Source organism: Saccopteryx bilineata, chromosome 9, assembly GCF_036850765.1.
Source record: "Saccopteryx bilineata isolate mSacBil1 chromosome 9, mSacBil1_pri_phased_curated, whole genome shotgun sequence".
Lineage (NCBI taxonomy): Eukaryota > Metazoa > Chordata > Mammalia > Chiroptera > Emballonuridae > Saccopteryx > Saccopteryx bilineata.
In genome coordinates, this window is record NC_089498.1 from 46,875,322 (window position 1) to 46,947,410 (window position 72,089).

General features: G+C 40.5%; 2 pseudogenes; both read left to right on the plus strand.

Annotated features, from left to right (window-relative positions):
- Nucleotides 1-5,322: 5,322 nt before the first annotated feature.
- LOC136313621 (cytochrome P450 2B11-like) lies at nt 5,323-17,018 on the plus strand (annotated as a pseudogene).
- On the plus strand, nt 5,791-6,570 carry LOC136312893 (ADP-ribosylation factor-like protein 6 pseudogene; annotated as a pseudogene).
- Nucleotides 17,019-72,089: the final 55,071 nt, after the last annotated feature.

The following is a 72,089-nucleotide window of genomic DNA, read 5'->3' on the forward strand; positions in this document are numbered from 1 at the left end:
GGCATCAATCATTAGTTTTTTGTTGCGACACCTTAGTTGTTCATTGATTGCTTTCTTGTATGTGCCCTGACCATGGTGCTACAGCAAACTGAGTAACCCCTTGCTCAAGCCAGCGACCTTGGGTCCAAGCTGGTGAGCTTTGCTCAATCCAGATGAGCCTGTGCTCAAGCTAGAGACCACAGGGTCTTGAACCTGGGTCCTCCACATCCCAGTCGGATGCTTTATTCACTGCACCACCACCTGGTCAGGCCGATAGTTGTTTTTATTTCCTTATTGGTTATGGGTCTATTTCGGTTTTCTACTTCTTTGTGACTCAGTCTGGGATATTTGTATGGTTTTAGGAACCTATCTATTTCTTCTAGATCATTAAATATGGTGGCATATAATCTTTCAGAGTATTGTTGTATAGTTCTTTGTATATCTATGATGCCTAAGATATTCTCTTTTGTTTTAAGTTTTATTTCTATAAGGTATTTTTCTGTGACTTTAAGCAGGAGTTTGTCATTTTATTGATATTTTCAAAGAACTACCTGTTTGTTGTATTAATTTTTTCTATAGTTTATTTGCTCTTCATTTCATTTAATTCTGCTCTAATGTTTACTATTTCCTTTCTTCTGCTGACTTTGGGTTGCCTTTGTTCTTCTTTTTCTAGTTCTTTAAGATGTGATGTTATGTTGTTTAATTGGGATCTCTCTTATTTTTTTTTCTGACAGAAACAGAGAAAGAGAGAGAGAAGGACATACAGGGACAGATAGACAGGAAGTGAGAAAGATGAGAAACATCAATTTTTTGTTGCAGTGCTTTTCTTGTTCATTGATTGCTTTCTCTCCTATTTCTTTTTTTTTTTTGTAGTTTTCTGAAGCTGAAAACAGGGAGAGACAGTCAGACAGACTCCCGCATGCGCCTGACCGGGATCCACCCGGCACGCACACCAGGGGTGACGCTTTGCTCACCAGGGGGTGATGCTCTGCCCCTCCGGGGCATTGCTCTGCCGCAACCAGAGCCACTCTAGCACCTGGGGCAGAGGCCAAGGAGCCATCCCCAGCGCCCGGGCCATCTTTGCTCCAATGGAGTCTTGGCTGTGGGAGGGGAAGAGAGAGACAGAGAGGAAGGAGGGGGTGGGGGTGGAGAAGCAAATGGGCGCTTCTCCTGTGTGCCCTGGCCCGGAATTGAACCCGAGTCTCCCACACGCCATGCCGACGCTCTACCGCTGAGCCAACCAGCCTGGGCCTCTGTCCTGTTTCTTGATATAAGCCTGCAATGATATAAACTTCCCTCTTATTACAGCTTTTGTTGCATCCCAGAAATTTTGATATGTCATGTTGTCATTCTTTTTTTTTTTAAAGGTTTTATTTACTGATTTTAAAGAGAAAAGAGAGAGAGAGGAAAAGGTTGGGGAAGAGCAGGAAGCAGTATTAGCTGCTTCTGATATGTGCCTTGACCAAGAAGCTCAGGGTTTCAAACCTGAGACCTCAGTGTGAGGGGTTGATGCTTTATCCGCTGTGCCACCACAGGTCAGGTTGTCATGTTGTCATTCTTATTTGTCTGTATATACCTTTTGATTTCTGATTTTATATCTTTAACCCAGTGACTTTTTAAAAGTATGTTTTTTAATCTCCATATTTTTGTGGGTTTCTTTTCTTACCTTTTGCTGTTGAGTTTTAATTTTAAAGCCTTATGGTCAGAAAATATACTCAGTATAATTTCAATCTTCCTGAATTTGTTAATGTTAGTTTTGTGGCCCAACATATGGTCTATCCTTGAGAATGTTCCATGAACTGTGGAAAACAATGTATAATCTAATGTTCCAGGATGAAATGTTCTGTAAATGTCTATTACATCCATTTGGTTTAGTGTGTCATTCAAAGCTGATATTTGTTTATTGATTTTCTGTTAGGACGATCTATCTAGAGCTCTCAGTGGTATGTTAAAATCTCCAAGTATGATTGTGTTTTTGTCTGTTTTTATTTATTATTTATTTATTTTTTAGATTTTATTTATTCATTATAGAGAGAAGAGAAAAAGAGAGAGAAGGGGGAGGAGCAGGAAGCATCAACTCCCATATGTGCCTTGACCAGGCAAGTTCAGGGTTTTAAACCGGCAACCTCAACATTTCCAGGTTGACACTTTATCCATTGTGCCACCACAGGTCAGGCCTTTGTTTTTTTATTTTTAGATGAGTTAGTAGGTGTCTTATATATTGGTGCTCTCTGATTTGGTGCATATAAAGAAGTGTTATATCTTCTTGATGCAATGCCCTTTTTATTATTATAAAATGTCTATCTTTGACTCTTGTTATTTTTGTTGTTTTAAGTCAGCATTGTCAGATATGAGTATGGCTATATGTTCTTTTCTTTGGGTATTATTTTTTTGGGGAATCATTTTCCAACCTTTCACTTTGAGCTTACTTTTATCCAGAGGCTCATTGAACGATGGGCACACTGGGCATGTGCCCAGGGTTCTGACTTCTATAGGGTTCTGCAAGACCCTAAGTTTACATTATTTTTCTAATGTAAGGGGCCCAATATTTTCTTCTGCACCTGGGGCCTCAACTGACCTTAATCTGCCTCTGTTTTTGTTCTTGAAGCTTAGCTGTATCTCCTGAAGGCAGCATATGTTTGGGTTTTGCTGTTTGACACAATCTGCTACTCTGTGCCTCTTTATTGGTGAATTTAGTACATTCAAATTTATGGTAATTATTGAAATATGAGGATTTTCTATAGCCACTTTATGTTTTGTTTTCTGATAGCTCTGTGTTTCTTTGGTTCTTTTCCTCTGTGTTTCTGTCAGTGGATTTTTGTTGTTGTGTGCAATGTTTCTTTTTTCTATTTTATCTTTTTTAAAGTTATGTATTTCAATTTTGTATTTTTCATAGGCAGTTACAATTAAGTTATTGAGTAAAAAAGTTTTATATGTATGAGTCCTATGTCTTATGGGTGGTTCCGCACTTCATCATCCCTTGTTACTTTAGACCTCTATCTTCTCCCCTTTTATGTTATTGTTATCACAGATTATACTTGTTTATATTGTAAACTTGCTGAATCACTTTCAGTTTTGTTCTTTGCATTTGGTAGAATAGCCCTCTGGAGTATTTCCTATAGTGAAAGTTTTCTGGTGATAATTTCTTCAGCTTCTGTATGTCTGCAAAAGTTTTTATTTCTCCTTCATATTTGATGGACTACTTTGATTGATATAGTATTCTTGGCTGGTAATTCCTCCCTTCCAGTACTTTAAAAGATTGGGTTGAGAGACTGGAAGATGGCAGCAGAGTAGGCAGATGCACAGACTCCCAGGTAACACCACAGAACTGGATTATAAATTAATTTATGAAGAATCAGCATGAAAAACCAAATCTGGACTACAAGAATAGCTCTCAAAAACCAAGGAGCAAAGAAGCCCCAACAAACCTGGTAGGGAGCACCTGAATCACCCCTGCATACAGGAACAGGGTGGGGAGTGAGGCTGATAGCCCAGAAGGGATCTCACTCCAAGGAAAAGAGCAATAAATACTGCTCACAGCCACTTGCCTGGCAACCAGGGAACGAGGTGTGTTGAAAAGGCCAGCTTGTTTTCCAAAAAGAAAGGGGAGAGAGATTGACAGATGGTGATGGGCAGAGGAATGCAAGGGACCTGAAAAGCTGACTCATTCAGTGCTAAAGGCAGCCATAGCTGGGGGAGGGGCTGATCCTTCCACAAAGTGAAATACAAAGTGCTTCTAGGTCACAGATCTCCAGACATCTCTCCAGCTCCAATCAGCACAACAAGACACAGCTGAAAACAAGAAGTGTGGAGGAGGGGCAGTAACTCAGTTCTCCATGGAGATCTGAGATACACCTCCCCCTACTAAAGCTGAGAAATCAACCTGCCCCCAGAAAGATTAACTGGCAGAAGAGGACTTCAGAGCCTCAGGTTACACCCACTGCATCCCTGGATACAGTTTCAAATAAGCCCCCTGCTGAGCTCAACAAACAAGACAATCACATGTTAAGAAAACAAACAAATCAAGACTTCAAAGCATCCCAAATCCGAAAGGGGATTACAAATAATAGCTGAGGCCAACCCAAGAAGACCTAGAAATAAAACAATTTAAAACTGGAGGCAAACAACACCAAGCCTAGACTAAACCAGCTATACAAACAAAACACCCAAATATACAGATATAATGAGAAGACAGAGAAGTGCAATCCAAATGAAACCACAGGAGAAACATCCAGGTAATGAACTGAGTGATATGGAAATAACCAAACTTCCAGATGTGGAGTTTAAAGTAATGATTGTAAGGATGCTTAGGGATCTTAGAACAACAATGGACGGTCATTATGATCACCTAAATAAAGAAATAGCAAGTATAAAAAAGGATATTGAAATATTAAAAAAGAATCAGTCGGAGAAAACAACTACAATATCAGAAATGAAGACCACAATGGAAGGAATTAAAAACAGGATGAATGAAGCTGAGGATTAAATCAGCGAGTTGGAGGACAACTGGAATTAAGGCATGAAAGCAGAGAAGAAAAAAGAAAAGAGACTCAAAAGTGTGAGGAAACTCTTAGAGAGCTCTGTGACAACATAAAGAGAAATAACATCCACATTATAGGGGTTCCTGAAGAAGAAGAGAATGAACAAGGGAGAGAGACTTTGTTTAATCATATTATAGCTGAAAACTTCCCTAAATTAATGCAGGAGAAACTCTCACAAGTTCAAGAAGCACAGAGAACTCCATTAAAGAGAAACTCAAAGAAACCTACACCAAGACACATCATAATTAAAATACCAAAGCTAAGTGCTAAAGAGAAAATATTAAAAGCTGCTAGAGAAAAAAAGGCCATCACCTCCAAAAAAACCCCCATAAGGATGACATCAGACTTCTCAACAGAAACACTTGAGGCCAGAAGGGAATGGCAAGAAATATTTAAAGTTATGCAGAACAAGAACCTACAACCAAGACTACTTTATCCAGCAAGGCTATCAATTAAAATTGAAGAAGAAAAAGAAAGCTTCCCAGACAGAAAAAAAAACTCAAGGAATTCATTACAACCAAACCAATGTTGCAGGAAATGTTAAGGGTCCTGTTGTAAACAGATCAAAGTGGGAAAAGAATATAGGAAAAGAGGAATACAGCTTTAAAGAATAAAATGGCAATAAACAACTACATATCAATAATAACCTTAAATGTAAATGAATTAAATGATCCAATGAAAAGACATAGGGTAGCTGCATGGATAAGAAAACAGGACCTGTACATATGCTGTCTACAGGAGACTCACCTTAAAACAAAAGATGCACATAGGTTGAAGGTAAAAGGATGAAAAAATCCATTTCATGCTAATGGAAATGAAAAAAAGCTGGGGTGACAATACTGATATCAGACAAAATGGACTTTAAAACAAAGAATATAGTAAGAGATAAAGAAGGCCACTACATAATGATAAAGGGAGCAATCCAACAGGAAGATATAACTATTATAAATATCTACGCACCTAATATAGGAGCCCTTTAATATATAAAGCAGACTTTGATGGATATAAAGGGTGAGATCAACAACAATACTATAATAGTAGGGGATTTTAATACTCCACTAACATCACTAGATAGATCCTCAAGAAAGAAAATTAACATAGAAACAGCAGACTTGCCAACTTGTGGAGGCGGCTCGGCTGGGGCCTTTATCCCTCCTGCGGAGGGATGGCGAGGACTGGTCTGGGAAACACCGTGCCTGGATTGCATGCCATAGTAGGCTGAGAGCGGTGCCCCTTGCCAGCACATAGGCCCACAGAGCTCACTGCGGAGACCAGCTGGTTTGCAAATATTTGAATCACATTATGGGATTGTTAGACAGACTTTCAGGACTTCTGGGCCTGAAGAAGAGGCAAGTTCATGTTTTGTGCCTTGGGCTGGATAATAGTGGCAAAACAACAATCATTAACAAACTTAAACCAGCAAATGCTCAATCTCAAGATATAGTTCCAACAATAGAATTCAGCATAGAGGAGTTCAAATCATCCAGTTTGTCTTTTACAGTGTTTGACATGTCACGTCAAGGAAGATACAGAAATCTCTGGGAACACTATTATAAAGATGGACAAGCCATTATTTTTGTCATTGATAGCAGTGACAGATTAAGAATGGTTGTGGGCAAAGAAGAACTTGATACTCTTCTGAATCATCCAGATATTAAGCACCGACGCATACCAATCTTATTCTTCACAAACAAAATGGATCTTAGAGATGCAGTGACATCTGTGAAAGTGTCCCAGTTGCTGTGTTTAAAGAACATCAAAGATAAGCCATGGCATATTTGTGCTAGTGATGCCATAAAAGGAGAAGGATTGCAAGAAGGTGTAGACTGGCTTCAAGATCAGATCCAGGCAGTGATGACATGAAAAGATAGTACTTGGAAACAACAGTTACCAATTCAAGCAACATATCTTAAGGCAAACTGAATATGTTAAACTTTTTTAAAGTCATTTGGGCATCTAAGAACACTTTCTAATCGGTTTCTTTTCATGGACTCTGAATAAACTTTATAAGACTATAGGACTTCAGATACATGAATGTGACCATTAATTTTGTGAAGGTAAATCCTCAGAAAGATTTCCCAGAATTATCAACTTCTTAGTAAAAGTCAAACTGATTGTAATGAGTATGTTTAAAGTCTGAGTGAAGTCCATCTCATTGTGAATTATGTTTTCATTTTATTTCTTAAATTGTCTTCTAAAAATTTAGTTTATAGTATGACTGCAGTGTAGTTACACTTGTGAAAAAGAACTTTAAATATTTATAAAGTACCATGATGATTATTGTATATTAGATTTTTACTGTATGTCACCATCAATAAAGCAAAATGTCATGTAAAAAAAAAAAAGAAACAGCAGACTTAAAAGACACACTAGATCAACTCGATTTAATAGATATCTTCAGAACCTTTCACTCTAAAGCAGCAGAATATACATTCTTTTTAAGTGCTCATGGTACATTCTCTAGGATAGACCACATGTTAGGGCACAAAAGTGGTCTCAACAAGTTTAAGAAGATTGAAATCATATCAAGCACTTTCTCTGATCACATTGGCATGAAAGTAGATATCAACCACAACAGAAAAGCTCAAAAATTCTCAAACACATGGAAACAGAATAGCAGGTTGTTAAATAACGAATGGATTAAGAATGAGATCAAAGAAGAAATTTAAAAATTTCTAGAAACAAATGATAATGAGCATACAACAACCCAAAATTTATGAGACACAGTGAAAGCAGTACTGAGAGGGAAGTATAGGCACACTTTAAGAAGCTAGAAAAAGCTCAAATAAACAACTTAACCCTGCATCTAAAAGAACTAGAAACAGAACAGCAAGTAAAGCCCAAATGTAGTAGAAGGAAGGAAATAATAAAGATCAGAGCAGAAATAAATGACATAGAGGCTAAAGAAACAAAACAGAGAATCAATGAAACCAGGAGCTGATTCTTTGAAAAGGTGTACAGGATCGATGAACCTTTAATGAGACTCACCAAGAAAAAGAGAGAGAGGGCTCAAATAAATAATATTAGAAATGAGAGTGGAGAAAAAACAACCGACACAACAGAAATATAAAATATTGTAAGAAAATACTATGAAGAACTGTATGCCAAAAAACTAGACAACCTAGATGAAATGGACAAATTCCTTGAAACATACAATCTTCCAAAAATCAATCTGGAAGAATCAGAAAACCTAAACAGACCGATTACACCAAATGAGATCAAAACAGTTATCAAAAAACTCCCAACAAAGAAAAGTCCTGGGCCAGATGGCTTCACAAGTGAATTCTACCAAATATTCCTATCCTTCTCAAGCTATTTCAAAAAACTCAAGAGGAAGGAAGACTTCCATGCTTCCTTTATGAGGTGAGCATAATTCTGATTTTAAAACCAGACAAAGACAACACAAAGATAGAAAATTATAGGTCAATATCTCTGATGAATATAGATGTTAAAATCCTCAACAAAAGATTAGCAAACTGGATCCAACAATATATGAAAAAAATCATGCACCATGATCAAGTGGGATCTATTCTGGGGAGGCAACGCTGGTATAATATTTGCAAATCAATCAATGTGATTCAGCACATAAACAAAAGGAATGAGAAAAACCACATGATAATTTCAATAGATGCAGAAAAAGCATTTGATAAAATTCAGCACCCATTCATGATCAAAACTCTCAGCAAAGTGGGAATACAGGGAACATACCTCAACATGATAAAATCCATCTATGAGAAACCCACAGCCAACATCATACTCAATGGGCAAAAATTAAAAGCAATACCCTTAAGATCAGGAACAAGGCAGGGTGCCCCCTTTCACCACTCTTATTTAACATGGTCCTGGAAGTCCTAACCACAGCAATCAGAAAAGAAGAAGAAATAAAAGGCATTCAAGTTGGAAAAGAAGAAGTAAAACTATCATTATTTGCAGATGATATGATATTGTATATAGAAAACCCTAAAGTCTCAATCGAAAAGCTACTAGACCTGATAAATGAATTCAGCAAAGTGGCAGGATATAAAATCAATACTCAGAAATCAGAGGCATTTTTATACACCAACAATGAACAGTCAGAAAGAGAAATTAAGGAAACAATCCCCTTCACAATTACAACCAAAAAAATAAAGAACCTAGGAATAAACTTAACCAAGGAGACTAAAGATTTGTGCTTGGAAAATTACAAAGCATTGATAAAAGAAATCAAGGAAGACAAACAAGTGGAAGCATATACCATGCTCATGGTTAGGAAGAAGAAACATAATTAAAATGTCTATATTACCCAAAGCAATTTATAAATTCAATGCAATACCAATTAAAATACAAATGACATACTTTAAAGATATAGATCACATATTCCAAGACTTTATATGGAACCAAAAGAGAACACAAATAGCCTCAGCAATCTTAAAAAAGAAGAATAAAGGGGGAGGTATCACACTTCCTGATATCAAGCTATACTACAAGGCCATTGTACTCAAAACAGCCTGGTACTGGCATAAGAATAGGCACATTGATTAATGGAACAGAACAGAGAACCCAGAAATAAACCCACAGCTCTATGGACAACTGATATTTGACAAAGGAGGTAAGGGCATACAATGGAGTAAAGACAGCCTCTTTAACAAATGGTGTTGGGAGAATTGGACAGCAATCTGCAAAAAAATGAAACTAGACCACCACCTTACACCACTCACAAAAATAAACTCAAAATGGATAAAAGACTTAAATGTAAGCCGTGAAACCATAAGCATCTTAAAAGAAAACATAGGCAGTAAGCTCTCCGACATCTCTCGCAGCGATATATTTGCTGATATATCTCCACGAGCAAGTGAAATAAAAGACAGGATAAATAAATGGGACTATATCAAACTAAAAAGCTTTTGCACAGCGAAAGACAATAAGAACAGAATAAAAGGACAAACTACACAATGGGAGAACATATTTGACAGTACGTCTGATGAGGGGTTAATAACCAAAATTTATAAAGAACTTGTAAATCTCAACATCAGAAAGACAAAAAATCCAATCAAAAAATGGGCAAAAGAAATGAATAGACACTTCTCCGAAGAGGACATACAGATGGCCAATAGGCAAATGAAAAAATGCTCAACATCACTAATCATTAGAGAAATGGAAATTAAAACCACAATGAGATATCACCTCACACCGGTCAGAATGGCGCTTATCAAAAAAACAACACAGAATAAGTGCTGGCAAGGCTGTGGAGAAAAGGGAATCCTTCTACACTGCTAGTGGGAATGCAGGCTGGTGCAGCCTCTGTGGAAAACAGTATGGAGATTTTTCAAAAAATTGAAAATCAAACTGCCTTTTGACCCAGCTATCCCACTTTTAGGAATATACCCCAAGAATACCATAGAATGGTTCCAGAAGGAGAAATGCACCCCATGTTTGTTGCAGTATTGTTCACAATAGCGAAGATTTGGAAACAGCTCAAGTGTCCGTCAGAGGACAAGTGGATTAAAAAGCACTGGTACATATATACTGTACTATGGAATACTACTCAGCCATAAGAAATGATGACATCGGATCATTTACAATAACATGGATGGACCTTGATGACATTATACGGAGTGAAATAAGTAAATCAGAGAAAACTAAAACTATATGAACCCATACATAGATGGGACATAAAAATGAGACTCAGAGACATGGACAAGAGTGTGATGGTAACGGTTGGGTGGGTGGGGGGTGGGGAGGAGGCCAGGAAGGAAAGAGAGGGGTTGGGGGGAGGGGCGGGGCACAAAAAAAACCAGATAGAAGGTGACGGAAGACAATTTGACTTTGGGTGAGGGATATGCAGCATAATCAAATGTCAAAATAATTTGGAGATGTTTTCTCAGAACATATGTACACTGATTTATCAATGTCACTGCATTAAAATGAATAAAAATAAGATTAGAAAAAGATTGGGTTTTCTTCTTCTGGCTTGTAGAGTTTTGCTGAGAAATCTGATGATAACATGATAGGCTTTTCTTATGTTTAGTTTTTCATTTCCCTAGCTGCCTTGAGGATTTTTCTTTGTAATTAGTTTTTGACATTTCTATTACAATATGTTTTGGAAAAGGCCTGATTGGGTTGATGTAAGTCAGTGTTCTGTTTGCTTCTTGTGTTTCAGGACATAAAGTCTTTCCATTGGTTTGGGAAGTTCTCATCAGTTATTTGTTTAAAGAGTTTCTCCATTTCCCTCTTCCGCTCCTCTTCTTCTGATATACTCATTATTCTTATATTGCTGTTTTTGATGGAATCAGACAATTTTTTTAGAGCTGTATCATTCTTTTTTAAATTAGTGAGTTTCTTCTTCTCTCTGTAGTATCTCTAGTTGCCTGTCTTTGCTGTCACTAATTTTCTCCTGTATTTTTCCTGTTATATTAGCTAAAATTGCCAACTCATTATTCATTTTATGTGTTGAGTTTTTTGTCTCTGTTTCTAATGGTTTAATTTTCTTGGTGAAGTCCTCATTTTGTTCCTTAATTTCTTTCTGGAGCTCATTCAATTGTCTACTTCAATGTTTTCTTGCATCTATCTCATTAAGTGATTTCAGAACTTCAATTTTGAATTTTCTATCATTTTTCTCCAAGGTTTCCATGTGACTGAGATTGCTTTCTGAATATTTTTCATTTTTTTTGAACTATATCTCTTTCTTTGTAGGCATGGTATTTGTTTTCTTTTCTTTTTTCTTGATTCATTCAAGAATGGTATTGTTAAAAAATTTAACAAAAAACAACTAAAAAAAAAAGAAAAAATACAATGAATAATAAAATTTTTTTTTAACAATAATGAAAACTAAAAAGAAAAAGCCAAGAAAGAACAAAGAACAAAAACAAATATTAAATAATAAAAAACAAAACATCCTCCCAAAGTAAGAATAACAATATAAAACTTAAAGAAAATTAAATTCAAAAGGAAAAAAACCCCAGAGTTTAGTAGTGAGAGGTTTCTCTGTTTTCTTCTAGTAGGTGGCATTGTATTACAAGTTTTGGCCCTGTGAAATTTCTGTGCTGCCCTCCACTGAGATGTTCCTGTCACAATGATGAAGGCAGGGCTTTCATTGTGATTACAGGTGGGGTGTGTTGTGAGGACTTTACTGTTTTAGTAATCGCAATCTCAGGTCTCAAGGCACTCCCCCATGTTTAAACAGACCAGAGGACCAGAGAAATAGCACCTCTGTTCTTCAGAGAAGAGAGTGATTCTGGAGAGCTAGCTGTGGGTAAGTCTCTGCCATTTTCTGTACTCATGAGGTGAGGGAAACACAATCTGGGAGTCTTGGGAGCCGCCGCACTTTGTTTTTCTCTGTCTTTGCAGTGAGTGCAGGCTGCAGGCAGACTGCAGGCACTCTGGCTGTGACTGCTTATTCTTCCACTGCTTTGGTGTAGTATCTCCCCCACTGCCCTTCAATCTCACTACTCCTCCCAGCAGATGATCCAGTCAGTCCAGGTTTCTCCCATCTCTAGAGTCCTGACAAAAAATCCCAGACAGTCCAAGCTTCTGTCCTCTTTGGAGCGCCTGTGGACAAAAACTCAAGACAGTTTGAGCTTTCTTCCTCTGCGGAACCTTGGCAGACAAAAACCCTGTGAGTCTAGGCCTCTCTCCTCTCCCTAGCTGACCCCAAGTGCATTTTATCTGCACCCCTCAACCCTTTCCACCTTTAGTTGACTCCACACCTGACTCTGCAGATCTTTTCAGGCATTCCAGCGGGCCCAGCTGGGGTTCTTTTGCTTTGTTGTAGCTGTCAATTTGTTTAAGTTTCAAGGAGAGAGATCAAAGGTATCTTTCATGCCACCATTACTCTGACATCATCTGTGATTCTTCTCTGCACCAAATTTTGTCATGCTTTGTCCATCCCTTTGCATGGTACAATGCAGTACAACAGGCGGATCTCTCCCATTTCCTAGCCCCTGTATTGTTTTTACCACATAGATTTTCTTCAGATTTGATGCACACTCAGCTGTGGTAGCACCAGGGAGAAGTCTGAGGCCAGAGGCCACAACTCTAGGAAATTAAAGAGGAGTAGAATGTGGGTAGCTTGAGATCCAGGTTAATGTGTTTTGAGTCAGAATGTACCATTTGACTAATCAATTTCAAGCAAATAATTTATCCTAGAAATGTACTCAACTTTGTGCAAAATAACTTTGCAAATTATTTGTTTCAGCTTTCTTTAACAGTGAAGATTGAAAATAACCAAGTGTTCACCATTAGATGACTGACTAATAAATTTTGGTACATCCATACAGTGAAATGCTGTCAGTCAGGATCCCAGCAGGAAAGGTAAGTTGCACATAAATAGGATAATTGAGAGTTTAATAAAAGGACCATTTACAAAGTTGATGGATATCCATTGAGGGATGGAAAACACCTGTAAACTGGGCACAGTGAGGCTCTATGGCAGTGGTTCTCAACCTTTCTAATGCCGTGACCCCGCAATACAGTTCCTCATGTTACGGTGACCCCAAACCAAAAAATAATTTTGGTGGCTACTTCATAACTGTAATTTTGCCACAGTTATGATTCGGAATATAAATACCTGATTTGCATTATTTATTTTCCGATGGCTTTAGGCGACCCTGCTGGGTTGCGACCCACAGGTTGAGAACCACTGCTCTATGGGATCCCCATTCCTGCAGGTGCAATGGGAGAGAGCAGTTAACAACTGCAAAACAATCCTGAAGACCATAGAACCCTAGGGGTGAGCAAAGATGTAAGAAGATGAGGAGAAAAGGGGCAGGGAGATCAGAATTTTAAATCTGTACATGCAATTGGTTGAACACCTGTGCTGCATTTGCCCTATCCCTTAGCTGTACCTGCTCCCCCAGTCAGAGCTGGGGCCTCAGAGGGGACCTGAGTTTCTATAGCTGGACTACTTGGTTCTGAATTTTGGCCATAGTGATGAATTGCTGGGTAACGCCTTTCAAATTGCTTAACCTCTCTGAAATGAGGATAATAACAGAACTACACCTTCCTCACAGGGTTGATGTGGGAATTTAATAAAATAATATGTAAAGCGCTTAAACTAAGGCCTGTCACATCATACAAGCTAGTGATGTGTAGCTGTTACCACGCTTGCTTTCTTATCATTAGTGAGCGATGGAGGACAGATACACAGAGATGGGACAGCAGTCAAACACTCCCCATGCATTTGAGTCTTTGTAACCTGCCTCCTCTTCCTTCTTCCAGGAGCCCTCCAGGACTCTACTCTTATCTTTCACTCTGTTACTGCCAACATCATCTGCTCCATTATCTTTGGAAAGTGCTTTGTCTACAGAGACCCTGAGTTCCTGAAGCATCTGGACATGTTCTATTAGTCCTTCACACTCATCAGCTCATTCTCCAGCCAGGTCACAGAGACAGTGGACATCCAGTGAAGGGAAAGGAGCGATCTGTTTGGGGCTGCAGAAATGCAGCTTAGGGTTGGAAGAGGGCCAGGGACAACAGGGAGAGACAGGGGTACAGGCACCTGGAGGAAGAGAGAAATGGTGAGATAGGGACTGAGTGACTAAAAGAAAAAAAGAGGAGTGACAGAAAGAGCAGAAACAGAGTCAGAGCACTAGAGGGAGAGAGGAGAGGAAATAAAGAAGAAAGAAAAAACAAGAAAGAAAAGTGTAGAAATAAGGAGAGCTTGATAGACAGAATTGAAAAGAATGTGTGTGTGTGTGTGTGTGTGTGTGCGCATGAGAGGGGGGGGGGAGAGAGAGAGAAAGAGAAAGAGAGAGAGAGAGAAGCAGATGAAGATTTCCCTCTATCAAGGTATTAGGGCCCTGGAGGACTGTCCCTTCCTGTGTCCCTCTGGCTGAGTCCCAGGAGGACCTCACAGACCCTTGTCTCCCACAGATGTTTCAGCCCTTTTCTGACATCTTAAAGTACTTTCCTGGCACACACAGAGAAGTCTACAGAAACCTGCAGGAAGTCAAAGACTTCATTGGCCGCAATGTGGAGAATCACAGGGAGAGATTCTGGACTGTAGCCCTGCCCCCCCTCACCCTGGGACCTCATTGATACCTACCTGCTCAACATGGACAAAGTGGGGTTTGGAGGAAGGGAATGAAATGAGAGGGAAGAGAGGAAAAAATGAGAAGGCAGTGAGAAGAAGAGAGAGGGTGTATGAGAATTGAAGAATAAATGCTGAAGGGAGATTAGGAAAAAGAGAGGAGATGTGGAAGGGACAGTAGGGGAGATTAAGGAAGGAGAATCTAGGGAGCATACAGTGAGGGAGAGAAGGAGAGAGAGAGAGAGAGAGAGAGAGAGAGAGAGAGAGAGAGAGAGAGAGAGGAGAAATACAGGACAAGAAACAAAACTACAGTGACAGGTGAAAAGACCCACAGAGGCAGAAAGAGGTTGGGAGAGAAAGTGAGACAACCATGCCAAAGAGATGATGAGATGGTTTGAGATAGAGCCAGAGTAAAGAGAGACAGAATGACAGAGATGGAGATATATGGGTGAATATACAGAGAACAGAGGAAAGCTATATGGACCAGATGATATGAGAGACCCAGAAACAGGTAGGTGGACCCTCCATACATGCATGCAGCAAGGTTCCAGCCTTTCCTGACATGAACCCTGCCCCTCTGGACTCACGAGAGGTCCGACCCAGAAAGCAAGTTTCACCTTAAGAACCTTATCAACACTGTGCTCTCTCTGTCTTCTTGCTCCAGCACCATTCTCTGCTATGGATTCCTGCTCATGCTCAAATCACCCCACATCACAGGTGGGCGGACTAGGGGCAGCCAGTCGAGGATTGGCCTCTGATCCACTTTTTGCTGCAGAAGTAAATTAGGGATTTTACTTAAATGAGAAAGGCAGCATTTCCATCTTAATTCAGAAACACTACAGGTTTAAATGAGCTGCCAACTAAGCCAGCTCTGTTGGTGGTGGGTGGATGAATGAAGGATCTGTTAATGTGCCTTCTTGTTTTCACTGATCAGTTAAAGATTTATTCATCCCATCTATCCACTCACCCACCCATTCATTCATGTGTCTGTACTTTTATCCATTAATTGATATACTTAGCTTCTTTTATCTATGATTCACTCAAGAACATACACTTCCATTTTTAAAATTTAGATTAATAGATTCATCTGTTGATCCTTTGAAACACTGGTTAATTGAATGAACTTTTGTCATGGGTTCATTGGCTCATCTACTTATTTATTTAAGCATCCAGTTATCCCTTCTATAAACTAGATTTCATTACTTAACCTTTCCATCATTTGGTCTTTCAATCATATTTAACCCTTCTACCACTTTATTTATTAATGTTATAATGCACTCACTGACTCATCTTTAATTATTCATCTGTCATCAAATTATCATTCATTTATTATTTTAGCTATCTATATCTCCACTAATTTATTTGTTTTCTACATCCTTCCTTAGATCCAACCATCCACTTATTCATGTGATTAATTGGTTAATTAGGTTCATTCATTTGTCCATGAATCATTTATTAATTAATGATTTATTAACTCATCTATTGATTGATAAGTAAATATACACATCCATTAATTAATGTTCTTCTATTCATTAGTCTCTTTATTTATGAATTGATTGAGTGATATATTCATTTATTCAATTGTTCACGGATTACTCTATTGATCTATTTCACTGTTATATTCTTGAGGACCTAGCACAGTGCCTCATTTGTAATGAACACACAATAAATATTTCTTTATTTTCCATTCATCTTGCAGAAGGAATTTTGACAGGTTCATAGCCTCAAGTTCTCAATTTGAAATTTTTTTTGCAAAATCTGTGATGTATGTGCACATGTACTCACATGCTTATGTGTGTGTTTCCTTGTGCATGTGGGGAAAGAATCTCTAACATTTATTAAATTTCAAAGAATGAGAATTCTTGTTTCTTCCTGCTGCTCTGCCCACCCCAAGCTGGTTGTTCTGAGGAGTATCAACAATGTAACACTTTAGTACAGGTTTTTCCTGGTTCATTGGCCTATAGAAAATAGTGTCCCTGCTGAAATGCCCCTTCAGTGAGGTTCACTGGTCCTATGCTTCTGTACAGAGAAAGTCCACAAGGAGATTGATCAGGTGATTGGTTCACATCGTCTTCTAGCCCTTGATGACAGAGCTAAAATGTCATACACTCAAGCTGACATCCACTAGATTCAGAGATTTGGAGACCTCCTCCCCATTGGTGTGCCCCGCGTGGTCATCCTGTGTGGGATCCTGGGTCCTCTTAATCTCCAAACTTGTTCTCTTGTTTTTATTTATTTTATTATTATTATTATTATATTTTAATCACCAGGGCTTCTAGTTTCATCTTGTGTTTTAAGGGTGGGGTGGGGAAGAAAATGGCAGTATTTTTGATCTTGTGATCATCTCTCAGGGCACTGAAATATTTTCCATCTTGCACTCTGCTCTCTTTGGCCCATGCTGCTTTGACATATCAGACATCTTTAATCCTGACAACTTTCTGGATGCTAATGGGGCACTAAAGAAGAATGATGCTTTTATCCCTTTACCATAGCAAGGCTGAATCTACACTCAGAGTACATGTTGTTGTAAAGTAACATTCCACTGGGTTTATGTAGAGACACTAAGTTTAAATGAATTTTTAAGGAGCTTTATTTAAAGGAGGAGATTTATTAATATGCCAGTTGCATATGACTAATGCGGGGCAAAGCTGACCCAAATCGTGTCATTCAGACTGCATATAGCCCTGAGGCAGGTTATATACCTTTGATCACACACAGGTTGGCAGGAAAAGGAGGGGAAGATGACACAATTCATTAGCAAGCTTATAACATTCATCTATAGCAGGGGTAGTCAACCTTTTTATACCTACCGCCGACTTTTGTATCTCTGTTAGTAGTAAAATTTTCTAACTGCCCACCAGTTCCACAGTAATGGTGATTTATAAAGTAGTGAAGTAACTTTATAAAATTTATAAAGTAGAGCTACAGCAAGTTAAAACATAATAATAATGACTTACCAAGTACTTTCTGTTGGATTTTCACTAAGTTTGGCAGAATAAATCTTTATAAAACAACTTACTATAGTTAAATTTATTTTTTTTATTTATGCTTTGGTTGCTCTGCTACTGCCCACCATGAAAGCTGGAATGCCCACACTGGGTAGGGACCAGGTTGACTATCACTGGTCTATAGGATTTATTAAAAACATTTCTACATGTTAAAACATATAAGGTAACACAATAGCAAAAAATGTTGCTTTTCATATTAAAAGACATTTCCAAATCTTTCAGTGTTTATCTGCTATTCCTTTGTCTAGAGGTACAGACATTAACTATACACCTTCAGAATGGGACCGGGAGCCTACATGGCGCTAGGGAATAAGCATCCGTGGATGGCCCATTTAAAGAAAGAAAGAAAGGGAAAGAAAAGGCTTTGCTTAATCTCTCTTCTCCCCCCCCCACACCTGACTAGGTGTTTATTTTATTCCTTACAGGTGCAGGGGGAGGGAGGGAATTCAAGTTTTCTTTCTACTTCTATTTAAAACCTAGCACAAAATCTTTTTATTTATAATAGAATGCTGTCATCTATCCTGAGTTGGTGCAAATCACACACAAGTATAAAAATCATATTTACAAAATCTCTCTGTATGCTAGCCCAAATTATAAAATGCCCTTTAATCTTCCTAGTAAAAGGGGGTTTCCCTACACAGTATGTCTTGCAAGCCAGGAAAGTTTTACATTTCTCTTCCATCACTCTCTGCAGAAAGGAGAGGACAAGGAACCTGACTTCTTCTCCTAAAATATTAATATTAATTTTTCAAGTTTTTGGTACCTTACCACATTCCCCACTGGTTTTATATTTTGAGTCAAATCTTTGACTTAATTTAATGAGGTGCATGAGGCTGTTTAATAGGAGTATTAGCCTATAACATGTAACAGTTATTTAACAGACAGATTTAATGCTTTCATTAATAGTAAGTCAGTTCATTGAAGAAACAAATGTTATTGATTAATCTCTTATAAACTGTACAAATTTTCTGTAACTTATATAAAATTAACTGGTTTTTATAACAATTTATTTTTAGTCAGAATTCTTAATTTTAAAAAGTTTAACCTTTAGTGACAACTAAGCTGGCTGCTGGAGAACAGCAAGCTGCTACAGGCATGCCGGGAGTGGGGGTGGCACTGCCAGAAGTCTTAGGTATGCCTATGCACCCACTGGTGCTTCTGCCATGGCGTGTGAGTGGCTGGACGCCAAAGTACTGGACCAGTAGCTGCTATATCCGGAAAGGAATGAAGCATGCCCAGAAGAGTAGCACAATGTCCGGGATGAGATGCAGCACTCTGGGGTTGGGTCTCTGCTGTGTCTGTGAGAAGGATGCCTGCTGTGACAGTCAGCAAGCCCAGGCTAGGTGCATGCAGAGCAGTTTGATGACCATGCCAGGTTCTACAATGCTGGTCCTAAAGAGCAGTGTCAGGCAGGCATGGTAGGTGTTTTGGATTCCGGCTGGCAAGCAGAGGCTTTTGTGTTCCCTGTGGACCAGCCAGATAGCCAGTATCATGGGCAGTATCAGTGGCAGTGCCAGCAGCTACATGTGAAATACCAGGTTGACAACATAGACATACATGGAAGCTGACATTTGCAGGAAGCGGCAAGCTTGGGCTAGTTCGTAGCCACAGGTGCAGAGGAGGGACCTTCACTCCTCAGTGCAAATGCTGAGGGAGGCCTGCTGACTCACGCTGGACTTGAGGCGGGGGTGTGCTTTTGACAGGGGCATCTGTGGTTGACAAGCTTGTCCTTGGTCACCACGCAGGAGATCGAGCTCCCGCAACTGCACTTCTGCAAAAGCTTCACCTTGCCGTGTTGAGTAAACAAAAGAGAGCTGAGCTCTGTACAGTCAGGTCTTGGTCATTGCCACCTCTGCGTCTAGCTGTCAGTCAGGAATATGCCGAGGCCCTGCTTCCATGCCGATTGAAGGGAAGACAGTGCTGTCAGCGGTGGAGGGGCGAGAGGGGGTGCACCTCATTCTAAGGAGGGCTGCTTCTCACCAGTTTCAAAAACAAATTTGGTTAAAGTTTCCTTTACAATTTGTTCTACCTGCCCTGAACTTTTGGGGCCTGTAGGCATAATGTAACTTCAAATTAATTTTCAATTTATATTGAGTTTCTTTCCTACTAGCTGTGAGACTTTGGATACAAATGCAGGCCCATCATTAGAATGGGCAAGCTAAATTTGGAAAGAATTTCATATAGCAATTTTTTTTTTTTTTTTTCATTTTTCTGAAGCTGGAAACAGGGAGAGACAGTCAGACAGACTCCCGCATGCGCCCGACCGGGATCCACCCGGCACGCCCACCAGGGGCGACGCTCTGCCCACCAGGGGGCGATGCTCTGCCCATCCTGGGCGTCGCCATGTTGCGACCAGAGCCACTCTAGCGCCTGGGGCAGAGGCCACAGAGCCATCCCCAGCGCCCGGGCCATCTTTGCTCCAATGGAGCCTTGGCTGCGGGAGGGGAAGAGAGAGACAGAGAGGAAAGCGCGGCGGAGGGGTGGAGAAGCAAATGGGCGCTTCTCCTGTGTGCCCTGGCCGGGAATCGAACCCGGGTCCTCCGCACGCTAGGCCGACGCTCTACCGCTGAGCCAACCAGCCAGGGCCATATAGCAATTTCTTAATAACTGTTATTGTGGTCTCATTCTAGTAGGAAAAACTTCTACCTATTTGTTAATTATGTTAGTAAAATGTATTTCTAAATATTTACCTGGGAAAGTTCGTTTTTGCCTGTTTTTTTTTTTTTTACAATACAATTTCCTTACTTTGCTTAGTATTACTTGAGCACAGACTAAACACTTGGACATTATGTCTTCTGTAATGGATTCTAAGTCTAGCTTTTCTAATTATCCTTTTCCTGTTAGCAAAATCTTTTTCTAATTGGTTGCAAATAAACCTTTAGCAACAGGGGTTTTAGTAAAGTCATTAAAATTTCCAAAAACCCCACTGGTTTTAGGTAGCATTTTCAGCTGTTTGGTTTTTCTTGAGTTTTTAGGGAGTCTCCCTTCTTTTGGTGTCCTGGTTAGTGGATAAAACTCACTATTTTAGGGGAGCAGTCTCCTACATTATTGTGGTGAAGGTTTGAGCATCACCTTCGTTACTTCTAAGCCTTCTCCTTCTGGCCCGTCTTTGTGCCTGTCTTAGGTCGTCCCCGCTTTTAGGGATCTTACCCGTCCCTGACTAACCAGTCATCTTTAGGGGCCAGACAGGGTTATGTGATTGAGGGAGGAGCAATGTCCCTTCCGAAATGCTTAGTTTTATTTATTTATTTTTAGCAGCTGATGATGCTACCTTTTAAAAATTTATAACATATTTTTTAATTTCTAGAGCTGATTGCTATGTAAAGGCTAAGCTGACTGCCTCAGTATTTTTTCTGATCTTGGCTAACAGAAACTGGTGGAAAGTGTCCAAACTTTCCTCACTTGCTTGGTTGTTAGAAGTCTACTTAAGATAAGCAACTAGAAATACTTTCTTGAGGTGGTCTTGATTGTCTAACAGTCCTGTTAGGGTTTGAGGTTTTCCTGATAAAGGGAATTTTGAGCTTTCTAATTCTATAAGTCACTTGGGAAAAAAAGGATTTAAGCTATTTCCTATTACATTTGTGTCTTACATTTTCACAATTTAGTTACAATCACTAATTGAAATGACTAATAAATTTTATATTTTATTTAAGTATAATTTTTTTTTACATTTTAAGAAAACACTCCTTATTTATGCTGTAATTTTATGCACCCTAACAAATAATGTCTAAAAAGCTCAAGAGAAACAGATTTCTGTTCATATCTTTAGCCCTTTTAATTTGGGCTCAAAATTTAAAATGTTTTTCACTACTACAATTAGTTATTTATTTTCTGTTGTTAAGCCAATTAATAGTAATATTTGTCATTCTGGATTTAATGACCTAATATTGAACAATACTGCTTCAAAAATGATAATAAACTAAACATTATATAAAAAGACATTATTAACAATTATTACATATTCCCTAATATTTAAACCAAGATTTCAACATTATAGGGATATGTTAGAATAGAAATTATATCTTTTAATAGAAAATAAAAAGAATTAACAAAAGACCTTTAAAATAACATACATTTTTAACATAGAAAATATTTTTTTCACAATTTTTTACATACCAGTAGAGGATAATAAGCTATTATTCCAAACCCGGTGGTTGGCAAACTCATTAGTTAATAGAGCCAAATATTAACAGTATAAAAATTGAAATTTCTTTTGAGAGCCAAATTCTCAAATTTAAACTAGATTGGTAGGCACTGTAAGGTATTTTTCCCCGCCGAGGAAGAAGGAAGGGACTGGAGCCATGAAGTGTGGAATAATAAAAGGCTTTATTGAGTACAGAGCGCATCCCACCTGACTAAATTTTCCAGTCCCAGGGACATGGAAGCCAGGGAAGTTGCATAGGGTGACCCACGTGGTGGATATTTAAAGGGCCTCTAGGTTGGTCGAGCTAATATGATGTGGTGAAATCTCACTGGCTGGCAGACGATTGCTTTTTTCCAAAGGACTCCTGGGAAGTTTCTTTTGGCACACCCGAGTGTGGGTGGTCCTAGCCAAAGTTTCCAGGTCTGGGTTCCCCATGTGACCATCCCCCATTACTGACCACCCCACATTCTGATCTTTTTGTGTCAATTAGGGACGCTGCTTATTCACCTGGCTACATCCTGCTGATTAGGGGCATCATGGGGAGGGGGAGATCGAAAGGTGGTAGTTTTGAGGTGTGTCAGTAGGACCATCTGTTTGGCCATGACAGGAGTCACTTCACGAATGTGGTCCTGTAAGGATTTAAAAACAAAGAGGAGTAATAGAGGAATCTGCAGGGTCCAGCCTTTTGGTGAGCTGGAGATGGGTTGGGGCCAGCAAACTTGAGGCAAAACTGTATGCCAGGAGTGGCATATGAAAGGGAAAAACTGCATGTCAGAGGTGGTGTGTTAAGGGGAAAAGAAGGGGCCCCATACATTTCCATAACTGAGACCTGTGAGAAAACTAGAGGTCCAGAGTGTGATGGCAAAACAGAGAAGGCAGCTTCCATGTCCACAAGAAATAAGATGAACTTATCCATTTTTGTGACATTACCCTGGGGTTTGGTGAGGATGATGAGGGTCACCAAGTCCAGGGCATGTTAGCTGTCCATGATGTCTGGGAGTTTGAGCAGTAGGCCCGTCTGGCTGGACCAGCCTCCCTCATGGGTGGCTCGTCCTCCATGTAGAGATGCTGAGGAAAAGCTTGTTGCCAAAAGGGGCAATAGCTCTGCCAGTGACTGGGCTGCTTCCAGTCAGGGCAGGGCTCAGTGGGCAGCTGTGGGCAGAGGCCCTGCTGGGACCAATGACCCTGCTTGCCACACTTAAAGCAAGCTTCTGTTGGGGATTCCTCTTTGCTGCTTGAACTTGGGTCGGGCACTTCCTGTGCCTTGCCCCAGTTGCTCTGCCAGCCTCAGGGTTTAGAGGGTCACCTTCTGCTGCATGTAGGCCTGGCAAATAGCCTTGGCCTTTTTCTACTAGTTGGGACCATTAAAATCTTTAAATATCATGTTCACAGGTCTCAGATAGGGGCTTGGGAGTTGAGAATAAGAGGATGGGGGCTCGTGGGGAGCCCAGCACCCAGATTCTGCCAGAAATGCCAGAGCCGGAGGCAGGACAGGACCAAAACTTCCTGCAAGAAAATTGGGGTTGGGCATCGTGCAAACCAGTGTAAGAGCCAATAGCATGCTGAGAATGGCCTGATGGAGGAGGGGTTTAAGAACACAGTGGAGAAGGGAGAGGCCGCTGACCAGCAGGGGAGGAGAAATAGAGAATGATATTTGCAGGTGAATGAGAAACAGGATTCAGCAAAGGGAGGGGAGGGGGCTCTTGGAGAGAAGAGACCCAAGTGAGAGAGGTCCACAGAGGGATCAGAGAGGGGTCCCAAGAGAGGGCACCTCCAGGGGTCAGGTAGGAAGGGGGGAGAGAGTTGGGGATTGGGCGAAGGAGGAAAGATTTGGAGCGGAGGTTTTAGGTGAGGTTTCTCTGGCCAGAAAAGGGCTTGCATGGTAGAACAGGTGGCACAGAGTTTAAGGATGGGAGTGCAAATAACTAGAAGCCCTGAATGTAAGGGATGTCCAACCAGTTTCCAGTTCTTTTGGTGATAGTTAAATTAGTGAGGGTGTTAAAACCAAAAGTCCCTTCAGGAGGCTACATGGTTTGATTATTCAGTGGGTTCTGTGGCCTGGCTGCAGTGGAGAAGAACAGTTTCTTCTTCTTTAGGGAGAGAGAGATTTCAGATAAGGCAATTCTAGGAGTGTTTTTGGATTTTCCTGTGTTTCCACGGCTGTCCTCAATCCTCAGAGTGGCCAGAGATGAGCATTGGCATCCCAAAACTCAAGCTCTGGCTACGGATGGATAAAGTAAAGTGGATGTGCTTGAGATGTCTCCACGGGCACACATGCACTCAGAACAAAATGGAAAGAGGTCCCTGACGCAGCTGTGGTTTTGGACAGGGAGTCTCAGTGGAAAGAACTGAGGGGAGTTTGGAGGCAGGGGACTTACCACACTGTGTGCCAAAGTGGGTGGAAGGCTGGAGGTCTCGGAGGGGAAAGGAAGAGGAGTGGTCCTTGCAGACTTCAATTCCTCCCGGAATTTGGCATCAAAATGTAAGGTATTTTTCCCCGCAGAGGAAGAAGGAAGGGGCCGGAGTCAAGAAGTATGGAATAATAAAAGGCTTTATTGAGTACAGAGCGCATCCCGCCCAATGAGGTTCCCTGGTTCTAAAGACACGAAGGCCAGGGAAGTCACATAGGGTGACCTGCATGGTGGATATTTAAAGGGTCTCTAGGGTGTTTGAGCTAATATGACATGGTGAAATCTCACTGGCTGGCAGATGGTCGCTTTTTTCCAAAGGGTTCCTGGGAAGTTTCTTTTGTCGTGCCCGAGTGTGAGTGGTACTAGCCAAAGTTCTCGGGTCTGGGTTCCGCATGTGACTGTCCCTTATTGCTGACCACCCCACAGGCACATGTCCCATTGAAGCAGCGCCTGCGCTTGGCACTCTGTGGGAGAGCCATACTCAAGGGGCCAAAAAGCTGCACGTGGTCTGCGAGCCAAAGCTCGTTGACCAGGGTTTTAATGAAGGGCCTGTGTTTGACTTTCAAGTCTTAGGGGAGAGGGAAGGGGGAAGAGGCAGCCAGAGGGCCTGTCCCTGATGATTTTATTATTTATTCTCTTTTGTGGAGCTGTAATTTATTTCAAGAAACTAATAATTAACAAGGTTTACACCTGTGGTTTGCTATTTTCTAAACATTTCTACCTGACCTTTCTTGCACAACCCGAGGTGTGCTGAACCCTAGCCTGCCCACTGAGCCCTGCCCTGACTGCAAACAGCCTGGTCACTGGCTGAGCACCGGGGAGGGGGCAGCAGCGGTGGTGGCAGGGCTTGGATCTTGGGGCTTGGCCGGCTGCCCTTTGTCTGCTTCCTGCTCAGGTGTGCCTGTGGCGGCTTAGGCAGGAGCGTGGTGAGAGGGGGAGGAGCAGGCCTGCACTCGCCTCTCCATGGTCATGCCCCCACCTTGTTGTTCCACAAAATGTGCATCCCGGCTTGGCTTTTTACTTTTCTCTCCTATATTGCTTACTTGCTGCTCTTTCCCCCCAGAGGCTGGAGAAACACTTCCAGGGGCATATTCTCTAGCCTTTTTCTTATTGCAATATGCACATAGATTCTTTTCTAGCAGTCTTAATTCTTTTTCTCGAATTCCCTTTTTGTCCTAAATGCAAATCTGGCTGGACTAGGAAGACATAATGCCGTTTCTGTATTGAGCACTCATTTAGCCACTGTGGTGGATTCATTGTTAAATTTAGCCATTGATCAATGCATGGGAACTGGTCAGGGTGGCCTGGATCCTCAGTTATGATATTCCAGACTTTTTTCACTAACCGGAGATTAAAAGTCTTGGCCAATAGCCATCCAATCCCAAAGGTGGGCCATTCTGATTCATAGAGTGCAAAGTTTTCTTTTTGACCATATAATTTCGTACCCACAGTTGTTTCCATAAACTTCTTGAAAGTGCTTTAGGATACAGCCTAAGGGTTTTTTTTTTTTGTGTGTGTGTGTACTGGGCCCTCCTTCCATATTTAATAGCTTGGGCTATCGATTTACAAAATTGAAACTGTCTAGAAGAATGCAGGAATTAGCACACTAATAAAAGCAAGAAAGATAAAACAGATAAGAATTAGTACTCAGAATAAAGGATGTTTGACTATAAAGGTGTTAATTATTACACAAAACAAGAGGTAGGAGCCAACAGAAGAGAATAATTTCTTCAGGGGAGAAGTCAGAGTGCTCTGAAGCCAGAGGTCTTGGATTCAAAAAAAGATATGTAGGTGGGGAGGGGCACAAAGAAAACAAGATAGAAGGTGACAGAGGACAATCTGACTTTGGGTGGTGGGTATGCAACATAATTGAACGACAAGATAACCTGGACTTGTTATCTTTGAATATATGTATCCTGATTTATTGATGTCACCCCATTAAAAAAATAAAATTATAAAAAAAAAATACAATAAAAAAAAAAAAAAAGATATGTAATGGGTCTGGAGAGAGAGGTCCAAACCATGGAATGTCATGAGAGATTTCTCAAACAAAGAGAATCTACAGTACAGACAATTCAACATTTAAGAATTTTTAATACTTCTATAAATTTTGCTAGTTTTAAAGTTTTTTTATTATTTATTTATTTTTTTAATTTTATTTTTTTAATGGGATGACATCAATAAATCAGGATACATATATTCAAAGATAACAAGTCCAGGTTATCTTGTCTTTCAATTATGTTGCATACCATCACCCAATGTCAGATTGTCCTCTGTCACCTTCTATCTAGTTTTCTTTGTGCCCCTCCCCCTCCCCCTTTCCCTCTCCCTTTCCTCCCTCCCCCCGTAACCACCACACTCTTATCAATGTCTCTTAGTTTCACTTTTATGTCCCACCTATGTATGGAATAATGCAGTTCCTGTTTTTTTCTGATTTACTTATTTCACTTTGTATAATGTTATCAAGATCCCACCATTTTGCTGTAAATGATCTGATGTCATCATTTCTTATGACTGAGTAGTATTCCATAGTGTATATGTGCCACATCTTCTTTATCCAGTCATCTATTGACGGGCTTTTTGGTTGTTTCCATGTCCTGGCCACTGTGAACAATGCTGCAATGAACATGGGGCTGCATGTGTCTTTACGTATTAATGTTTCTGAGTTTTTGGGGTATATACCCAGTAGAGGGATTGCTGGGTCATAAGGTAGTTCTATTTGCAGTTTTTTGAGGAACCACCATACTTTCTTCCATGATGGTTGTACTACTTCACATTCCCACCAACAGTGTATGAGGGTTCCTTTTTCTCCACAGCCTCTCCAACATTTGCTATTACCTGTCTTGTTGATAATAGCTAATCTAACAGGAGTGAGGTGGTATCTCATTGTAGTTTTGATTTGCATTTCTCTAATAACTAATGAAGCTGAGCATCTTTTCATATATCTGTTGGCCATTTGTATTTCTTCCTGGGAGAAGTGTCTGTTCATGTCCTCTTCCCATTTTTTTATTGGATTGTTTGTTTGTTTGTTGTTGAGTTTTATGAGTTCTTTGTATATTTTGGATATTAGGCCCTTATCTGAGCTGTTGTTTGAAAATATCATTTCCCATTTAGTTGGCTTTCTGTTTATTTTGTTATCAGTTTCTCTTGCTGAGCAAAAACTTCTTAGTCTGATGTAGTCCCATTCATTAATTTTTGCCTTCACTTCTCTTGCCATTGGAGTCAAATTCATAAAATGCTCTTTAAAACCTAGGTCCATGAGTTTAGTACCTATGTCTTCTTCTATGTACTTTATTGTTTCAGGTCTTATGTTTAGATCTTTGATCCATTTTGAGTTAATTTTAGTACAGGGGGACAAACTGTATTCCAGTTTCATTCTTTTGCATGTGGCTTTCCAGTTTTCCCAGCACCATTTATTGAAGAGACTTTCTTTTCTCCATTGTGTGTTGTTGGCCCCTTTATCAAAAATTATTTGACTATATATATGTGGTTTTATTTCTGGACTTTCTATTCTGTTCCATTGGTCTGAGTGTCTACTTTTCTGCCAATACCATGCTGTTTTGATTGTCGTGGCCCTATAATATAGTTTGAAGTCAGGTATTGTAATGCCCCCAGCTTCATTCTTTTTCTTTAGGATTGCTTTGGCTATTCGGGTTTTTTTTTATAGTTTCATATAAATCTGATGAATTTTTGCTCTATTTCTTTAAAAAATGTCATTGGAATTTTGATGGGAATTGCATTAAATTTGTATATTGCTTTGGGTAATATGGCCATCTTGATTATATTTATTCTTCCTAACCAAGAACAAGGAATATTCTTCCATCTCATTATATCTTTTTCGATTTCTCTTAACAATGGTTTATAGTTTTCATTATATAAGTCCTTTACATTCTTTGTTATGTTTATTCCTAAGTATTTTATTTTTTTTGTTGCAATTCTGAAGGGGATTATTCTTTTGAGTTCATTCTCAGTTGTTTCATTGTTGGCATATAGAAAGGCTATTGACTTTTGTATGTTAATTTTGTATTCTGCGACCTTACTGTACTGGCTTATTGTTTCTAGTAGTCTTTTTGTGGATTCTTTGGGGTTTTCGATGTATAGGATCATATCATCTGCAAAAAGTGATAGCTTTACTTCTTCTTTTCCGATATGCATGCCTTTTATTTCTTTGTCTTGTCTGATTGCTCTGGCTAGAACCCCTAGTACCACATTAAATAAGAGTGGAGAGAGTGGACAACCCTGTCTTGTTCCTGATTTAAGGGGGAAAGCCTTTAGTTTAGTGCCATTTAATATGATGTTAGCTGATGGTTTATCATATATGGCCTTTATCATGTTGAGATATTTTCCTTCTATACCCATTTTGTTGAGAGTCTTAAACATAAAATTGTGTTGTATTTTATCAAAAGCCTTTTCTGTGTCTATTGATAAGATCTTGTGGTTTTTGTTCTTTGTTTTGTTGATATGGTGTATTATGTTAACCGTTTTATGTATGTTGAACCATCCTTGAGATTCTGGGATGAATCCCACTTGATCATGATGTATTATTTTTTTAATATGTTGTTATATTCGATTTGCTAGTATTTTTTTTAGTATTTTAGCATCTGTATTCATTAGAGATATTGGTCTGTAGTTTTCTTTTTTTGTGCCATCCTTGCCTGGTTTTGGTATGAGGGTTATGTTGGCCTCATAAAATGTGTTTGGAAGTATTGCTTCTTCTTCAATTTTCTGGAAGACTTTCAGTAGAATAGGAACCAAGTCTTCTTTGAATGTTTGATAAAATTCGCTGGTATAGCCGTCAGGGCCTGGACTTTTATTTTTGGGGAGGTTTTTAATGGTTTTTTCTATTTCTTCTCTACTAATAGGTCTGTTTAGGCTTTCTACTTCTTCTTCACTCAGTCTAGGAAGGTTGTATTGTTCTAGGAATTTATCCATTTCTTCTAGATTGTTGAATTTAGTAGCATAAAGTTTTTCATAGTATTCTACAATAATTCTTTGTATATCTACGGTGTCCGTGGTGATTTCTCCTCTTACATTTTGGATTTTGTTTATATGAGTTCTTTCTCTTTTTTCCTTGGTAAGTCTTGCCAAGGGTTTGTCAATTTTGTTGATCTTTTCAAAGAACCAGCTCTTTGTTCTATTAATTTTTTCTATAGTTTTACTGTTCTCTATTTCATTTATTTCTGCTCTGATTTTTATTATCTCCTTTCTTTGGCTGGTTTTGGGTTGTCTTTGTTCTTCTTTTTCTAGTTCCTTAAGGTGTGAAGTTAAGTGGTTCACTTGGGCTCTCTCTTGTTTGTTCATATATGCCTGAAGTGATATGAACTTCCCTCTTATCACACTGCTTTTGCTGCATCCCATAGATTCTGATATGTCATATTGTCATTTTCATTAGTCTGTATATATCTTTTGATCTCTGCACTTATTTCTTCTTTGACCCATTCATTTTTTAAAAGTATGTTGTTTAGTTTCCACATTTTTGTGGGATTTTTTTCCTCTTTTTTGCAGTTGAATTCTAGTTTCAAGGCTTTATGATCAGAAAATATGCTTGGTACTTCAATTTTTCTGAACTTGCTGATGTTGTTTTTGTGGCCCAACATATGGTCAATTCTTGAGAATGATCCATGTACACTGGAGATAAATGTATACTCAGTCTCTTTGGGATGAAATGTCCTGTAGATGTCTATCATATCCAGGTGCTCTAGTGTTTTGTTTAAGGCCAATATATCTTTGTTGATTCTCTGTTTGGATGACCGATCTAGAGCCGTCAGCGGTGTATTGAGGTCTCCAAGTATGATTGTATTTTTGTCAGTTTTTGTTTTAAGGTCAGTAAGTAGCTGTCTTATATATTTTGGTGCTCCTTGGTTTGGTGCATATATATTAAGAATTGTTATGTCTTCTTGATTCAGTGTCCCCTTAGCCATTATGAAATGGCCATTTTTGTCTTTGAGTACTTTTGTTGTCTTGTAGTCAGCATTATCAGATATGAGTATTGCTACGCCTGCTTTTTTTTGGATGTTATTTGCTTGGAGTATTGTTTTCCAGCCTTTCACTTTGAATTTATTTTTATCCTTGTTACTTAGATGAGTTTCCTGTAGGCAGCATACAGTTGGATTTTCTTTTTTAATCCATTCTGCTACTCTGTGTCTTTTTATTGGTGAATTTAATCCATTTACATTTAGTGTAATTATTGACACTTGTGAGTTCCCTATTGCCATTTTATAGATTGCTTTCTGTTAGTTTTGTGTCTTGTTTGATCCTTCTCTTTCGTTTTGCTATCTTTTGTTTTTATTTGGTTGTATTCCATACATCTTTCCTCTGTTGCTATCTTTTTTATCTCATGTGCTTCTGTGGTGGTTTTTTCCATGGTGGTTACCTTTAAGTAATGAAAAGGGTTCCTACCCTGTTCATTGTAGCACACTATTTTGTGAGTACTTTTGCCCTCCATCGTCCTTTGCTACTGTTAATCTCCATCCTCTCCCCCCTTTCTTTTTGTTGTTGTCACAGTTTAAATTTTGTTTTATTGTGTTCTTCTTGGAGCTTTTACTTGTGGCTTTGTTTTTTTTTTTTTTTTTTTTTTTTTTTTGTTCTTTGTATCTGATTGGAGAACCCCCTTTAGTAATTCCTGGAGTGGGGGTTTTCTGATGATAAATTCCCTCATCTTTTCTGTATCTGTGAATGTTTTTATTTGTCCTTCATATTTGAAGGATAGCTTTGATGGGTATAGTATTTGTGGCTGAAAGTTCCTCTCTTTCAGGACTTTAAATATTGGGATCCATTCTCTTCTAGCTTGTAGAGTTTTTGCTGAGAAATCTGATGATAATCTAATGGGCCTTCCTTTATATGTTGTATTCTTCTTTTCCCTGGCTGCCTTGAGAATTATTTCTTTGCCATTGGTTTGTGCCAATTTTATTATGATGTGCCTTGGAGTAGCTTTGTTGGGGTTAAGAAAACTCAGAGTTCTGTTTGCTTCATGAATTTGAGGTTTTAGTTCTTTCCACAGGCTTGGGAAGTTCTCATCTATTATTTGTTTGAGTATGTTCTCCATTCCATTTTCTCTCTCTTCTCCCTCTGATATACCTATTATTCTTATGTTATTCTTTCTGATGGAGTCAGATAATTCTTGTAGGGCTATCTCATTTTTTTTAATTTTTGAGTCTCTTTCTTCTTCTCTCTGTTTTGCCTCAAATTGCTTGTCTTCTATTTCACTAATCCTCTCTTCTATCTGGCCTGTTCTATTAACTAAGCTTGTTACCTTGTTTTTCAGCTCGTGAATTGAGTTTTTCATCTCTGTTTGATTTGTTTTTAAAGTTTCAATTTCCTTGGACATATATTCTTTGTGTTCATTGAGTTGTTTTCTGAGCTCCCTAAATTGCCTTTTTGTGTTTTCTTGTATATCTCTCAGTATTTTTAGTATTTCTATCTTGAATTCTCTGTCATATAGCTCCAAGGTTTCCAATATATTAAATTTTTTCTCCATAGATTTTTTCCTCATCTGTCTGTGTTACCTCTCTTTCTTTTGTATCCATGATATTCGATTTTCTCTTTCTTAATGGCATCTGAGGGTGGTTTTGTTGATAGTATTAATTAGATTTAATAAAGAATAAAAAGTTAAAAAAATAAATCGAAAAACGTTGTTTTTTTTAAATTAATAATGAAATAAAAAATAAAATAATATAAAAATTTAAAAAAATTTTTTAAAAAAGGAAATCATTCCCCCCTCCTTTTTTCCTCTCCTCTCCTCTCCCCTCTTTCTTGAGAAAATCTTGTGATGAACTGTGAATGATATTTTATTTAATAGAACAAACAATACCTGTAATGGAGGGCCTGAATTGGGGAAAAGTAATAAAGGGGCAAAAAATAAATAAATACAAAAAATAAAAAAGGGGGGTATGGACCCACAAAAAGCAAATAATGAAAAAATTTGGATCAAGAATAAAATGATTTGTGTTTGGTGTTGGTTGACTAAGAGTTATGATGAGAGGAATAAGAGGGAAACAGGAAAATGGGGGGACAAATTAAAAAGTTACTATTGTATTTAGTGAAACAAGAGCTTGATAAAATGGAGAGCCAGGGATGGGAGCACTGCTAGTGAGTTAAAAAGGTGAAGTAACCCCCCCCCCAAATGCCACAAACATAAGTTTGAGTCCCAGATAAGATAATTTGTTCATTATTGAGGTTTGAATGAGAGGAGATGTAAAGGAGAAAGGAAGAAACTAATATAGAGGGAGAAAAGAAAGAGAGAGAGAGAAAAAAAGAGGGAACCACTAAAAGAAGAAAAAAGAAAAAGGAGGAGAGAGAGAGAGAGAGAGTTAAGGGTTTTGGAGTGCAACCCTCATGGAGAGAAAGGAAGAGGAAAGAAAAGATAATGGGAGATGTAACACTTATTGGTAGAGGAGAGAGTAAGACTGGTAGAAAGTTAAACGACCAAATTGGAGGAGGAAAAAAAAAATCAAGGATGAAGATAAGAGAAACAAATGAACAAATATAATAAAATGGGATAGGTTATAAAATCTGCGGATTATTCTTGATTTTGAGAGGTTATCTTCTTGATTTTTTTTTCTCTCCCTCTTCCTGGTCAGTGACTCTGTACCCCAGGTTCTGCCTCTTTGGCATGCTCAGGTAGAGGTTTGCAGTTGATAAGTCTCTATGGTGATGTCATGTATTGTGCTTTAATCACGTTGGTAGTTGAGGCTCATTAGCATTTATAGGCTCTGACAGTGAGAGCGTCCGTGTTCCTGGAGCCTCTCCCCTAGTCTTTCCTTCCTCAATTAGTAGTCTGATAATCCAGCTATGGGATTGCTGCTGCCTCTGCCTGGATAGTAAAAGGCTCAAAGAGCTGGCCACTCCCCACTCTATTCCCACTCAGCACAGGGCTCTGGGTAAGGCTCAGTCAATCAGAGCTGCTAGCATAATCAGCTGGGGCTTCCGCCCACTCAAAGACCTCTGGCTCTGCCACTCTGTCTGGTAAAATGGGCGGGCACCCACTCCTGGGGCGCTTGGAGGAAACTCTCTTTCATTATCTGCGTGCGCAGACCAGGATGTCAGACCAGAAGTCTCGCCCTCTGAGTGAAACCCCCCACCCGCACTGAAAAGTTCCAGCGTTGGAATTGGCTCTCGCTCTGTCTCCGTGTGCGGCTTTTTCAAGGTGCTGGGGCAGCCTGAGATTCCGCTTTAGGCCCACACAAAGGCCCCTGACTCTGCCCCTCTGTTGAATAACACGAGCAGGCACTGCCGAGGCACTCGGAGGAATCTCTCGCTCACTATCTGCACGCGCAGGCCAGGATATCAGACAAGTGGCCTCACCCTCTGTGTGAAACCCCCTCCCGCACGGAAAAGTTCCAGTGTTGGAATTAGTTCTCGCTCCGTCCCCATGCGCGGCTCCCCCAGGGTGCTGGGGCGGCCTGGAGATTCCACTTTCAGCCCACACAAAGGCCTCTGACTCTGCCTCTCTGTGGTACAACACGGGTGCACACTCCCGGGGCTTTGGAAGGAATCTCTCGCCCACTATCTGCATGCACCGACCAGGAGATCGGGTAAAATGGCTGCCCCACTTGTCTTTCTTTGTCTGGGTTTGGCGCGACTGTTAGCTGTATTGCCCGGGTTGTCACAGGAACAGTTTTTCCTCGGCTTGGATCTCCGTGCCACAGCCTGGTTTGGCCATTTGTGCCGCGGCCTGGACCTATTCACCCCCTTTGCCCACATTAGTTTCTATATTCTCAGTTTCCAGTGAAAGCTGCCCTGTTTAGGTTAGTGAGGAAGGTGGAGCATTTCTTACTCCCTATTTCCTTCGGGGTTTGGTTATATATTTAGCCAATTTTTTGCTCAATCATACCTTTGGGTGTATTGTGAAACATCTGGAGGCTCCAAGGATAGGTTTTTCTGTTTCTGGTTGAAGATCTTGTTGAGTTTTGGGGGAGATTTATTGGTATCGCTTCCTACCCCGCCATTACTCTGACATCATCCCTAGTTTTAAAGTTTATGAGCTCCATCAGACAGCCACTAACCCAATACAAAGTTTACAAATTTCTCTTTACTTTTGCCCTCTGGTTTTAAGCCAGAAATTTCCAATTTTTACATGAAAGAACTTAATTCAGGCCCCCCAAAACAGACACATTTAGACATTAAACAAAGACTCCACATACACAGATTACAAATCAAGAGATTTAAATGAGCACGCTTTACTTATTCTAATTAAAATTATACCAGAGATTTTCCTGACAAACAAAGAGACAAAACAGATCATTTACTATTTAAGCATACAGCTCAATAGAAAATGAAAGGGGTTTCACTGTTAGGGGACTTTCAGGTGCTTGCTCAGCCATGTTCCTGGAACTTAGTCTCTGGCACCAGAGATCCCTACTCACACACTAATCACTTAGGGGTTTTAGACAAAAGCATTAATAACAACAACTGAGGTCTCGTCAAACACAGAGGTGTCCCTGGAGGTCTGAGACAAGACTGAGTAACTCATTCCCTACTCAGGTTTCCTCCTGAGAGCACCACCAAATGTCCCAACTCAAGTCTCTTTCTGAGAGCACAACTAGATGTCCCTGGAAGTCTGAGACAATACTGATCAACCTGGTTAACTCAGTCCCTACTAATCATCCCTCCAGAGAACAACCAGATGTGTCCCAGAAAAGCCCAAAGTAGGATCCAAAACTCTCCACCGATGTCTTGGTCATGGAGAGCCTATTGCATGTGTAAGATTGCATCTAATCCCCATGCAATAGTCCCAGATCGACTAGTCACAAACAGTAAAACAAAATATTTGCCTTACCTACATACCTTCAGAAGTCAGAATTTTACACTCCTCAATCTCTCTGCCAAATTGTCCAAATAGTCAAATTTGGGAACCAGGGGTGTCTGCCGAAGAACTATCTAAACCCATAAGGAATATGGGGAGCCCTGGAAACATCTCAGGTGGCACCTCTCCTCGAGGTTTTATGGGGTCAGGCAGTCCCCCGGAGAGACCATCTGATTTTGGTGTCTCTACTCAGTGATGCAGAACACTGGATCCCGGACAAGCCCCCAAGTGTTGTAAAGTAATGTTCCAACAGGTTTATGTAGAGACACCAAATCCAAATGAATTTTTAAGGAGCTTTATTAAAAGGGGGAGATTTCTTAATATGCTGTCTGCATATGACCAACACGTGGCAAGGCTGACCCAAATCATGTCGTCCAGATGACACAATTCATTAGCAAGCTTATAACATTCGTCTATAGGATTTATAAAGAAACATTTCTCTGTGTTAAAACTTATAAGGTAACACAATAGCGAAAAATGTTGTTTTTCATATTAAAAGAAATTTCCAAATCTTTCAGTGTTTATCTGCTATTTCTTTGTCTAGAGGTATATACATTAATTATATGCCTTCAGGATGAGATGGGGAGTCTACATGGCGACAGGGGATAAGCGTCTGTGAACACATTTAAAGAAAGAAAGAAAGGGAACGAAAAGGCTTTGCTTAATCTCTCTCTCTCCCCCCCCCCCCCCACACTTGGCTAGGTGTTTATTTTCTTTCTTACAGGTGTGGGGGAAGGAAGGGAATTCAAGTTTTCTTTCTACTTCTATTCAAAATTTAGCACAAATTTTTTTTATTTATAATACAATGCTGTCGTCTATCCTGAGTTGGTGCAAATCATACACAAGTATAAAAATCATATTTACAAAATCTCTCTGTATGCTTAGCCTAATTATAAAATGCCCTTTAATCTTCCTAGTAAAAGGGAGTTTCATACACAGTATGTCTTGCAAGCCAGGAAATTTTCACATTTCTCTTTTCTCGCTCTCTACAAAAAGCAGAGGACAAGAAACCTGACTTTTTCTCCTAAAATATTAATATTAAAATTTCAATTCTTTCGTACCTTACCACAATGTGTTTTCTTCTCCTTAAGACAGAAAGGACAGATTTTTGTTTACTGAGTAGTTGGTACATACCAGTTGCTTTACTTTCATTATCCCATCTAATATGTACTACACTCCTAGAAGGGGTTTAATAAGTGAGATCACAACTCAGGGGTACACCTTCATATGCTGGACCTTGGCAGAGTATGTTAACCTCTCTATATCTTAGTATAAGATCTCTGTTGAGCACTACTCTGAACCCAATTATTCACTGGGGGCTGAATATAATGTGTCCAGAAAGTCACATAGAGACACAAATTTTGCCTCAGAAAATGTACATTCCAGCAGGAGAGATAGACATTAATCATATGGTTCCATCATATGGCCATTAGATATCATATCATAGGAATTAATGCCTGCAATGTGCATAAAACTGCATGGCACAAAGTAAGTGCTCATAGGGCAATTATTATAATAATTAATCATAAATGTGATAACTACTCTGAAGAGGGTTTTGGGAGCACAAAATTGGAAGTAAAAAATTGTGTCAGTGAGGAAAAGCTTAGCTTCTATACTAAGATCTCATGGGTGAGTATCAATCAGCTACTGGAGTGTTCCAGGAAGAAGGAACAGTAAGGGTGAAGTTTCAAAGAAGAGCCTGACCAGGTGGTGTTGCAGTAAATAGAGCATTGTCCTGGGATGCAGAGGACCTGAGTTCAAAATCCCAAGGTTACTGGATTAAGCAAAGGTTCACCAGCTTGAGTGCAAGGTCACTGGCTTGAGTGTGGGATCATAGGCATGATACCATGGTCACTGGCTTGAAGCCTCAGGTTGCTGGCTTGAAGCCCATGGTTGCTGGCTTAAGCCCAAAATCGCTGGCTTGAGCCAAGGTTGCTGGCTTGCACAAAGGGTCACTAGGTCAGCTGGAGCCCTCCAGTTAAGGCCCATATGAAAAAGCAATCAATGAACAACTAAGATGCTGCAACAAAGAATTGATGCTTCTCAGCTGTGTTTCTGTCTGTCTGTCCCTATCTGTCCCTCTCTCTGTCTCTTTTAGAAAAATAAAAATTTTGAAAAAAGAGACAACTTGACACATGATCGAAGCATGGGGAACTCAGGGAGTCTATTCTGTGGATTACAAGAGGAGACAAGGGTGAGGAGCTCATCTGGAGGGCCTTGAAAGTGGGGTGGTGTTTGGATTTATTTTCTTGGCACCAATTAGATTGTGAGGGTCTTAATATGCTTTGACTTGTGTCTATCTTTATTGTGTGCTCTTTGGCCCCATTGAGAAAAAACCCAAGGCCAGATTCTTAATTTGAGGAGATAAAGGAAGGCTCTGGAATTAAGTTCCTGGTCTTGAGTTCTGTCAGCAACTTTATCAACCTAGCTTAGCACTCTTGTCTCTGCCCAGTGCATGGCTTCCTCTCTCATTTAATCTACAGTGAGAGTTGGGGACATGTGAGTAGTGTGGTGAGGGTCAATTCTCATATTCAATAGTTGTCCTACATTCAGAGAGAGGCAGAGACGCAGAGAAATAACAACAGAGACAGATTGCTAAGGACAGAGTGAGTGAGAAACAGTGTGGAACAAAGACATACAGAGAAAGAAAAATACAGGCAGATAGTGGCAGAAATAGAAAGTATATAAGAGACAGTAGAAGGAGGAAGTATGAAAAAAGGAGGAAGTAAGAAAGCAGAATAAGAGATTGGGAAAGAAAGAAATTAACATGAGTAGAGAGGTGAAACAAAACAGTGAGAAAGAGAAGAAGGATCTGTAGAGGGAAATAAAAATGAAAGAGAGAGAGAGAGAGAGAGAGAGAGAGAGCTGCAGACACAATTAGGTCCATATAGAGACAAGTAGTAAAATAAGATATAAAAAAAGCAGAAAAAGAAGTGAAATATTAGAAGAAAGAGAAGCAATGCTTGTCATGAGGTGAAGACAGAAAAAAAAAAAAAGACTGAGGCCAAATGGCATGGGCAGACAGAAGGACTAACCTAGCCAAAAAGGTGTTAGATTTAAAGGTCTACCAAAGGGTGTTTAAAGAACAGCCCCCAAGATGAGAGAGACAGAGTGGGAGGGTCAAAAGTGGTGGGTCATGGAACCAGTTCCAGGAAAAGAAACATGTCAAATCCCTGCCCCAAGGATTTCTAGCTCATGTCTCTGGGTCTGCCAAAGATACCTCCACATAGTACAGTGTCTAACAACCTGAAAAATTTAGGAAATGCCTAAGAAACCTATCCTTGAAATTTCCTTTCTCAGGTGGTCAATTTGCAGGTTAGGAGCCAAGGAAATGATGGAAGAGAAACTCTTGGTGTCTCTGTGTGACTGCAGCAATGCAGCTGGTGGTCAAATTTAGGGTGAGACTTCTCAGGCCAATATGCCCACAGAAAAGGTTTTGGAATTCCTGTGAGTATCAGTGTGGGAAAGGGAGACTGAAGGGTGAAGTTCTGACAGACTAAAGATTTTGAGCTGTGGTCCTTCTACTTTGGGAGGTACTAGAGCTGGAATGTGGGGAGCCTTAGCAATTCTTAAAATAGAAGTTTGGAGGGTTCTTGGAAAAGCCAAGAGGAGGACACTTGGGGTTAGGAGGGAGGAAGCCATGGAGTGCAAGTGTGCCTTCTTTGTGATGGGGCTGCAGCCAGTGAGGTTTAGGCTGCACTGGAAGTGTGATGCAGGTGTGAGTGTGGAGACTCTTCTCTTGAGTCAGGGAGTGAGATCTTGACGCTGCCCCCACAGCTGTGGGAGAAATACAGTGATGTCTTCACAGTCCACTTTGGTCTCCAGCCTGTCATTATTCTGTATGAATATGAGATGCTGAGAGAAGCCCTTGCAGATCAGGATTGGTCTTTCTCTGGCTGAGGGCACACTGCTTTTTGTTGACCTCCATATTCCAGAAAATTGGTGGGTTAAAGACAAGACTGGACTTAGGTAAGGACAAGGGAACATCCCATGCATCCCTCAAACTTTCCTCTATGCCCCATCAATCAGGTGTGGTTTTTGCCAGTGGAAAGTCTTGGAAAGCCCTTAGAGGATTCTCTCTGGCCACTATGTGGACTTCAAAACAGGGAAGTGAAGCAACAAGGAGCAAATTCAGGAGGAAGTTCAGTGGCTGGTGGAGGAGCTATGAAAATTTCAGGGTAAGCCCTGAGCTCGGGGAAGGTGTGGAGAAACAGACAGGGGTGGATGAGATGAGGACAGAGAGGGAGGAGAGAACACAGCTGATGAAGAGAGACTCAGACACAGACACAGAGATGCAGGGACAGGTTTAGAGATAAAACAAGAGAAAAAGAATGATGAATACAGAGAGAGTCAGATAATAGGAAGGAGAGAGGAAGAGTCAGAGAAAACAGCCAAGAGACAAAAAACAAGCAAAACAGAAAAAGTGAGTATGCTGACTGTGGGAGACAGGCTGTAAGGTGACAAAATCCTTACAGCCTAGGGCTTAGTTCAAGACTAAGCTATTTTCCAGCCTTTTAATACTAAGATCTTTCATACACCTTTTTAAGACTAAGATTTCAACACCCTTCTAATATTAAGATCTTCCATAGACCCTTATAATACTAAGATCTTCTCAATAGCTTTCTCAAAACTAAGCTTTTCCCCACAACCTTGTCTGTTGCATGATGTGAGGTGGTGCACGCTTATGAGGAATCCCATTTATGCCTCAGATAAGTGGCTTTGTATCAGAGACTTTCTTATTTGTATATTGGCTTAAAGGCTTTAATTGTCTACGCTATATAATAAAGCAAGATCGTGGGCTCTCTCTCTCTGATCTTGCCATCAGCATTGCAGAGGCTTCCCGATCCCATCCTCTTTTCTTGGTGAGTCTATTTTCTTAATTCCACGCCATTCTCCCTCAAGACCTGGAATTATTAGCTGCAATGGTTCATGTCAGCTGACAAGGATTGATCTAGGATCAGAGACTGAAAGGAGAAATCTTAGAAAGAGAAAGGTAAAGGTAGAAATGGAGTCAGGCGAGACACAGAGTGTTAGTGAGGTGAAGGCCAAGGAATACTGGGGACATTGAAAAGAGAGAGCATGGAGAAAGGGCTGAATCTTCAAGAAGGAGTCATAGACAAGACCAGAGACAGACAGAGGTTTACCAAGAAAGTGAGATGAAGAGACAAGGAAAAACAAGTGTCATAGGGGAATTTTTCTTTCCCACCAAAACAAACAAACAAACAAACAAACAAACAAACAAACAAAAAAGAACAAAACCAAACAACCCCCCCAAAACAAACAAAATCAAAATTGAGATGTAGAGGCCAGTGAAGGAAAAGATACCCAAGAGAAATAGAAAACTGCCAATCACACAACTTAGCAGGCAGCAGCCAGGCCTGAGCCACCAAAAAGCAAGTTCAGGTAACTCCTCATAACAGATGTCTCACCCCCAGGGGCTTATCTGGATCCCACTTCCCTCTTTAACTCCATCATCAGTAACATCATCTGCTTTAACATCATTGTTTGTTTTTATATGAAAACTTTTACTGTTTACACTGATGCATGTGTAAATGGTTATCATCATATCAAAGTTGCAGTAACAAACCCCGAGCAGCTCTATTATATTTGGAGAGCACATTAATTACCAGGATCCTGGATTTGTGCAGCTGCTAAATTTACTGAATGAAGCTTCCACCATTATTAGCTCTTTCTACAACTATCTGAGGCCAAAGATTCCATGATGGGCAGAAATCAAGTTGGTTTGACATTGGCAAGGGATCATATGCTTTCTGTCCTGGGAGAAAGTCAGCCAACATGTTGTGAGGAAGCTCAAACAACACTATAGCAAAGTCTGCATAGCAAGGAACTGAGACCTCCTGCCATAGCCATTCAAGTGAGTTACCTTAAAAACAGTTCTCTATTTCTAATCTTCATATGGCTGCAGCCCCATCTTTTTTTTTTTATAAATTTTTATTTTAATGGGGTGACATCAATAAATCAGGGTACACATATTCAAAGAAAACGTGTCCAGGTTATCTTGTCATTCAATTCTGTTGCATACCCATCACCCAAATCAGATTGTCCTCCGTCACCTTCTATCTAGTTTTCTTTGTGCCCCTGTCCCCCCCTCCCTCCTTCCCTCCCCCCACCCCCCCGTAACCACCACACTCTTGTCCATGTCTCTTAGTCTCGTTTTTATGTCCTACCAATGTATGGAATCCTGCAGTTCTTGTTTTTTTCTGATTTACTTATTTCACTCTGTATAATGTTATCAAGATCGCACCATTTTGTTGTAAGTGATCTGATGTCATCATTTCTTATGGCTAAATAGTATACCCTAGTGTATATGTGCCACATTTTCTTTATCCAGTCTTCTATTTTTTTTTTCTTTTTTTACAGTGATTAAAGCCTTTAAGCAAACTCTTGGCCAATACAGCAAGAATCTATAAAAGAGTAGTGTCCTTAACATGTTCACCAAGTCCAAGTTGGCCCCAACACCATGCCAAATCCCTGAAAAATGCATCCTAACCCCAGTTCAGTCTGTTATGAGCTGTCACAAGGAGCAGGAGTCCAGAAAAAGTCCACATCCAGGAAAAGTCCACATGGCACTGGAATTGTTGTCACAATTCTATACTTTGCAGCTCATGTCCAAGTCCCAATGACTGCTGCTTCTAGCTGATAATGATTCAGGTAGACTGGAAAAGCCATCTGAAGCATGTGTGGATATGGAGCTTCTGTTCTCTGCCTGGAGAGATGAGACTAGGTTGCTTTTCCCTGGAGCTCTGTGACTGTGGCTTGGTAAAGAGAACCTTGGGATACACTAAGCTGGGTGGCAGAGGCAGATTCATAATAGAAGTTGGCAAAAGGGGGAAAGAGAGCTCTAAATTAGGAGCAGGTCCCAGCCTGAAATATGAGTTGGGCATTGAAGTAGGAGGAATAAAGGAAACACTATATATTAAGCAAAGCAGGAGAAAATAGGACTATCAACACCCACAACAGAGATCTTCGAGGGAAGAATAAAAAACCTGACTATTCAGGCAAGACATAGTTAAGTGGCCCTTGTGCAAATGAGATCAGTTTACCTGCCTCTTGGAAGAAATACCCTAGGCTCGTCCACAGTGTTGTAGATGGGGCCGACGGCCCTGGGCACCTTCAGCCTTCAGTGGCAAACCCCAGCATTCTGGGCAAGCTTAGGTCATAGGTGGCTGGAGCAGGGCTGGAAGAAACTGAACCCTCCCTTAGAGGAGCGAGGGAGAAGCCTACCTTCCATTGTTCCTGTTTCCTCACAGCAGAGGCATGTAAGTCTGGTAAGCTTTAGCTCAATGACCTTCCTTTCCACTATTGAAGCAGGACCCAGATGGCATCCTATGAGACCCCTTTGGGTTGTTGGAGCCTTTAAGGGCGTATCCTAAAAGCTGGTAGTTCCCCTGATCTCTATTGGGCTTTTTCTGCCTCTTGGTATCTTAAAGGCCATGCTCAGAAGATCTCGCTGAGGGGTTTGAGGATCCCCATCCGCCTATATAAATCTTTTCCATATATCTGGAGCTACTTGAAAAAAGACAAAACAGTGTTATTAGCTGGATCAAATAAAGAAGGTAGTAGTTTGCAGGAGAAAAAGATTTGGCATCTCCTGTTCATCAGAATTCCAAAGAAATTAAAATTTTTTTTTTGTATTTTTCTGAAGCTAGAAACAGGGAGAGACAGTCAGACAGACTCCCGCATGGGCCCGACCAGGATCCACCTGGCACACCCACCAAGGGTGACGCTCTGCTTACCAGGGGGCAATGCTCTACCCCTCTGGGGCATCGCTCTGCCATGACCAGAGCCACTCTAGCGCCTGGGGCAGAGGCCAAGGAGCCATCCCCAGCTCCCGGGCCATCTTTGCTCCAATGGAGCCTTGGCTATGGGAGGGAAAGAGAGAGACAGAGAGGAAGGAGGGGGAGTGGAGAAGCAAATGGGCGCTTCTCCTATGTGCCCTGGCCGAGAATCGAACCTGGGTCCCCCGCACGCCAGGCTGATGCTCTACTGCTGAGCCAACCGGCCAGGGCCTAAAAAATTTTTTAAGTAAAAAGCATGATATGGTAGACTTATAGGAGTTTCAGGATATGACTCCCCCCTTTTAAATTTTTTAAATTGACCTTAAAATATTTGCTGGGTACACTTTAATAATACCTTGACTTTAAAGATTGTAAGAATGAAAAAAATACAAGAAATGCTTTTGCTCCATATGCAGGAGCATTCTCAGTTTAACCAGTTTAGAAAGTTTAATAATAGAACAGTGCATACAGACAATGAGCTATAACATGCTTAGCAGCCTCTCCTGTTCTGACAGAAGTTATTATAAATCCAGAATATGTATCCACTGTTACGTGGACATAGGACTGTTTATGAGTTACATCCATTTGCCAAAGTTGTCCTGGTATGGGTCCTTGAGGGTTAACTCCAAATGAAGGGGCAGATTGTAGTATAGGACCCCTTGGACAGGATTTCCCAATCTGTCGTGCTGCTTCCTGAGAAAGTTAAAACTGTTTACACAGGGCTGCAGCGTTCTGGTGATGAATAGTATGAGACTGAATTGCTTGATCTGTCATGGTTGCTCCAAATAATTTTCTTTTGGGTAGCTTGATCAACAAGGACATTCCTAGGCCCTGGCCGGTTGACTCAGTGGTAGAGCGTCGGCCTGGCGTGCAGGAGTCCTGGGTTTGATTCCCAGCCAGGGCACACAGGAGAAGCGCCCATCTGCTTCTCCACCCCTCCCCCTCTCCTTCCCCTCTGTCTCTCTCCTCCTCTCCCGCAGCCGAGGCTCCATTGGAGCAAAGTTGGCCTGGGCGCTGAGGATGGCTCTGCGGCCTCTGCCTCAGGCACTAGAATGACTCTGGTTGCAACAGAGCAACACCCCAGATGGGCAGAGCATCCCCCCCTGGTAGGTGTGCCGGGTGGATCCCGGTCGGGTGCATGCGGGGAGTCTGTCTGACTGTCTCCCCATTTCCAACTTCAGAAAAATACAAAAAAAAAAAAAAAAGAAAAGGTCCTTCTTTTGTTCTAAAACTCCAGGGAGCATGGAGTGAACTCGACTATGTCCTATAAAACATGGAGCTCTATGTTGACATACAAGTCTTTGAAGAAGGAGGAACTGCTGAAATAGTTCATCAGCATTTGTCCCTAAGACAGCAGTCTTTATAGTGGAAACACCATAAGTAAATATTTGCTGTCTGTATATAGATTAAAGGGGGAATATGGCAAGTGCTGAAAAGCCATGATAATGGCATATAATTCTAGACTTTGAGCTGATTTTAAGTTGACAGTTTCAGTATAAGGTTGTCCATTGATTTGCAAGAGCGATTTGCCATTTAGTGGAAGTTTCCCAGAGCCATTGTTGTTGATCCTTTGAAAAAAGGAACAACAATAATTTTGAGGCTCAAAACCTATAAGCTGTAAGGGTCGCCTATGACCCTTGATAATCCAGGAGGTGACAAGATCAAAATATGGAAGTGTATTCCATGGGCTATTAGATGGTTCAATGTGCCCAAGCTGTAGCTGTTCTTGTACCAATTAAGCAGCTGCCCTAAGTTTCTCCTGAGAAAGGGGCCATTGGTCTACCCATATAGGATAATCTGATTTCCAAGTAATTGGGTCTGCACAATGTATTATTGAGGTAGCAGGAGCTACCAAGGCCCCTATGCTAAATTTTGATATCCTAATCCTTCTGGTATTGGGTGCCATTTCTATGGGGGTGAGAATTCCTTGCTGTTCTTTCCCTAGTCCCTGGGTGGGCAAAAAATCCCGATCAAGCATCTGAGTACTGACTAAACCATTAGGACTGACAAGCGACGCTCTCATATTTTTCAAAACACCTCTACTCCACAAATTAACTGCCCATCCAGGGAGCACATAAGGCTTCAAAAATCCAGAATGACCTTGTTAATCTCACCAATGTAGAAAACTAGAACTTTGTTGAGGGGATTTACTTTGCCCTATACCTTGTAATTCTGTGGCTGCTGCATGAGTGGGCCAGGAAGGAGGCCAATGTAGCTTAGCAATAACAGATACATCAGCTCCAGTATCTAAAAGTCCTTTAAGTTTATGCTCATGTATTGTTAGTTCCATTTCAGGGCATTCCTGACCTATTTTTTTAAAATCCAATTGGCAAAATCAGAGGAGCCAAATCACCAATTTGCTTGGGGCCCCTTTTGCAGGATGTCGCCTGAGAAGCAGAATTAGCATCCTTATACTATTCTTCTAACTGCCTGAATTAGCCATGAGACACATTCTTTTTTTTTGATTAATTTTGATGGGGTGACATTGATAAAATTGTCTTCCGTCACCTTCTAACTGGTTTTCTTTGTGCCCCTCCCTTCCCCCAACCCCCTCCCTCTCCTCCCCCCTGCCCTGTAACCCCAACACTGTTGTCCATGTCTCTGAGTCTCAATTTTATGTCCCACCTATGTATGGAATCATATAGTTCTTAGTTTTTTCTGATTTACTTATTTCGCTCAGTATAATGTTATCAAGGTCCATCCATGTTGTAAAAGATCCGATGTCATCATTTCTTATGGCTGAGTAGTATTCCATAGTATATATATACCAAAGCTTTTTAATCCACTCGTCCTCTGATGGACACTTGGGCTGTTTCCAGATCTTTACTATTGTGAACAATGCTGCCATAAACATGGGGGTGCATTTCTTCTTTTCAAACAGTGCTATGGTGTTCTTGGGGTATATTCCTAACAGTGGTATAGCTGGGTCAAAAGGAAGTTCGATTTTTAATTTTTTGAGGAGTTTCCATACTGTTTTCCACAGTGGCTGCACCAGTCTGCATTCCCACCAGCAGTTCAGGAGGGTTCCCTTTCCTCCACATCCTCGCCAGCACTTATTCTGTGTTGTTTTATTGATGAGCGCCATTCTGACTGGTGTGAGGTGATATCTCATTGTGGTTTTAATTTGCATTACTCTAATAATTAGTGATGTTGAGCATTTTTTTTATATGCCTATTGGCCATCTGTGTGTCCTCTTTGGAGAAGTATCAATTCATTTCTTTTGCCCATTTTTGGATTGGATTGTTTGTCTTCCTGGTATTAAGTTTTACAAGTTCTTTATAAATTTTGGTTATTAACCCCCTATCAGATGCATTGTCAAATATATTCTCCCATTGTGTAGTTTGTCTTTTTATTCTGTTCTTATTGTCTTTAGCTGTGCAGAAGCTTTTTAGTTTTTTTTTTTTTTTTTTCTGAAGCTGGAAACAGGGAGAGACAGTCTGACAGACTCCCACATGCGCCCGACCGGGATCCACCCGGCACGCCCACCAGGGGCTACGCTCTGCCCACCAGGGGGCGATGCTCTGCCCATCCTGGGCATCGCCATGTTGTGACCAGAGCCACTCTAGCGCCTGAGGCAGAGGCCACAGAGCCATCTCCAGCGCCCGGGCCATCTTTGCTCCAATGGAGCCTTGGCTGCGGGAGGGGAAGAGAGAGACAGAGAGGAAAGTGCGGCGGAGGGGTGGAGAAGCAAATGGGCGCTTCTCCTGTGTGCCCTGGCTGGGAATCGAACCCGGGTCCTCCGCACGCTAGGCCGACGCTCTACCGCTGAGCCAACCGGCCAGGGCTGAAGCTTTTTAGTTTGATATAGTCCCATTTGTTTATCCTGTCTTTTATTTCACTTGCCTGTGGAGACAAATCAGCAAATATATTGCTGCAAGAGATGTCAGAGAGTTTACTGCCTATGTTTTCTTCTAAGATGCTTATGGTTTCATGGCTTACATTTAAGTCTTTTATGCATTTTGAGTTTATTTTTGTGAATGGTGTAAGTTGGTGGTCTAGTTTCATTTTTTAAAAAATTTTAAAATTTTATTTATTCATTCTAGAGAGGAGAGAGAGAGAGAGAGAGAGAGAGAGGAGAGAGAGACAGAGAGAGAGAAGGGGGATGAGCTGGAAGCATCAACTCCCATATGTGCCTCGACCAGGCAAGCCCAGGGTTTCAAACTGGCGACCTCAGCATTTCCAGGTCGACACTTTATCCACTGCGCCACCACAGGTCAGGCCTAGTTTCATTTTTTTGCAGGTAGCTGTCCAATTTTCCCAACACCATTTGTTGAAGAGGCTGTCTTTACTCCAGTGTATGCTCTTACCTCCTTTGTCAAATATCAGTTGTCCATAAAAGTGTGAGTTTATTTCTGGGTTCTCAGTTCTGTTCCATTGATCTATATGCCTGTTCTTATGCCAGTACCAGGCTGTTTTGAGTACAATGGCCTTATAATATAACTTGATATCCAGAGGTGTGATACCTCCTGCTTTATTCTTCCTTTTCAAGATTGCAGAGGCTATTCGTGTTCTCTTTTGGTTCCATATAAATTTTTGGAATATGTGTTCTATATCTTTGAAGTAAGTCATTGGTATTTTAATCGGTATTACATTGAATTTATAAATTGCTTTGGGTAATATAGACATTTTAATGATGTTTATTCTTCCTAAGCATGAGCATGGAATATGCCTGCACTTGTTTGTATCTTCCCTGATTTCTTTTATCAATGTTTTATAATTTTTTGAGTACAAGTCTTTAATCTCCCTGGTTAAATTTATTTTTAGGTACTTTATTTTTTTTGGTTGCAATGGTAAAGGGGATTAATTCCTTAATTTCTCTTTCTGACAGTTCATTGTTAGTGTATAAAAATGCCTCTGATTTCTGAGTATTGATTTTATATTTTGCCACCTTGCTGAATTCATTTATCAGGTCTAGTAGTTTTTTGACTGCAACTTTAGGATTTTCTATATACAATATCATATCATCTGCAAATAATGATAGTTTTACTTCTTCTTTTCCAATTTTTTTTATTATAATTTTATTTTTTTAATGGGGCTTCTTTTCCAATTTGGATGCCTTTTATTTCTTTTTCTTGTCTGATTGCTGTGGCTAGGACTTCCAGAACTATGTTGAATAAGATTGGTGAAAGGGGGCACCCCTGCCTTGTTCCTGATCTTAAGGGGATTGCTTTTAATTTTTCCCCATTGAGTATGATATTGGCTGTGGGTTTGTCATAGATGGCCTTTATCATGTTGAGGTATGTTCCCTGTATTCCCACTTTGCTGAGAGTTTTGATCATGAATGGGTGCTGGATTTTATCAAATGCTTTTTCTGCATCTATTGGAATTATCATGTGTTTTTTCTCCTTCCTTTTGTTTATGTGATGAATTACATTGATTGATTTGCGAATATTGTACCAGCCTTGCCTCCCCAGAATAAATCCCACTTGACCATGGTGTATGATTTTTTTCATATATTGATGGATCTGGTTTGCTAATATTTTGTTGAGGATTTTAGCATCTAAGTTCATCAGGAATATTGGCTTATAATTTTCTTTTCTGGTGTTGTCTTTGCCTGGTTTTGAAATCAGAATTATACTTGCCTCATAAAAGAAGCTTGGAAGTCTTCCTTCCTCTTGAATTTTTTGAAATAGCTTGAGAAGGATAGGAGTTAGTTCTTCTTTGAATATTTGGTAAAATTCACTTGTGAAGCCATCAGGCCCAGGACTTTTCTTTTTTGGGAGTTTTTTGATAACTGTTTCAATCTCATTTTTTGTAATTGGTCTGTTTAGGTTTCTGATTCTTCCAGATTGATTTTTGGGAGAGTATATGTTTCAAGAAATTTGTCCATTTCATCTAGGTTGTCTAGTTTTTTGGCGTACAGTTCTTCATAGTATTTCTTACAATATTTTGTATTTCTGTTGTGTCAGTTGTTATTTCTCCACTCTCGTTTCTAATTTTATTTATTTGAGTCCTCTCTCTTTTTTTCTTGTTGAGTCTGGTTAAAGGTTCATCGATCTTGTTTACCTTTTCAAAGAACCAGCTCCTGGTTTCATTGATTCTCTGTATTGTTACTTTAGCCTCTATGTCATTTATTTCTGCTCTGATATTTATTATTTCCTTCCTTCTACTAGCTCTGGGCTTTACTTGCTGTTCTTTTTCTAGTTCTTTTAGATGTAGGGTCAAGTTGTTTATTTGAGCTTTTTCTAGCTTCTTGAGGTATGCCTGTAATTCTATAAACTTCCCTCTCAGGACTGCTTTTGCTGTGTCCCATAAATTTTGAGTTTATATATGCTCATTATCATTTGTTTCTAGGAATTTTTAAATTTCTTCTTTGATCTCATTGTTTACCCATTCATTATTTAATAACATGCTATTTAGTTTCCAAGTGTTTGCGTATTTTTCAGTTTTTCTGTTGTAGTTGATTTCTAGTTTAATGCCATTATGATCAGAGAAAGTGCTCGATATGATTTCAATCTTCTTAAATTTGTTGAGACCGCTTTTGTGCCCTAACATGTGGTGTATTCTAGAGAATGTACCATGAATGCTTGAAAAGAATGTATATTTTGCTGTTTTAGGGTGAAAGTTTCTGAAGATATTTATTAAATCGAGTTGATCTAATATATCCTTTAAGTCTGCTGTTTCTTTGTTAATTTTCTTTCTTGAGGATCTATTTAATGATGTTAATGGGGTATTGAAATCCCCTACTATTATAGTATTGCTGTTGATCTCACCCTTTAAATCCATCAAAGTCTGCTTTATATATTTAGGTGCTCCTGTATTAGGTGCATAGATATTTATAACAGTTATATCTTCCTTTTGGATTGCTCCCTTTATCATTATGTAGTGACCTTCTTTATCTCTAACTATAGTCTTTGTTTTAAAGTCAATTTTGTCTGATATAAGTATTGTTACCCCAGCTTTTTTTCATTTCCATTTGTGGGAAATATTTTTTTTCATCCTTTTATCTTCAGTCTATGTGCATCTTTTGATTTAAGGTGTGTCTCTTGTAGACAGCATATGTATGGGTCCTGTTTTCTTATCCACGCAGCTACCCTATGTCTTTTGATTGGATCATTTAATCCCTTTACATTTAAGGTTATTATTGATATGTAATTGTTTATTGCCATTTTATTCTTTAAAACTGTATTCCTCTTTTGCTATATTCTTTTTCTCCTTTGATCTGTTTACAACAGGTCCCTTAGCATTTCTTGCAGCCTTGGTTTGGTTGTAGTGAATTCCTTGAGTTTTTTTTTTTCTGTAAAGCTTTTTATTTCTTTCTCCTTCAATTTTAAACGATAGCCTTGCTGGATAAAGTAGTCTTGATTGTAGGCTCTTGCTCTGCATTACTTTTAATATTTCTTGCCATTTCCTTCTGGCCTCAAGTGTTTCTGTTGAGAAGTCAGAAGTCATCCTTATGGGGGCTCCTTTGTAGGTGATAGACTTTTTTTTTCTAGCAGCTTTTAATATTTTCTTTTTATCAGTTAGCTTTGGTATTTTAATTATGATGTTTCTTGGTGTTGATTTCTTTGGATTTCTCCTTAATGGAGTTCTCTGTGCTTCCTGAACATGTGAGATGTTTTCCTGCCTTAATTGAGGGAAGTTTTCAGCTATGATATGCTTAAACAAAGTCTCTATCCTTTGTTCTTTCTCTTCTTCTTCAGGAGCCCCGATGATGCAGATGTTATTTCTCTTCATGTTGTACAGAACTCTCTAAGAGTTTCCTCAGACTTTTTGAATCTCTTTTCTTTTTTCTGCTCTGCTTCCGGGCCTTTATTTATTGTTTCCTCTAACTCGCTGATTCGATTTTGTGCTTCATCCATCCTGCTTTTTATTCCTTCCATTGTGTTCTTTATTTCTGATATTGTATTTGTCATTTCCGACTGATTTTTTTTTATTATTTCAATGTCCTTTTTTAATATTTGCTAATCTCTTTATTTAGGTTTTTGTAATGACCATCTATTGTTGTTCTAATATATTTGAGCATCCTAACAATCGTTATTTTAAACTCTGCATCTGGTAATTTGATTATATCTGATTTATTTAGGTCCTTTTCTGGGGATTTCTCTTGGTTCGTTTGTGTTGCATTTCTCTGCCTCTGCATTTTCTCTGTGTAAAGGAAGCTTTTGGGCCCTGGAGTCCACTGGGTATGTCTTCTGTTCCCTAGGTATGGTCTGTCTGCAGGCCTGCCACCCCCTCTTCTGTTGCTGCCTAGGGCTTTTGGGTTTGGGCTTTGGCGGTGCCTGTCCACTGGGGCTGTTGCTGTGGTTTCCACTTCTCCTCACAGGAGTGGCTGTGCTCATGTGCTCGGGTGCACAAGCCTTGGTGGCCTTGGCCTTTGCCCTGCTCCCGTGGGTGGCGTTATGCTCGATCCTGAGGGCACTGACGAGCACCTTTGCTCAGCTGCGGGTCTCTGCCTGTTTCTGGGCTTTCACCCCGCCCTTGCAGGAGGAATCCACTTGTGGAACGGCTGCTAGCCTTGGCTCTACTGGCCGGGCAGGACTATGTGCCCATGCTCAGCTCAGTAGCAGAACTCTGCCTGTTCTGGGTTTTTGGCTCCACCCTCGCAGGAGGAGCTGGCTCCCAAGTCACGCCACAAGCTTCGGTTCTGTGGGCGGGGCAAGGCTGTGCTCCTGTGCCCTTGCTCAAGGGCTGGTCTCCACCCCTTCCGGGGTTCCCACCCTTCTCCCACAGGCTGGATTACAGGCTGTAAGCAGCTAAGCATCTGGGCTTGACTGCCTTTTGCACGCCTACTCCTCCCTAGCTGGGCAAGACTGAGCTCACATGTGAGCCCAGTGGTGGCCAGTAGGCTTCCACCCTGGCTGACAGAACCACCCTTCTGCATCCCACCACTGCCCACCCACCAGCGAGACCTCAGCCGTGTGGGATGCAGGTGCTGCAGCTCAGACCCTAACACTCACTACTGTAGCCCCAAAAGCTCCCTCCTAAGCAACTCTGCTTTCAGTGCCATGGGGGAGATTCTTTGTCTGTTCTCCTACTTCCCTTTGCTGGTATTGCTGTTTCCAGGAAAAATATTCACTTCAGATTTGGGGAGTGACTCAACCCAGGGGTTAGGGTGGCTGTCTCCCAAAATGTTTCTTCCTGTGCCTCCTAGATTACACTCTCTTCTTGTTATTCTGGTATTCTATATCCCTGTCCCCTGGAGCCCTGGGTGAGTGGTTGTGAGAGAGGTGTTCTATGTGGCCCCTTTAAGAAGAATGCTGTGTCTGATAAATCAGACTCTTTCTCACAAACAGTATCCTGTCTTGTTTCCAGGTAAATACTGTCCTTATGCCTCTTCTAGGCTCTGGGGTTGCAGGCTAGGGCTTTGTTCCTGGGGCTCAGGACCCTCCCTTCTCTGCTAAACTCACTTCCCCCCAAGAGAGTCTCTCCTGGCTGCCGTTCACTCCAGGGAGCTGGGCAGCCCTCTCCACGTTTCCCCTTTTCCTACCAGTCTCAGTGTGGCTTCTTCACTGATCCTTGGTTGAAAGGTCCTCTTAGTTTAGTTCAAAGTTGGTTTTTCCAGATGATAGTTCTTAAAATTAGTTTGTAATCCACTTTGGTTCTGGGAGGTGGATGTTGGTACGTCTGCCTACTCCAGTGCCATCTTGTCTTCTCCTGCAGCCCCATCTTGACAGTGATCTCATTAGAAACACTGACTCAGAATCACCCTTAAATATTTACTTTAACTTCATTGGAAACTTTAATTCAGAATCACCATGTTGAGCTGTTCCCAGACTCTAACCTTCAGAAACTGTAAGGTTTGTTTGCCATTTTAAGCTACTGGATTTGGGGGTATAGATAACTAATAGACCACCTATGCAGACTTTGGCAAGTGATTTACCTTACTCTGTGGACCTCAGTTTCTTCAGCTGCAAATAGTAATAATAATGCTACCAACCTACTTCATATGGCCACTGGTAGGACCAAATGAGTTAATATAAGCAAAGTACCTAAAACAGTGCCTTCTAGCAAGTTCTATAGAAATGTTAGCTATTATTACCACTCCCCTCAGCTCTGGGACACCCATGGTGGACCTGGAGAGTCTGCAGCCCCAGACTATCTTCTTCTGGAACAGCAATATCATCTCTTTACCCCCTTAGTGCTGGATAAATGTTCTATTCTTCTGGGTGTCAAGAGACAACAAAGTTTGATAAGCACTGTCCTAAAAGAGCCTGAGAACATCTGAGAGAGGACTTGAGAGTTTGGCGATGCTCAATATAACAACCTGAAGGGTTTTGCAGAGGGTCCTGGGTGTTGAAGAGCATCTGGGGAAAGCATGGGTACTCAGGAGTCTGGGACTTATTAGAATTCTTTCAGAGTAAGGGATGGGGTGGGTCTCAGAGGCAGGGCCTCCAGGTAAGTTTGTACAGTTATTCACTGCACATTACTGGCTGAGGGAGTTGATTTAGCCGGCACTACACTCACAAAACAAAGGAGAAAAGAACACTTTTTGCTAATTCACACCCTGTAACACCTTTTGAAGACAGTCTGAGGGATTCTATACAGGTTTTGAAGGTTCAGGATATATTGGGGTCATGTGTGGTGCTTAGGGTTTTGGAGCAAACTCTGGGGAGGGGGAGTCCTAAGGGTGCTCACAGTCCATCCAGACAGTCTATAGGCTGCTTCAGGCAGTTTCCCTGGTGCAGGTAGTTGCAAATCTCACTGTTCTCTACTCCTGGATATGGGGTTTGGCCCTGTGTGGCAATTTCCCACATTATCACTTCAGAGGACCACTGTAAAAAGTATAGGGGAGAGAGTTAAAGTGTCCCCCCTTTTCAAAGAGACCCACAGCACATATTTATGTGCACATAGCTTTTTTATGGGTGCATCACAGCTATTCACAAAATCAGTTTCGCACAAGTACACACTCATAGAGGTAACTTTTGTGCACACACAGACACAGTTAGCCATGTACACATTTACATACTTAATATACACATGGCCTTATGTGCCCCACTCCACACCTTGGCTATAAACATCTATACATATTTACCAGTTCTCCTAACCTAATCTGTCCACATGTCCCATGTAGAACCTGCCACTATGCACAAGTGGTCCTGTACATAGTTTTAGCACGTCCACACCACTGTTCATAGTCACTCACAATACCACATCATGGTAACCCATGTCAACAGGCCCCTATGAGACCAGGTGCAGTGTGAGATGATTGAGCCACACCCTCCACTGTTTACCATTCCTGTCAGAGTTGCACCTACCACATTGCTTTTGCTGATGTAGACGCATGTAGTACTCCAGCCTACTGGGAACTACCAGTGTGGCATGGAAGAAACATTCTCAAGACACAGACTTATGTTAAGAGGAAGAGAGGGAGAGTCCTACCAAGTGAGGCAAAGAAGACCTCCTGAATTTCCTTCTCCCTTAGCTTTTATTGATAGGAAGCAGAACAGAGGTAAAAGGATTACAAAGGAAGGAAAGCAAGTGATAAGGGGAAAAATAACTAATGACTGTTTTGCTGACATGGAGAAAGGGCTAATTTGGGTCAGCAAATTCTTTTCTTTTTTTTTCTTTTTTCTTTTTTGCTATTTAACAAGCCCAAAGGAAGAGGTCATCTAGAAACTCTAGGCTAATTTTCTATAACTTGGTCACATGCATTTCTTTGTTTTTGCACTAAGATCACTCATTCACACAGCTTCTTGGTGTTTACATCCAAGAGACATTCACTCTGGGCTTTTAACTAAAGTTCTCCAATTCATTCATAGAGGGTTCAAGGTTAGGTGGGTGATTTCCTACATCTCCCCCTTTTTGTTTTAGTGAAGTTTAACAGAGAGGAAGATGGTTAGGTGGTTGCAGTGGAAGATAAAGAGCAAGCAAAGAGAGAAACAGGTTTTAGGGGTTTACAGACATTTCTGTATTTTGTAAAAGTTCTTTAGCCCACCTGGGTAGATGTTTCAAAGTGTCCCAGGTGATGTTAGGTGCTCCCTGGGTTCTTTGGAGTGAGTTAAGTGTCTTTCTTTTAAGGATTTATTTCCAAAGATGGATTTATTATCAGCTTCTGGATCTCTGGAACCAGGTTGTTTTCTAAGGGCTAATGTCAATTTATAATGGGGCTTCATGTTTCTCTTTTCTCATTGGCATTCAAAGAGGACCTGTTGATGACAAAATTGGAACATACCTTCACCCTCAAGTTAGTGATTTGATTGGATCCTGCCACTCAGGGTAAGTTAATATTCCAGTACAACATGAGAGGTGTAGGCCGTTGCTTGGCTGATATAACATGCCTCTCGGCTGCAGTAAGTCTAGAGGAGAAAACATTAAAAAAATTAAGAGTAAAATAATCCTTATACAATTGTTCTTGTGGGGTGAGTCTCTCCTCTTGACCCCCCCTTTTTTGTTTGTTAAGATAGGTTTTTAAGGTGAGGTGACTTAATAGTGTAAATTACTGTGGGTCAAAAGAGAGTTAATATCTCTTTGCCAGCTGGGTAGTTTGTACCAAGAATCCTTTATTATGAAAAAAGTATTTTCCATTTTAAAATGTATATTTTACTTCAAAGGCCTTTTTAAAATTCTTTTTATTTACTGTTTTATAGCCCTGTGATATTGAAATCTTGGTTTAAATATTAGGAAATGTTAATAATATCTTTTTATGTAATGTTTAGTTTATTATCATTTTGCAACAATATTTTTCCATCCTAGGTAATCTAAGAAAAAGAGTCATATCCTTAAACTCCTGCAAATATATTTTTGTCATGCTTTTTGTTTAAAATTTCTTTTGAATGCTAATGTACTGAGTTGTTCAGCAGCAGAGAGACTCTGGAATCTTAAAGGAAACACCAAATCTGTTTCTTTTGAAAACATCTATTCCCTTTTATTTGATCCAGCTAATAACGCTGCTTTTGTCTTTTTCCAAGAGTTTATATAGACAGATAACGGCCCTCAAGTCCCTCAGCGAGATCTTCTGAGCATGGCTTTTAAGGGCTATAATGACCAAGAAAGGAACAGAAAAGGCAAATAAAGCCCCAAAGAGATTAGAAGAATACCAGCTTTTGGCATATACCTTTAAAGGCTCCAGAACTCCAAAGGGGCTTCACAGGATTCCATCAGGACCCTGCTTCAAGAGTGGAAAGAAAGGTCATTGAGCTAAAGCCTACCAGGCTTCTCAGCCCCACCAGGAGACATGCCTTTGCTGTAGGAAAAAGGGACACGAGAAGGTAAGCTGCCCCCTTGCTCTGTGGAGGGAGGGTTCAGTTTCTTCCAGCCCTACTCCAGATATCTGTGACCTGACTTTGCCCAGCCTCCTAGGACTTGTCACTGAAGGCTAAATGTGCCCAGGGTTGTTGACCTAATCTACGTCACCGTGGACAGCCTAGAGTATTTCTTCCAAATAGCAAGGTATACTAATCTTATTTCTTGTAAATACAAGGGTCAGTGTCACTTACTCTGCCTTGCCTAATATTTGAGTTTTATTTATCCCTCGAAGATATCTACTGTGGGTATTGACAGTCTTATTTCTGTTGCTTTGTTTAATGTATAGTGTCTCCTTTATTTCCCTTGTTTCAATGCCTCCCTTCCTACTTTAGGCTGGGACATGCTTCTAATTCCAACTAGAAGCATTGGTCATTAGGACTTAGACTCTAACTGTAGACTTTAGAATGTGGCCACACATTACAACTCCAGTGCCTTGTGGACTTTTCCTGAATATGTGTGACTCCTGTTCTTTGGGACAATTCTCAGACTGAAGTGGGAATTGGGTTACATTTGCAAATAATATAAAGCAGTGATGGTGTCAATATAGACTTAGTGAAATTATGTTAACATGTTAAGAACATTTGAGATTATAAGAATTTTATTTTAAATTCTGTTATATTGGTTAGAACTTTGTTTTTGTTTTATAATCCAGTAGGCTTTAGTCACTTTGTTGTATTAGGACACTTGTTAGAGTATTTGTTAATATTAGCTGTTTGAATCTGATTTTTTATTTATATATTTTTTTCAGTCTGCCTAAAATCGAAACATAGGAATTAGGAATTCAAATTAGTAGAAAGATGCCACTCAAAACCAGTGGGGTCTTGCCAAAGGTTTATCCAAAACCGATTAGAAAAAAATTTTGCCAACAAGAAAAGAATAATTAAAGAAGCCAGACTGAGAATCTATTATAAAAGGCATAATATCTGAGTGTTTAGTTTGTGTCCAAGTGAATACTAAGCAAAATAAGGAAATTATAAAAGAAAACAGGGAAAAAAGAAATTTTCCCATGTAAACATTTAGAAATGGTGTTTAATAAAATCACTGACAAAGAAATAAAAGCTTTTTCTTTTAAAATAGGGCACAGTGACAGTTGTTAGGAAGTTACTATATAGAATTTTTTTCAGGTTTAGTTTGCCCACTCTAGTGTTGGGCCTGCATTTATATCCACAGTCTCAAAGGTGGTAGGAAAGGAACCCAATATTAATTAGAAGTTAATTTGAAGTTACATTGTGCCCACAGGCACCAAAATGTTCAAGGCAAATGCATGAATCCAATCACAAAGGAAATGCAATCACCCCTTCCTCAAGTACTTGCAGGATTTGCAGGTTACTCAGTAAATTGTTCAAAAGACTGTCTGAGAGGTGCTTTCAGCATTACCAGGAGATTCAATACATCACCCAAGAACTGACTCTCACATAGACGTGTCCACACACCGATCCTGATTATTCCCACTACTGTTAAGGTAGAAGAATAGCATGCCCTACTCCAACTACAAACCAGAAGCTGGTTGGTCTACGTATGGCTAATATATGAAGAAACTTACTAAGAACTCCCTTTTCAATCAGACTTGGGGAAAAAGGGAAACTAGGGTAAAAAGAAAGCCAGCTTAATTGTCACTAAAGTTTAAAGGTTTTAAAATTAAGAGTTATGACTAAAAGTAAGTTGTTATAAAAGCCAATTAGTTTTATATAAATTACAAAAGGTTTGTACAGTTTAGAGGAAATTAATCAGTAATATTTGTTTCTTTAGTAAACTGTATTGCTATTAATGCTGTCTGTTAAATACCTATTACATGTTATAAATTAATATTCTCTTAAAAGAATTTTTTTTTCATTTTTCCAAAGCTGGAAATGGGGAGGCAGTCAGACAGACTCCCGCATGTGCCCAACCGGGATCTACCCGGCATGACCACCAGGGGGCGATGCTCTGCCCCTCTGGGGAGTCACTCTTTTGCATCCAGAGCCATTCTAGTGCCTGAGGCAGAGGCCACAGAGCCATCCTCAGCGCCCGGGCAATCTTTGCTCCAATGGAGCCTCGACTACGGGAGGGGAAGGAGAGGGGGGAGAGGTGGAGAAGCAGATGGGTGCTTCTCCTGTGTGCCCTGGCCAGGAATCAAACCCGGGACTCCTGCACACCAGGCCGATGCTCTACCGCTGAGCCAACTGGCCAGGGCCTTAATATTCTTACATAACAGCCTCATGCTCTTCAGTAAATTAAGTCAAGAATTTGACTTAGGAAATAAAACCAGTGGGGATTGTTGTAAGGTACTAAAAAGATGCAAAATTAATATTGATATTTTAGGAGAAAAGATCAGGCTTTCCTGTCCCATCTTTCCTTTGGGAAAGGGAGGGAGAAGAATATAGAAGTTTCTGGCTTGCAAGACAATGGGTAATTTAGTTTTAAATCTAAAATAAAGGTTAACCGAGAAACTTCTTCTCTTTCAATGGGAGACAGAATTTACATACCACCTTACATTGATTGAAGTTCCTCCTGCTTCCTGGAATCTTGAGAGTAAAATACCTCAAGGCCAGTGAGGGAAGATGAACCCTAAAAGATTTGTAAACATCTTTGATTGTGTTACCTTGAAAGTCTTAATGTTTCTGTGTATCCCCTAAACAAATGTTGTCAGCTTGTGCCATGATGTCATTCTCTTTCCTGCCTGTGTGTGATCAAGGGTATATAAACAGCCCCTGAAATATTTTTGGGGCTTGCACATGATTTGAGTCTGCTGCCTTGTGTCAGTTATATGCAGCCAGCATATTTAATAAATCCCCTCCTTTAATAAAACTCTTCACAATTCACCTGGACTTGGTGTCTCTATGTAAACCTGCAGAATTGAGGGACGGATACTTTACAACACTGTTAGGTTAACTGATGCAAACTTGATTAACAAAATATGTGTTGCTCCTAAATATTCTCTCATTGAAAAGAGGCAGGTTTTGATTTAACAATCATTGGTAGATTATATATTCCAACCATTGTACATAAGCTTTACTCTGAAGTAGGATGCAACTTAGTTGGGTAGGGTAAAGAACAGATAAAGTAGACCCTAGTATTTACAGGGGTTTTAGCAATTTCTCTTTTTAATGGTAATTTAAATTTCTCCTAGATTGTTGGTATGAAGAAAGAGAACTGCCCTTCTATAGTTCTTGGTACAACTACAAACTTAATACACAGATATTTTTTACACTCCATTTCAGCTTCCTATAATTTTAAGGTAACCTGGTTTTCTACAATTAAGAAAAAAACCCCTACTTGGGTGCTTTACAATCCTTCACCATATGCCCAGGCTTTCCACAGTTAAAACAGGATGACCCAATCATCATTGCTGCAAAAGTTTGAGCTAAGTAAATTTTGTTATTTGGCTACTAGAAATCAGTAAAATATAATTTGGAATAGGTCAGAAGAGCCAGGATCAAATATTCCAACAGTTAGATTTTAAATTTCTTTGTGAACCCATCAGGGTCCCAGATAAAATCAGGAAAAGCTTTCATTTAAGTTAATTCTACTGTAAGTAACATACACAGTTGCTGGTTCCTCTCTATCTAAAACCAGCTTTTCTTAAAAGAGAGTCTCTAGAATTCCTGGATTATTGTTGTCTGAATTCTTATTCTTATTTTTCCCAAGGTTAGTAGGGAGTGGGAGTAGAGGAGGCAGAGATAGGAGAGAAAAGAAGAAGGGGATGGAAGGAGGAGTCCAGACAAGGAAGCTCATATAGCAAATAGTGGGGAAGCTGTAGAAGAGGAGAAATGGGAAGTTAGCATTAAATTCAAAGGCCTTCATTACTTCAGAGACAGTCTCTAAAAAAAAAATTACTTTTTCCAGAAAATTTCTGTGCTCTCCCAGAAGCTTCTAGTTCCAATCAATGTCTGCTTTACATTCATTTAATATTAACTTTAGAGCTGGCATTTTGTAATTAAGTGCACAGGAAAGAAATCACTTAGGAAGGGTCACTAATTTTCTACTTTGGCCACTTCAAGCGGAAATCTTTCCATTTCAGTAGACACTTTCAAGTTAGCCTGCAGTATTATTCATGGGAGGCTGTTGTCTTTGGGGCTTTTTGGCCTTAAAGGTACAATTTTTCATGTTAATTTTAGTTTTCTTTGTATATCTGCAGAGTCTGAACAAATATCTAGGAATATTGTGTAGTGGTTCAAATGTGCTGCTTGTGGGTTGAGCTCCAAGGGAATTTTACCTCCCAAGTCATCTCAAACTCTCTTATGTGTCTTGATTTCTCTCCCTGGCTGCTTAATACAGCCTTGAGGACTTGGAGTAACCAAGTGCTTTGTATGGTAACCAGCCTTTGTATGTGTGTCCCTGGATGAGTCAATTTTTTAATTACAGTTGAATTTGGATGTCCCTATGGGGCAACCTACACATCATAAGGGAAGAACTCTTTTTTATTTTATTTTTTTTATTTTTCTGAAGCTGGAAACGGGGAGAGACAGTCAGACAGACTCCCACATGCACCCGACCGGGATCCACCCGGCACGCCCACCAGGGGCGATGCTCTGCCCCTCCGGGGGGTCGCTTTGCCGTGACCAGAGCCATTCTAGTGCGACCAGAGCCACTCTAGTGCGACCAGAGCCACTCTAGTGCGACCAGAGCCACTCTAGCGCCTGGGGCAGAGGCCAAGGAGCCATCCCCAGCGCCCGGGCCATCTTTGCTCCAATGGAGCCTCGGCTGCGGGAGGGGAAGAGAGAGACAGAGAGGAAGGAGGGGGGGTGTGGAGAAGCAAATGGGCGCTTCTCCTGTGTGCCCTGGCCGGGAATCGAACCCGGGACTTCTGCACGCTCTACTACTGAGCCAACCAGCCAGGGCGGGAAGCCCTCTTGACACCTCCACAGAGATTCTGAATCACCTAGGAATACCCAGAGGCAGATTAAAATTGGTTGAGACCCCAACTGTTGGAGATTGCAAGCTGACAGGGTCCTTACAGTTTAGATTTTTTGGGGGACAGAAGTGTGGGGGACTGGCAGTAGGCTGGCAATCTGCCCATCCCCCCCACCTCACTTGCTTGGTTAGATTGCTAAAAAATAAATTCTCCACACCTCCATATTAGCTGTGTTTCCACTTGTCCCATCCCCCATGTCCCTGGAAGATACTGGAGGCAGTTTTCCTTTTATACTTTGTTTTGTGAAGTTAACATGTTATTCTGGGTGGAGGATTTTCTGCACTGGGGAGAATTCTTGAGTTGCCTTAGAAATGTAACTTTGTATCAGAGATATCTTTGATTTGTTAATGACTTTGCTCTGTTTTATAAATAAAGTGGTTTGGGGGTGGAGACTCACTCTTGAAAGCTATCTTGACTTTGCAAAGAGACTTCCTGATCCCATCCTTTTTCTGAGTTTATTTCTTCATTCTGTACTGTTCTCACTCAGGACCTGGACAATTACTAGTTACACTGGTCTGCAGCACCCAGGTTCAGATGACAGTATTGAGCCCTTAAAAAAAAAGAGAGACAGCCTGACCTGTGGTGGCACAGTGGATAAAATGTCGACCTGGAAATGCTGAGGTCGCCGGTTCGAAACCCTGGGCTTGCTTGGTCAAGGCTCATATGGGAGTTGATGCTTCCAGCTCCTCCCCACTTCTCTCTCTCTGTCTCTCCTCTCTCTCTCTGTCTCTCTGTCTCTCCTTCTTCTCTCTAAAATGAATAAATAAAAGATTAAAAAAAAGGGAGACAGGAAAAATAAAATACATGTTAATCAAGATTTTAAATGAAGAAAAAATATTATGTACTCTTAATGTTAAAACTGACATATGGGGTTTCAGTGGCCCTTCAGATGTTTGCCCTGGCCGGTTGGCTCAGTGGTAGAGCATTGGCCTGGTGTGCAGGAGTCCCGGGTTCAATTCCTAGCCAGGGCACACAGGAGAAGCGCCCATCTGCTTCTCCACCCCTCCCCCTCTCCTTCCTAAGAGGGAAAAAAGAGACAGAGGTTGGGGCCCAGAGTTCGTGCCCAGTGTGCCTGCCATTCAATCCACCTCTGAGCATACCTGAGGTTCAGGCTGGAGGGAGGAATTGCCACTTATCTTCAAAACTGAACAAATTTGGGCTCTCATTTATCTAGCAAAGGCTTTCTTTGTTTAGACTTGCAGTTAAGAAATTCCAATTGAAAAAGCCCAAAATTAAAAACCAGCCACCCATTATTTATCCCTCAGCTTCACAGACCTGAGTACAGTTTTACACACATACAAGACAATTATGATACAGAGAGACATGGGCATGACACATAAATAAATCTGATTAATCTTAATAGCAGAGTTGCTAGTTGGCCCTCGACTCTGAAGACAGAGAACACAAAGTATAACAATCAGCATGGCAAGACCTCACAAAACTAAAGAAACGAATTTTGGATCTAAAATTCCATTTTATTTAAATTTAAAGGAGCACTCGTTACATATTTCAATTTTAAAACAACAATGCTAGATTAAAACTGTTTTATTTAGTTCAATATTAGAGCTAGTATTTTCAATTTTGCATGCAAGAACTTAATTCAGACCTCAAAAGAGTCATGTTTTGGCTAATTTCAGTTGGTATTATTTTATAAATTTATAAGCATAAATTGACCAATTAGCCAGAATTCACCCTAGGAAGGCTATCCTTAGGAATGGACATGGTGTTACCCCTTTGGTTACAATATCAGACAAAAACTAAACAAAAACCAGAATCAGACAAACCAGAGAGAAATCCAGGATATCAGTGTGCTACCAGACCAGAAAGATGCCTGCCCAATCTCAGTCAGGGTGTTTTGTGATGGGGATGTTGGAGGATGGAACTAGCATAACCTCCCCAAGTAAGTACACAGTCAGCAGCTGCTTGTGAAGTATTGTAGTCAGATCCTCCAGGGTCCCCTAGTCAGGAAATAATGTCAAGGCAAAGAATAAGGAAGAAATAAAATGATAGTTCAGAGGATTGTAGCCAAAACATTAAAGAAAATAAAAAAAATTCAGAACTGTACAATAACAGGAAAATCCGTAGCTTTAATAGTTTCTGGGTCTCCTAACTTTAATCCTTCTCAGAGACAATTTTCTATTAAGGAAGGAGTATGACCTTTCACAGATCCCAGGGAGAAGAGGTAGAAGAGGATAGTGAAGGAACTGAAGGCTTCTCAGGAGGGAAGGGAAGAGGAAGAGGTGTTTTGTCCTCCTTATCAGCCTCAAATTTTATTGTTTCTGTAACTGATGGTTCTGGTTGACTATGCTGAGATTACTCTTTTACTTTCTGCTATGTTGTGAGAAGAGGAACAGAAATCTTTAATCCTTGTTCAAATTGCCTTTTCAAAACTTTACCTACTTGCTCCCATAATTTGCAATCTAATGTTCCCTCATCAGGGAACCTTGGGCAGTGCTCTTACACAGCCAGTAAAAGTTGCTATAATGTTTTAGGCTTTACAGTACACTGAGCAGCATGGAGCAAGTGTTGTAAATTTCTAATGTAAATGCACTGCTTCTTGGTGAGCTTCTGAGCCATGAGGAAACCCCTCTGTGACCTACATGCATCCGTCCCTTCGTCAAGGCTAGAAGGAACTTTTCCTTACCGGAATTTTCCATAAAATGTAGCCTTTAAACCACTCTTCATGCAAAAATTCCACACGATCACATCAGGGTCATCACTTGTAGTACTCCAGCCCGCTGGGAACTACCAGTGTTGTGTGGAAAAAAACTACTATAGACACAAACTTATGTCAAGAGGAATAGAGAGGGAGGCCTGCCAAGGGGGGCAAAGAAGACCTCCTGAATTTCCTTCTCCCTCAGCTGTTATTGATCAGAAGCTGAACAGTAGTAATAGAATTCCAAGGGAAGGAGACTAGGTGATGAGGGGAAAGAATGATTGATGGCCATTTTGCTGACATGGAGAAAGGGCTATTTTGGTCAGTATATTATTATTATTATTTTTTTGCTAATTAACAAGCACAAAGGAAGGGGCCATCTAGAACCTCTAGGCTAATTTTCTATAGCTTGTTCACATGCATTCCTTTGTGTCTGTACTAAGGTCACTCACACAGCTTCTTGGTGTTTGCATTGAAGAGATTTTAACTCAAGTTCCCCAATCCAAGTCATAGAGGGTTCAAGATTAGATGGGTGATTCCCTGCAGATGTGGTCAACCAGGCTCTCAAAGGTGATCTGCTTGACTGACATCTTTGAGATGCATCCCTGGCAGTAGTAGTTCTCTTTGTAGATCTTCCTGGAGAGCCCAAAGTCTGCCAAAAACACATACATGGTCTCATTCAGCCTTCCAGGATTCAGGAGAGGAACAGGGTCATGACATTGGCTCCCCAGACATATCTCTATCTCCCACTCTGGCTGTACTGTTTTAGGGTAGAGGTCTGTCTCCTCTCTTTGTCCCAGATGTGGAGGGAACTGTATTACATATTCTCTCCTTCATGAAATGAGGGCAGAACAAAAAGCTACTGAGGGCTTTCTCAGCTCTGGCTTTTTGCCAGACCCTAAAGTCCTTCCTAAGATCCCTGGGTTTGATTCTGTGATTTAAAAAGAAAAAAGCCCTGGCCAGTTTGCTCAGTGGTAGAGTATAAGCCTGGTGTGTGGATGTCTTGGGTTTGATTCTGGTCAAAGCACACAGAAGAAGCACCCATCTGCCTCTCCACACCTTCCCCTCTTGCTTTTCTCTCTGTATCTCTCTTCTCCTCCCTCGCTTCTCCCCCTACTTCTGCAGCCATTGGAGCAAGTTGGCCCTGGGCACTGAAGATGGCTTCATGGCCTGTGCCTCAGGCACAAAAAAATGGCTCTGGTTGCAATGGAGCTAGGGCCCCAGATGGGCAGAGTGTTGTCACCTAGTGGGCTTGCTAGGTGGATTCTGGTAGGGGTCTATGTAGGAGTCTGTGTCTGCCTCCCCTCCTCTCACTAAAAAAGAAAAATAAAATAAAATAAAATTATGTTCTTATTTTCTTTTTAGAAAGTTTTTCCATTGATTTGAGAGAGAGAGAGAGAGAGAGAGAGAGAAAGAGAGAGAGAGAGAGAGAGTAAGGGGAAGAGTCAGAAGAGAGAGTGGAAGGGAGAGAGTGAGATGCATCAATTTGTTCCACTTAGTTTTTCCATTTAGTTGTGCATTCACTGACTGTTTTTCATATATGCCCTGACTGGGGATCAAACCTGTGACATTGGTGAGCTGGAATGACACTTTATCCACTGAGCCACCTGTCTATGGCTCAGAACTGTTTTCTCTTTATTTTAGAGCGAGAGAAAAAGAGATACAGACAGACATACAGATAGGAAGAGAGAGAGATGAGAAGCATCAACTCATCATTGCAGCACTTAGCTGTTTGTGATTGCTTTTTCATACAAGCCCTGTTTCTTCTAGTTGCTTGTCTTTGATGCCACTGATTTTTTCCTCTATCTGGCCTGTTTTATTAGCTAAAGTTGCTACTTCAGTCTTCAATCCATGTATTGAGTTCTTCATCTCTGTTTTTAAAGTTTTAATCTCCTTGGTGAAGTAATCATTTTGTTCATTAATTTGTTTTTTGAATTTATTAAATTGCTTATCAGTGTTTTCTCAAATCATTGAGTCTTTTCAAAATTTCAATTTTGAATTCTCTATTGTTTAACTTTAAGCTTTCTATGTGATTGAGATTGCTTTCTAAAGATTTTTCATTTTCTTTCTGAACTACTTGTCTCTCTTGTGTAGCCATGGTATACAATTTCTTCTTCCTTCATAACATTTGAAAGTGGTATTGTTAATAACTCTAACAGCCTTACCAGGTGCTTGCACAGTGTATAGAGTGTCAGACTGGGACACAGAGGACCCAGGTTCAAAACTCTGAGGTCACCAGCTTGAGAATAGGCTCACCTGGCTTCAGTGCAGTCTCACCAGCTTGAACATGGGGTCACTGGCTTGAGCATGGGATCATAAACATGACCCCATGGTTGCTGCCTTGTGCCCAAAGATCACTGGCTTGAAGCTCAAGGTCATTGGTATAATTCCAGGGTCACTGTCTTTAGCAAGAGATCACTCACTCTGCTGTAGTCCCCTCCCCCAGTCAAGGTACATATGAAAAAGCAATCAATGAACTAAGATGCGGCAATGAAAAATTGATACTTCTCATCTCTCTCCCTTCTTGTCTGTCTGACCCTATCTGTCGCTCTGTCTGTCTCTGTCACAAAAAATAACTCTAACAAAAAACAACTTATAAAAATAAAAATTAAAAAAATACAATGAGAAATATGAAAATTTAAAAAATATACCAAGTAAAGCACAAAAAACCACAGAAAACAAGGAGTGAAAAACCAAAAAAATCCAAAACACCTACAAAATAATAGAAATAAAAATATAAAAATTAAAGAAAATAAAATTCAAAAGAGAAAAAAATTTTTAAAGGAAAAAAAAGACAAAAAAATTGAATTTTGAGAGGTTAATGCTTTCTTCCAGTAGGTGTCTCTATATTACAAGTTTTAGGTCTATGAAATTCTTGTGTAACTTCCTCTGAGATGTTGCTGTCACACTGATGCATAGGCTGGTCTGCTGTTGCTTTGATGGGTGGAGTGTATTGTAAGAGCTTTTATGACTTTACAGCTTTAAAAATGGTAATGAATTCCTTGAGCAATTTTTTGTCTGGAAGCTCTTTATTTCTCCTTCAATTTTAAATGCTAGCTTTGCTGGATAAAGTAGTCTTGATTGTGGGTTCTTGTTTTCCATCACTTTGAATATTTCTTGCCAAAGGCTTCTGGCTGAAATATTCCTGTTCAAAATACAATGTCAGCCTTATGGGGGATCCTTTGTAAATAGTTAATTGCTTTTCTTTTGCAGCTTTTAGTATTCTTTCTTTGTCTCTTAACTTTGGCATTTTAATTATGATGTGACTTGGTTGGGGCCTCTTTGGGTTCATCTTTTTTTTTTTTTTTTTTACAGAGAGAGAGTCAGAGAGAGAGATAGACAGACAGGAATGGAGAGATGAGAAGCATCAATCATTAGTTTTTCGTTGCACATTGGAACACCTTAATTGTTCATTGATTGCTTTCTCATATGTGCCTTGACCGCGGGCCTTCAGCTGACCGAGTAACCCCTTGTTTGAGCCAGTGAGCTTGGGCTCAAGCTGGTGAGCTTTTTGCTCAAACCAGATGAGCCCTTGCTCAAGCTGGCGACCTCAGGGTCTCGAACCTGGGTGTTCCGCATCCCAGTCTGATGCTCTATCCGCTGCGCCACTGCCCGGTCAGGCTGGGTTCATTTTTAATGAAACTCACTCTGTGCTTCTTTAACTTGTTTGATTTTTTCCTTCATTAATTTAGGGACGTTTTCAGCTATGATTTCTTCAAACAAGTTTTCTATCCCTTGTTCATTTTCTTCTTCTTCAGGAACTGCTATGATGCAGATGTTGTTTTTCTTCACTTTGTCATAAAGCTCTCTTAGAGTTTTCTCAGTCTTTTTAAGCCTCTTTCCTTTCTGATGCTCTGCTTCTGTGATTATGTTTATCTTGTCCTCTAAATTGTTGATTCAATCCTCCACTTCATTCAACCTACAGTTCACTCCTTCTAGTACAGTCTTCATTTCTGTTATTGTATTTGTCATTTCCAACTGGTTCTTTTCTATAATTTTAATGTCCTTTTAATGCTTTCTAAGTTCTCATTCTGATCATTCATTCTTACTCTTAGATCCTTTAGCATCCTAATAACCATTATTTTAAAATCTATATCTGGGAGTTTGATTACTTCAATTTCATTTAGTTCTTTTTCTGAGGATTTCTCTTGTTCATTCATTTGGGGCATATTTCATTGTGTGCCCATTTTGTCTGTGTATTATTTCACTCTTCTCTGACTTTCAAATTGTTGAGGCATCTTTATAAGGAAGATGGGATCACTGGTACTAATGTTCAGGCCACCTGCATTTCTTGTTTTAAGAATGCTTCTTAAGAGTTGTATTTACTCTCCTGTTGTATGTGAGTCTTGAATGGAGTTGGACTTTTCATGGGTGGAGTTATCACTTTAGGCTGGCAGGCCCTAAAGTTCCCCCTTGATCATGTTCATTAGACACTGTGCTGTGCCTGTCCTATGGGGTGTATTCATTCTCCTCAGTATCCAGTGCTCACTAGACTCTTCCATTGACCATGCCTCTTGTGTAGCTAGCTGATTCTAGTGCTGATGTGGTCTGTCACCCAGTACTGATTGTGTTGGTCTTGGGTCCTCTTGGGCAGGGTCCAGGTATTGGGCAAGGTTCAGCTGTTATTAGTAACTTGCTATTTGTAGACTACCTGTTTGGAACTACTGTTCTGTTTGCTGTTTGTGTCTACATTTTCTATACCTGGGTGTGTGGTGGAGGGGCCAACCTATGTATTAGGATCACCTTTCTCCTGCTTAGAGCTGACAGCAGCTCCATAAAGGGGCCTTAATTCTGTAAGATTTGCCTCCACTGTATAGCTGCTCCACCTCATCTTGCAGCTGCCTGGTCTTCCCGCAGAGTCTTCTGGAAAAAGACTGTAGTGTGAGCTTAGACAGGCTTCATTCCACCAGACTCTCTACAGTTTGCAAGCTTGGTGGGATAAGAAAGCTAATTTTTGGATGACATTAATGGGAACCCCACCTTTAGGGTTATCTTGGTCAAGAGCTCACTATGAGGAAAGTGGTCCCTAATCCAGAGCCTAATATCTCAGACATTGCTGGATACTCCAATTCCATTTCTCCCAAACAAGATAAGCAGTAGATTCAGATTGGGAAAGGCCAACAGTCCCATCTACAGAAGTTCTCCCAGCTGGACAGCCCCTGCTCTCAGAGATGAAGACCAAGTGAGTCCTCCACTAGAGTTGACTGAGCCCCCCAAGAAAATGGCTAACCCCTTGACTAGTCCCAACAATAGGCTCCAGGGAACCCATACCTTGAACGTCCATGTTCCAAGCCTCTCTCCTTTCCCTCCTGTGAAGCCTAGCCCAGCAGTGTAGAATATCTGGAACCTGGGCCAGCCAACTGTGAAATTCCATCTTGGTTAATGCATGCATGAGTGATTGTGCAGGTGCTAACCACAGAGAGTGGAGCTCACCTCAACTAAACCCAGTGTCTGATGAGTCCTCCCTTCAGACATGCCACCAGCAAGGTTAGTTGGGTCCTGTTCTGATGCTATCCATAGTTGACCACTGGATGTGCTGGCCCTGGGCCTCCCAGGAGGAATCTGGTGCATACCAGTGCAGGACATTTTCTATACCTAGGTGTGTTGTTGGCCCTCAGAAACATTCTTGGAGGTACAAGCAAACCAGAATGTGTGGCTTCCTCTGTTGGGCCCAGGTGCATATGAAAATACCAAGTCACATACCTAGGATGGGTTTTACACACACTGGGCCTACAGAAATGTCAGCAAAAGGCCCAAGGTTCTCTGAGATCCATATATTTCTGCCTCTCTCTGTTGGCTGCTTATATGGCTCAGTCACTGAAAAAAAAACTCTGGTAGAGTCTAGAGCAGGGGTCGGGAACCTATGGCTCATGAGCCAGATGTGGCTCTTTGATGGCTGCATCTGGCTCACAGACAAATCTTTAATAAAAAAATATAAAATATTCTCCTGTATTACAGTTCATTTCCTACCGCTCATGTTCATGGTTGCGGGTGGCTGGAGCCAATCACAGCTGTCCTCTAGGACAACACCAAATTTTTATTGGATAATGCATAACATACATGGGTCGTTGTGAGGTGAGGAAGTAAACTTCCTTTTTTTTAATCAAGTAGTCAGCTAGCTAATTGTAGAAACCCTTTTGACGGAGAAGATGGCTAAAAGAAAAAAAGATGATGGAATGGACAGAGGAATTCGGCTTTGTGGAGAGAGCAAGTTCTGCAGTGTTTCTAACATGCAATGATAAAATTGCATCGATGAAACGGTCAAATATAAAGTGGCACTTCGACACATGCCATACTTCATTTGCATCGAAATATCCAGCGGGGTACGGCAGGAAAAAAGTATGTCAAGAGCTACTGTGCAGAGTGCAAGTTAGTCAGCAGCAACCCCGTGTTTGGACCCAACAAGGTGACTGGAATTCGGCTAGCTTTGCTGGTGCTTTAGCAATTGTAAGAAGTGGAAAGCCATTCACAGATGGGGAGTATGCCAAAACATTCATGCTTGATGTTGCCAATGAACTTTTTGATGACTTTTCAAGTAAAGATAAGATAATCAAATGAATAAAAGACATGCCTCTGTCAGCAAGAACTGTTCATGATTGTACCACCATGATGGCAAATCAAATCGAGGCAACACAAGTGAAAGACATAAATGCAGTACCGTTCTTTTCTCTTGCTTTCGATGAGTCAACAAATGTAAGCCATTTATCTCAGTTCAGCGTGATTGCAAGGTATGCTGTCGGTTACATACTACATAGGAAAGTCTTGCTATTTTGTCTATGAAAGAGACAACAAGAAGGGAGGATTTATTCAAGTCTTTCACTGAGTTCGCTAAAGAAAAAAATCTACCAATGGATAAACTTATTTTGGTGTATACTGATGGTGCTTCGTGCATGGTGGGGAAAAACAGAGGATTTGTAGCGCTTCTTCGTGAACATGAAAAGAGACCCATCCTAAGTTTTCACTACATCCTACATCAGGAGGCGTTTTGTGCTTAGATGTGTGGTGAGCAGCTTGGTGAGGTGATGTCGCTGGTCATTTGGGTGGTCAACTTTACTGTTGCCCGAGCTTTAAATGATCACCAGTTTAAAACACTGCTGGATGAAGTTGGGAATAGTTATCCTGGTCTGTTTCTGCACAGCAATGTGCATTGGTTGTCAAGAGGGAAGGTGCTCAGCCGTTTTGCAGCTTGTCTGAGCAAAATCCGGACTTTTCTTGAAATGAAAAACGTCGAGCATCCTGAGTTATCTAACACTGAGTGGCTCCTGAAGTTCTACTCTCTCATGGACATGACTGAACATCTGAACCAACACAATGTAAAAATGCAAGGCATTGGAAATAGAGTCTTATCCCTTCAACAAGCAGTGTTTGCATTTGAAAACAAGCTGGAACTCTTTATTGTTGACATTGAAATGGCATTCAAAAGTCATTTACTACATTTTGAAATACTGGGAGAGTTTAAAGATGTATGCACAGTAAGTGACCCTGCTCAACATCTTGATCTCCAGCAGTTAACGGGTTTCACATCTAATCTCCTGTGGTCATTCAGAGTGCGCTTTGGAGAATTTTGTGAGTGCACTTATCTATTTAAGTTCATCAACCATCCACATGAGTGTGCAGTGGACAGCGCCAACCTGAGTTACATTCCTGGTGTGTCCATCAGAGATTTTGAGCTATAAGCTGCTGACCTGAAGGCCTCAGACATGTGGGTGAATAAGTTCAAATCACTGAATGGAGATTTGGAAAGACTTGCACGACAGCAAGCAGAGTTGGCGAGCAAACACAAATGGGGAGAAATAAAAACACTTCAACCCGTGGACCAGCTGATTGTCAAAACTTGAAATGCACTTTCCATCACATACCACACACTGCAGTGTGTGAGTATTGCTGTACTGACAATGTTTGGCTCTATGTATGCATGTGAGCAGTCTTTCTCATATCTAAAGAACATTAAGGCCAACTTACAATCACGTTTAATGGATGGAAGTCTCAACGCCTGCATGAAGCTTAACCTCACCATGTATCAACCAGACTACAAAGCCATCACCAAAACCATGCAGCACCAGAAGTCGCATTAATGATAAGTATTTTATTCATCATTGGTTAGCAACAGCATAACAACATTATTTAAAAAAATTCAGAGACTTATTGTACTTTAAAAGTATTGGTCTTACATAAAATGTACACATTTACTTGTATTTAGTGTTAAACATATTGTATGGCCCTCACAGAATTACATTTTAAAATATGTGACATTCATGGCTCTCAGCCAAAAAGTTCCCGACTCCTGGTCTAGAGCCTAGGGCAACTCAGGGATTAGAGAAGGTGGTGAGTGTGGCTCCCCTCTCATGGTCCCAGGTGTCTGTCCTGGCTTTTTTCACAGGTCTCAGTAGCATATAACCACTTGGGGTTCAGTTTCTGTGGCCTCTGAAAGCCAGAGATTCAGTCTGCTTACATTGCAGACATTTTCTACTAAATCTGCCATGATGTGGAAGCACCAGTCATATTGTCAGGAGACTGTGGGGAAAAACTCCAGGCTTAATGCCACAAAATGGAGTCACTGACATACTCCCTGATTCCATGGTCAAGGCTACTAGCTTCTCATCAGGGGCTAATCCCTACTGAGTGGGGCAAGAGAGATTCCCGAGGGTGAAGCAGTGCT